This window comes from Molothrus ater, chromosome 12, assembly GCF_012460135.2.
Source record: "Molothrus ater isolate BHLD 08-10-18 breed brown headed cowbird chromosome 12, BPBGC_Mater_1.1, whole genome shotgun sequence".
Taxonomy (NCBI): Eukaryota; Metazoa; Chordata; class Aves; order Passeriformes; family Icteridae; genus Molothrus; species Molothrus ater.
This window is the reverse complement of record NC_050489.2, coordinates 3338437-3407592: the sequence shown is the minus strand read 5'-3', so window position 1 is coordinate 3407592 and position 69156 is coordinate 3338437. Positions and strand designations below refer to the sequence as shown.

Below are 69156 nucleotides of genomic sequence, written 5' to 3'. Positions count from 1 at the left end.
AGAAATGAGCCAAAGTACAAATTCCCATAGCCTGGGCATAAGAATATTATGAAAAATAACACCTCACAGAAAGACTGAGCAGAGGAAGGCAAATATTCTGGAGAGATTACCTCATGTCTTCCCATGGGTTTGATCATCTGGAGGTAAATGCTTTTCTTGTACACAATAGGGTTTTGTCAAAAATACTTGTTGAGAGACAGTGGAGCAGCAAGAGTTCTATAAAACAGCTACTAAGAATGCTCTGCATTCCTGGGAAGCAAAGAAAATGGAGAGCATAGCTGATAGGACTATCAGGGTAGTAGAAATGGGATTAGGCACTCTAAATCCCAACTAGGTGAATCATAAGAAATTCCTGAAGCAGACTTTATTCCAGGTCTGCTGTACATTAAACTGTTGTAATTGTGCTGGTCTTGTGCTTTGTAGAATGACAAGAATTAAAATACTTGGAGGGGAGGGGAGAGGGGAAAGGAGTTTGGGTTGGAAGGGCCCTTAAAACCCATCCAGTGCCACCCCAGCCATGGCAGGGACACCTCCCACTGTCCCAGGCTGCTCCCAGCCCCAGTGTCCAACCTGGCCTTGGGCACTGCCAGGGATGCAGGGGCAGCCCCAGCTGCTCTGGGCACCCTGTGCCAGGGCCTGCCCACCCTGCCAGGGAACAATTCCTTCCCAATATCTGATCTGAACCTGCCTTCTGTCCATTTGAAGGCATTCCCCCTTGTCCTGGCACTCCAGGCCCTTTAAAATAGATTTGCCAAATTTCTGTTCTTTGCATTGTAGCTAAAACCAGCAGAGTCCAAAAAAAGAGTTATCAAGATGCTCTTGATAATATTAAAGTGAAGAGTACCAATCAGATAGTTTTCTTATAAAAATTCTTAGATGTAGCCATTTACATAGCTCAGTGTTCCTCCATGCTGTGCACGTAAAAATTTCAGCACCAGTTGTATTAATTTTTAAATTATTTTGATTTGGTACAAACTCTCTATTGTACTGATATTTCTAGGAAGATGATGATTATTATTCTGATAATAGTATTTTCATTCTGGGAATATCACTTAGTGATGAATCCTATACTTTTTAAATAATCATGAGTCTTTTGAGAAAATAATTACAATATAATGATTTCTACAGAGAACCATTTAAATTTTGATCAGAGGTTATCAGGGTCAAACATGATGTATTGTCTATCAGCATTTTCTTAATACAACCAATCCATAAGGATTTATTGCTCCATTTTCTAATTTTCTTTCTTTTTTTTGAAACATTTTCATTTCAGATTGGGAAAATTTCTGAAGAACTGCTTTTTCTTGTCAAACTGTGAGTGAGGTACAAGGGAGTTTTTATGCTTTTTAGGCAAGTACTCTTATTTTCACCTGAATATTGATGAGGCTTTTACCAATGGCTTTACAAGTATCCGATTTTTATTGCCCATGGTTTTTTTCTTGCTTAAATATTTACCTTTCAGAAATTCAGGCACCAGTGAAATTTCTACAAGTGAAACAATTAATCTCTTCTTTGGTCAACAAATGCATAAGAGACACTCCAGGAAGTGTGACTTCATTGCTAACATTGATCTTGTATTCATTTCTATACTCAGATACTTCCATCCATGTGAATCTGATTTAAGGCTTTCATTCCCACAAAGTCAGGAGAACTCAAGGCCATATGTTTAAAGCTAAGCAGTCTGTTAGTTGCTCCTCAATGAAGGACAAATATGTATATTTAACTATTTTCAGATGTTAATTTTTTCCTACCCTGTTTTTAGGGAAAGCAGTTCTGTAATAAGCTTTCTTCTGTTTGCTAAAGGCAGAGCAAAATTTTAGCACAAGGATCATTTTTCATGACTATGAAGGTCAAGGTACTCTGAAAAATTTCCTTTCTCATTATGAAACCCGTCAGAGGTGGGAAACCTTTTTGTCCAAGTTGTATAGCACAGAATCCCAGGATCACTGAGGTTGGAAAATCCCTCCCAGCCCACGGAGTCCCAGCTGTGCCCGATGCCCACCTTGTCCCCAGCCCAGAGCCCTGAGTGCCACCTCCAGCCCTTCCTGGGACACCTGCAGGGATGGGCACTGCAAAGCTCCCTGGGCAGCCCCTGCCAAGGCCTGAGCAGCCTTTCCGTGGGGAAATTCCTGCTGGTGCCCACCCTGAGCCCAGCCTGAGGCCGTTCCCTCTGCTCCTGTCCCTGTCCCTGGGAGCACAGCCCGACCCCCCGGCTGTCCCCTCCTGGCAGGGAGTTGTGCAGAGCCACAAGGGCCCCCCTGAGCCTCCTTTGCTCCAGGCTCAGCCCCTGCCCAGCTCCCTCAGCCCCTGCTGGGGCTCCAGCCAGGATAGCATCCTAGTGCTATACAAAGAGCAGTGTATAGGCCTGCCATAGGTGCCTTTATCACCACATTTTAAACTTTCATAAATACAGAAAGACCCTTCAGAAAGCACTAAAGTCAAGTCAGCAGCAAAAGTGCCAATGTCCTCTGCAAAGCAGCGCGGCCCGGCCCGGCCCGGCCCCAGGCTCGGTGCCGCGGTTGCCCGGTAACCGCGCCCGGGCCCTCAGCGTCTGTGACGGCGCCGTGGCCTCAGCGCCTGCGGCCGGCGCTGCTGCTCATTCGCACTCGGCATTAGCCAAGGGAATGGTTCGCAGAGATCGGTCTCTACGAGTCTTGTGATTTCGTGGAGAATTGGTCTCTGTGAGCAACTCGGAAAGTTGGTTTTTGCTAGGGACTCCTAAATTCACAGAACTTTGGTTTCTGTGAGGGAGTCCTGAACTGGCAAAGCATTGGCCTTTGTGAGGGAGTCCTGAATTTCGTTTGAAGGTAAAGACTGACTCAAGTTGTACTTTCTGGTTTTGTCACATCTCTGCTCTGAAAGAGAATGCCAGAGGGAAATACAGGGTGGGATAATGCCAGTCTTCAGTTTGGTGGCATGTACAGCTGAGGGGATGAACAATATATGGTCTGCTGATGGTGCTTTTTATCTCACTGAAGAAATGCAACATTTCCTAAATATACTTGTCTATGCTTTTTTTCCTATAGTATTTTTTTAAACTACTTATAGGTGAATGAGTTCTGTTCAAGTTTCAGGGGCTTGTTATGATCTGGTTATTAAAATTATTAAGGAGATGCCCCTCAATTAAGGTGCAAAATGAGACCATGTGCCAAAGTCAATAGTTTGGATTTTATGGAACAGTAAATGTGAGGAAGAGAAAGGGAGAAAGAAATAGCAAAAGGAGGGGGGGAGGGAGGGAGCTGGGAAGGGGGGAAGAAAGAGAGCGACAGAGACAGATTTAGTAGAAAATATCACCATTCCATGGATCCCATCCCATTCAATCCTCTTCTGGTCTTCTCTGTGGTGAGGCCTCACAAAATGTAAGACTCCAAAGGATTAATGCAGATTTGGGCAAGGTGGGACTGCCCAGGTACCTCCCTGGGGTGGGGCAAGTTTGGCTCTGTCTCTTGCTACTCTCAAATAATATAAAATCTTTAGCACTAGGATATCCTTTGAGTCTGCCCTGAATTGGGTTGTGGCTTTTCAGATCTGTTGTGTTACTTTGCACGCCCTGCAGTCGTCTGGTGCAAGGCCTCAGGAAGGGCTGTGGGGGCACTTTGGAGGTCTTTGATGGGTTATGACACCCCCTCAGCTGCCCCTCATGGGAATGTCCCCTGGATGTGGCCTTCTGGGGCTGGCTGGGGGCTTTTAGAGCTGAGCCAGTTTGTCTCAGGGAGGATGGGCGTCCACTGCCCCTTAGCAGAGGTTGTGCCACACGCCCAGAATTTCCTCCTCCCCCCTCTGTTGATGGGAGGTTTGTGTGCAAACCTGGCCTCAGCAGACGAGTCTGTGGCTATGACTTCCCCAGCATGAAGGCAGACAGAGCTGATTTTCAGCACAGCTGCTGGGTCTGGCTTTAGTGGGGATGTATTTTTCTCCCTCAGCCTTGTTCACTTCTCCCCAGACCTGAGCTAATGGGATGCTAGTGTCAGCTTTATCTTGTCTCAAGTTCCCTTAGGCAGCTTAACTCACAGTGCCAAATTCCAGTCAGGAGGCATTTTCAGGGAAGGGTGGGCTTGGGGGTCTCAGCTTCTCTATACAGTTTTGTCACAATGGGCAAAAAGTCCTTTATAGCAATATTTAAGTCATTAACCATAACACTCCAGTCTCTCACAAGTCCTGTGAGGAGCAGCTGAGAGAGCGGGGGTCATTGAGCCTAAAGAAGAGGAGGTCCACTCAAGCTGTTTTTAAATAATATTTAAGCTACAGCTTTGATTGTTCTAAGTATTTTTAATGTTGAGCATTTTAGCTCCAGGTTTCAATATGATCCATCTTTGACTTGCACAAGGTAACCATGTAGTTCAAATAAAGTCCAACTAGAGGCCTAACAATACTAGCTGCTTATGCCAAACAAGCACATAGCTACTTTCAAATCATAGAAAATCTTTAGCACCAGTATATCCCTTGAGTCTGCCATGAACTGGGTTCTGAATTTTCAGAGTTCCATTGTTGGTCCTTCCAGTTCTGTTGAGGCACTGTCACTCATCTGTGACATCATCTCTTCACAATGGCATCTGGATTCCCAGGAAGGACACCAACACCTCGACTTTCGCTTAGGGAAGGACTTAAGCCTAATAATGTGAGTAGCCCCTGGGGCTGTGTTAAGGCTGGAAACTGCCCTGGTGTCCCTGCTCTCCCTGCCCCTGTTGTCCAGCAGTGCTCTGAAGCTGCAGATCCCCTCCCCAGCCCTCTGTGCCATGCTCCTGTTGCTGGGGCTGTCCTGGTGCAGTAGGGAACACTGTGGGATGTGTCAGGGACAGCCCAGCGCCTTGCCTGGCTGTGCCAGCAGAGCCAAGTGAAACCAATGTACAGCTGAAGCCCTCAGCATGGGCTTCTTTCCTTCCCCTTTGCCACAGCAATTCCTTCTGTCAGGCTGGGCACTCACCTGTGCTGCTCTGACCAAGCTGCCCTTGGGCACCTGGGCATGTGAGGGGGAGGCTCAAACTCTGCCCCAAGCCTTGAGAGCCACGGCTGGTCCCAGCTGGAAGAGCTTCCAAAGCAGCTGTTCTCTCCCAGCTGCTGGGTGGGCACAGATGCAGCCCTGTATTATTAATTTATTGGTGCTAAGTATTTCAGCAGGAAACTTCCAGGGTTTCCAGAACTGTCCTAGTGGTTGTGATCACAAATTATTCATCAGTGCCACTTGTTCAAGGAAAGCCTTTCTGAGCAAGCACATCTCTGACATTCTTGCTGGTTTTTGTTTGTTTGTTTGTTTTTTTGTTGTTTTTTTTTTTTTTTTTTTGCCTTTCAGCTGCTTCCCTCTAAGTTCCAGAGGGAGAATTTTGTCAACTCAAAGCAGGAGGCCAGCACTGGGGGGAGTTTTCTGCCCAGAATTGGCCCGTGTGTAGACATGAGTGAGACTCGTCAAAAGGTAGCCTTTTCCTGCTCTTTTCCTTTCTGTTTAACATGAAGTTTGAAGAGGGTCAGTGCTTGTGACAGGCTCGCCTCCAGCAAAAGACCTCAGTGTCCAGGTCCTGCTGTCATTGCAAACTGCTGGGAGTGGTGGACTGGGAGTCCTGATCTGCACTAAGCAGCACAAATAACCTCAGCTGAAGTTGCTGGGGTGTGCTGGAGCGTAGCTGCCATTGCTAACAGGGGAAAGGCTGGGGACACAAAGGCACAACATTGCCATGTGCCATTCTCCTGCTGAAGGAGCCACCTCTTGCTTTGGTGTGGTCACCATCAAATGCTTGGGGTCACAGCATTCCCTCCAGAGTGGCAGCGTTGGCCTTTGAGGCCGAGGACCTGCAGGAATTACTTCAGATTTAGCAAAACAAATTGCATTACTGCTTTGGGCGGGAACAATGTGTTGGGACCCTGATGGGGTGTTAGATTTTGCAGGCCGCCAGATGTACAGGGGACTGGCCCTGGGCAGAAGGGAATGGATGTGCTTTATCTGGATCAGTGCCTACTTAGAGTTGTGTTTAAAGCTGCTTTTCTGGCAGGACTGGCTCAGTAGAAAGCACAGTCCAAAGGGGTAGGTGACCGAGGTGGGCTGTTGAGCAGGAAATTGGCAGCAAGCGACAAGGAACACAATCCAGGTTAAGGATTGCCCTGGAGAGGGGCCTTGGGAACACCTCAGGGAAAGGCACAGCTAAGGCACAGTGTGCTGCAGCCACTCCCTTCAGCAGACTGTGTCTCCTCATGGAGTCACACAGAAGACCTGCTTGTGTCTCTGGTGTAACAACAGTGTGACTGGAGAAGGCAGACAAAGCAGGGGAGAGCCTTCTTAAAGCAATGTCTCTGGTCCAGAAGCATTTGCTGTTGTTGTGTCTTTCCAGACGTGCCTCTACAATGGTATTAAATAAGATGGCAATAATTACAAGAAAGCACCCATTTAAAGCTAATGGAAAAAGGAGATACCAACTCTACTCTTACCCAAGTCGCTGAGAAAATAATTGAACCTTATCCTCATTCAGCATTGTCATTCACTTGTCTTATATCCTCATTCACTTGTCTTTTTCCTGACTTCATTTTTGCCTTTACCTGACTTCCTGACTTTATTTTTGCCTTTACCTCTGTTAGAAAGGCAGTAACTTTTAAATGCAATGAAAGGGGACAAAATCATCAAAGCAAAAGAAAACTGTTTATTAGCAACCACACACAGAGGCGTGTGTCTCCCTGCCCCCGAAAAGGAGCAAACACACCCTCCAACAAAAAAGCAATCTTTGTATCCCCTTTGTACCCAGCTGGGACAGTCCCTGGCCCCTTTCCCCCGGAGGGGTACTCAAGAACTTCCATTCTCTCTGACCACCAACTTTTCTGTCCCCTCTCCTCTCATCCTCCTTCCTTTTGGTCAGGTCTTCAGCCAGTTGGTGCTGCCAACTCACAGCAACACCCAACACACCAACCTGAACAAATCCAAACTACAAACAACACATAGTACCAACAAATTCCATTCTTTCACTTAAAAACCTTTTGGCTTCAGCCAAATATCACCTCATCTCTCACACCTCCTCTAGTACTGTTCTCTTCTTACTGATGCTTAAGTTCTAGTTCAAAACAGGTATTTGCAGTTGTGTGGGCCTCAGTTTCCCTGTCTCAGAGTAAAGGACATCCCAAAATTGAATCTGATGTAAATTTGTGGGTCTTACTTACTCCATGAGTGCTCAGTCAGTACTCCAGTGGGCACAGGGCTGTGCTTAAGGAAAGTGCTGCCTGGCATTCTGGAGAAGGAAAGCTGGAGAAATAAAAAGAGCAACTTGGCTTGAGCCTGCTCTAAGCTGATCAAGCAGTTCTTGATCAGCTCAGAGCAGAGGTGGGTGAGCCAGAGTTTGCCCAGTGTGTCCTGGGCAGACATGCTCACCCAGAGTCTGTGCTTCACTGGGGATCAGTGTAAGGGATCCTTCATGAACTTTCCTCCCAGCAGCTGAACCTCTCCCTGCTCTCTCGCCTCTCCAGCCACCTCCGAAACGGAGCGTGTTGGCAGTTTCCCCACAAGAGCTGGTATTTCAGAACGTCGTTGCTCATGAGGTCTCTGAAATGGTGCTGTCTATCATGAATAAGGACAAGGTAAGTGCTGGCACCTGGAGCTTTAACACTGTGCTGGAAGAGGAGAGTGCTGTCATTCCCCCAGTGTACAGCAAAGCAAGTTATCTGCTGCAGCACATCCAGAAGAAAATGTCTCAGCACCTTTGTTCTGCAAGTTGTGGAAATCTTCCTGTGCTGGGAACTGTCTCCTGATTTTGGCCATGCATTGATGGTATCTATGCCAAAGGAGTTTCCTGCTCTTGAAAGCTCTGGATTGGTAGGAATGTTGAGCCTGTACAGTTCTTAGCTGCTCTCATGCTTTGCCTTGAGCTATACCACATCCTGGGTTTCCTCGGTTAATCTTGGCTTCTGGTAGGAATCTCTGCCTCTCTCAGACTGTTTGGCTCCCTTTGTGCAGCTCACAGTCAGCTCAGGGGCTGAGCCTTCTGCACTTTATGCTGGAATCACTTCTCATTAATGGCATTGGCACTGCAGGAAATGTGTTCTGAAAGAGCCCTGCAATCAGAGTGATGGAGCAGAAGCAGTGGGAGGCCTTTAGGTGCCACTTCAGGCTCCTGCTAAGTTTCATTCAGCTCAGCTTTTCCAAAAGCAACACGGTGCTCTGCTTTCCCTTTGGAGAACCACAGCACATCCAACGCTCCTGGAGGTTTTCACCTTCACTTGTGATTGTTTTGCAGTTTCCCAAGAGAGTTGAGAGGGAAAAAGTTGAAAAATGTCACCAGTTGTGTTCCAGTGTAAAGAGGAAAACAGAGACCATTGGAATTTCAGTCAGGGAAACATTTCTCAAATGAGCCTTGTGCCAAGAGTGGGCTGGTGGGAAGAGACAGGAGGGAGTCCAAATCATCTGGTTTAGACTTTCTGAGAGCATTTTGGTGCTCAGGGGTTGATGATATCTGTGTGCTAGAAAATGCATGTGTGCTGTGTCTGTGAATCCCAGAGGGCAGAACCTGGCCTGCTGGCTGCAGGCAGGAATGCCCAGCAGCCCAGCTTGCCTGCACAGGCAGCAAGAAGCCCTGCAGAGCCAAGATTGGCTTTGCATACTGGAACCACACTGTCACTCAGTGCTGGTCATGTTTCTCCAGGCAGAAAATGCCTTTGAAGCCCAGAGTCAATAGGCACAGCCTGTCTGTGTTTCCATCACTTTTGGCAAGCTGAATGCTCTCATGGTTTTATGATTCCTCCTTGCTGCTTTACTGCCCGTTTAAATTCTCTTTGCCATCTCCTTGTTTTAGGGATTGTCTTGCTGTGTTCCTTCTTTTGCTTTTCAGGTTTACTTTTATTCCCAGGAAGGCCACAGTGGTTTGGTCTCCTCTCTTGCTGCTCTGCCTGCATGACTCTATCTCCACAACGTCCCTACCCAAACCTCATCTGCTAGAAGGGAATATTTTCCTTCCCCCCAGGACAATTTGATGCTTTGCTTTCAGGAAGCACATTCGCCCCTGGAACATGACAACTTCATGGCTGTGTGCAGGCAGAAGCCAGCAGGTTTTTTGGCCTTGTTGAATATGCAGATGACTTGGTTCAGGTGCTCTGTCTCCATCCTGCTGGTGCTGACCTGCTTGGCCCTTTCTTCCCACCAGGCACTGCCCTACTGGCCCTGGCCACAATGCTGGAGCCAGACAGGAGGGATTCAAGCTCAGCCTTGTGAATGATGTGCCTGTGCCTGCACAGCTGAAAGTGCTTTGGCAAAGGGGCCAGGGAGGGATGTCAGCAGGGCACGGACAGGTCTCCTCTCGTTTCCACAAGTGGCAAAATCATCATTTGATGTCTTTGCTGCAGATTGCTCGGATGGTGAAGGTCTCCATGGAGAGCTCACCTTACTTCCAGCTGGCCTGCCCCAGTGATGTGTACCACATCGTGCCACCAGGCGCCTCTGCCCCTGTGCGCATCCGCTTCACTCCCGACGAGAACAAGGTGAGGCTGGAGGAGCCAAAGCACACAATGATCTCCACAGCCATTGTTTTCCCTGCACTCTGCTCCAGCCCATTGCATGCTGTGAGCTGGGCTCCAGGCCCTGGGCAGGCAGCCTGCAGCCAGTCACACCTTGGCACTGCTGGCAGGCACTGCAGCCAGGCCTGACAGGCTCTGCTTCCCCTCCCTGCACATCCCTGAGCATTCCCAAGGGAAGATGCACAGGGAACAGGATGAAAATGACAAAGAGATGTTGACAGTTGTTCAGCCATCTCTAGGTCCAGTGGAAGGGGTTTCATTATTATGGAAAACACTCGAGGGACAAAGAGGTCAGAGAGCTTTCCTCCTTCCTGACTGCCAACAGCTTCCCTGCCTGCCCCTGGGCTGGAGCAAAGACGGTGCTTTTTCACCCCCTCTGTTCTGCAGCCTTGCAGCTGTGCTGTCCCAGAGCACAGGTGACCATGGCACAGCTGCAGGGGCAGGGCAGAGGATGTGCTGTGCCCGTGAGCCCAGCCTGGCACAGGCACACTGGGCTCTGGGTGCCCTTGGTCAGCAGGCGGTTGCTGAGCTACAGGGGACTTGGACACCTGCCTGAAGGAGCTCGTGTAGGGCAGGTACAACCTGCAGGCAGAGCTGTGGGCCCAGAGCCTGTGGCAGTGACACTGCTGGGGCTCTGTCTTCATGCCTGTCACTGTGCTTGCTCTGTCAGCTGGCACCCATTCCGTGCCAAAGGTGCTTCTGCATGGAGGTTTGAACAGCAGTGCTGAGGCCCTGGCAAGTCTGATCTCACTGCTGGCATCTGGAGACTTGTTCATACGGAAGGGTTTAGGACATGGCATGGAAGGGAGGAAGCCTTGCAGGCAAACAAAGAGAGGCCCTTTCCAACAGCATCCTGCAACCTCTTAGCACTGTTCTTCTCCTGACTTGGTTGGAGAGACAAAGTTAGAGGGGAGTTGTGAGCCAACTGATGTTTCTGCACCAGGCCAGAGGTGCAGGATCTCTTTGGGTGCAGCTGTTTTCTCATCTTCCTCTTGCTGCTTAGAGTCAGTTTAACACTTTATCGTATTCTCAGACAGTGGGAATATAGAAACCTAAAGAGGAATGTGCTGTGTTCCCTAGCTCCATGTTCCTTAGAAGGAGCTTAGGAATTCTTTAATATCATTAAAATTTGTGAGTGAAAATTATGGTGGCCTAGGGCAGTTCTCCGTATGACCCAAGTGACACAAGAGCTTAATGCCACTGGGATAGCTTTTGCAAAGTGCACTGGTGCCTTTAAAATGTGACATATTAGAAAAACTCAGTGTTCATTTTAGGGTGGAATAGATAAATTGATGCCCGGTAAATTGATGCCATGGATGAGTTACAGGAAATGGTTTTTCTTCTGCCATGGGGATGGCACTAAATGCCCTGTGCTGAGCCAGTTTCTTTTCCTGCAGGATTATTCCCATGAGCTCACCTGTATCACGGCAAAGGAGAAGATCGTTGTGCCAATTCGGGCCATTTTTGCCCGAGCCATCCTGGACTTTCCTGACCAGCTGGACTTCTCCGAGTGTCCGGTCAAGCACAGCACCCAGAAGACTCTGCTGGTTCGCAATGTCAGTAACCGGACAGCTCATTACCAGCTGAGCACCCAGAGGTGAGGCAGCTCATCTGTCCCTGTGCAAAGGATATCACCTTTGGGTGAGAGCAGAGTTGGGAAAGAGCAGCAAAAGGAACCAGAGCATCAGAGCTGCTGCCCTGCAGCCCTGGCTGGAAGTGAGCAGGATGGATGGCATCTGCTCTTGCTTTCAGTGTTCTTAGCAGGATGCAGCCTTTGAGCTTTCTCTGTCCCAGATTTCCTGGAGGGTGCTGGAACACGTTGGTAGCTGGCTTGCTGAGCACAAGCAGTTTCTGAAATGCTTACTCACCACTGCCAGCCAAACAGACACATTCTCTGGGAGGCCCCAGGCACGTGGCTCTCCAGTGGTCCCTGCATCAGATGCCCAACATGAGCTGTGCCGTGGGCAGCTGGTGCAGTTCCTGTTACTAAAGCTGCTCTGATTTCCCTTGTCGCCTCAGAGCATCAGCTGCCTTTTCTGTTCCATGATGAACCTTTGAAAGCCAGTTTAAGATTTCAAACAGATGATTTAAATCTCTGAATAAGGCCGTGCCCCCTTTCATTGAGATTTCTTTTTGAATACTCTGAAGTTCCTGTGTTTCTGCTGTTTTTTCTTTTTGGTTTGTGTTAAATGTTTTCCAAAAGATCATGAACTCTTCACTGGGAGCTTTCATGAAGGTCGAGCTCCTCTAATGCCTCTCAATGTACCACATGCCCATAGGTACATGCACAGGTGTATAGGAAATAGGAGATATTGAGGGAATATGTGAAAAGCAGTTGGGCTGATTTAGAAGATAAAAGTACAGAATAATTTCTGCTGGAAATCATCTGAGCAGACACACTGCTCAAAGCAAGACCAGTGTCTGGGGATTGCAAGGTGCCATTGGGAGATCTGGACCTGTCTTTAGATGCCATACAAGAAAACAAACAAACAAATGGACCTAGTTAAAAAGCAGAAGAAAACAACCTATTAAAACCCCCTCCATAGCTTCTCTTTTCTGCCTGTTGGGTGCAATGGTGATTCATTGAAAGGGCAGCTCTAACAGGATGAGAACTGTCTTAAGGAACAGCTCACAATTAACAGATAAAAGGCCAAAATTTAGCCTGCCAGCCCCATCTCCTGGCAGTGGTTTTCATTTGGTTATTACAGTGTCAGGGATGTCTCCTTCACAGCTCTTCTATCTGTGGGCTCAGGGAACAGCTTAGTGATGTTGGCTGAAATGCAGAGGAGTAGAGAGATGACTGCTACAGCAGGAACAGAGGAGTCTAGTGGGTACAGCCCAGGGATGTAGGAGATGCAGGGGCTGATTTGCACTGAGTTTTTCAGTCCTGAAACTGAGTCCTGGACTTGGCTGGATCCTCTTCTGATAATTTGAAAAGAGGAAGATACCTTCTTTCTCAGGCAAGAGAGAAAGAAGTCACCCCTGAAGTCACCCCGAGGAGTGTTATTCCCATCCTGCCATCTGAGGGCAGGAACATGTAACATGGGGCAGCAGTGGGAAGGGAATGGAATGGAATGGAATGGAATGGAATGGAATGGAATGGAATGGAATGGAATGGAATGGAATGGAAGGTAGTGCTGAAGCTGGCCAGGGATTCCCTTAAATGGCAGCTTCTCTGTTCTGGTGGAATTTCTGGCAAAAGAATAAGAAGAAAATCCCGTGCCTTGCCCCCAGCAGGCACTGATCCCCCCGAGCCCCAGCAGGGACCTGCAGCAGTGCTGGCATCAGCCCTGGGGCAGATGCAGGAGCCCGTGCACTGATCTGGCTCTGGGGCTGCTGGGGCCTTGTCTTTCCTCCCCTCCCTCCAAAGTCTCACGTCCAGCACATAAACATTGCTGGCCCAAGGCTTCTCCATCAGCCAGTGATGGTCTCACCAGTGGGAATGGGAACAGCTCAGCCCATCATTGCAGCAAGAGGTCCTGAATGAGCTGAACCTGAAGCAAGTGACATGAATCAAGCTCAGCTTGCCAGATGTTCTCTTTATTTCTGTGTGTGATGTAATCATCACCAAACTCCCCAGAACACACTTTAAAATGACAGATTGACCAGCAGCAAAGCACCCAGGCCAGGAACTTTTGTTTCCTCAGTGGGGCTGGAGAAGAGCACAAAGCACATTTCCCCTGAGCTGTCCCTGAGCATCAAAGCACAGAGTCTTGTGCTTGTCAGGCAAGAGCTCTTTACCTGGTGACCAATCCTGATGGCTCCTGTTAAATCCAAAGTGCACCAACACATTTGCATTAACATTTCCAACACCTCGCCCAGAGTTTCTCTGCTGGGCCAAGCAACAGTTACCAGCCTGGATGACAAGCCACAGTCCCAGACTGCATTGCTGGTAAACACACAGAAACCTCCTGTTCTGCTTCCTTGATGTGCTCCTGCTCATGGTGCTTCATTTAGCTGGCATGGGCTCCTTCAGACTGTAAATAGCATCCTCCTTTTGGGTTTCCATGTCACTCTATTGCTCTAATCTGCATTTGCACTCTTTCAGAGTTTTGACTGCTCCTTTTCTTAGAGCAGCTTTCATTGAAATGTTGATAAAATGTGCCCTTTTTAGGCTAAATCAGGATATTTTCAAGGCAGAAGAAACCAAAGAATCACACTGCAAATTCAACTGTAACTATTCCTCGGTCTTCAAGGAAAAGTTCCTTCTCCCTGTCTGATTCCTAGGCTGTAATATCCCAGGACAGGTAGTGCCCTAACATTTGCATCTCCTGAGATGAGGTTTATAGGAAGCAGGAAAAGAGAAATTCCTGAGGCAGTCAGTGTCAAGTTCTGCATGCAGATAGCTCTGAACCCTCTCTGTGCTCTTCACAAACCATTCTCTGATGGGATTGCTGGCAGTGGGACCCTTGAGCCTCATTGCAGAGAGCTGGATGCAGAGTATGGGGGAGATGAGGTCATTTTACCCCCAGGATCTTGTGAGGGCTGGATCTCCCCAGCAGTGGCTCAGTGGCTGTTTCTGAGCCTGTCTGTTCTGTCCTCTGCTGCCTGTGCTTGGTTTGCTCCCTGCTTGCCCAAGGGAGCTGCAGTGCAGCAGGAATCTCCTGGCCAGGTGTCCTCCCAGCCCTGATCCCTCTCTTTGTGTTGCAGTCCTTTCTCCGTGGTGCCGACCGCAGGAACTCTGGGTGCTGGTGACACCATGCGGGTGACAGTGACATTTCATGCGCTGACCAACGGGGAACATTTTGGGTCCCTGAGCTGCAACACAGGTGAGTGCTGGGCCCTGCAGGGCACAGGACAGTTCTCCACATGGCTCCCTGTTGTCCCTCCCCCTGCATTCCCTCTAGAGGTACCTCCCTGTTCAGCTTTACCCCAAAGAAAACTGAAAACTCCTTGGTGTTCAAGGGCTTGAGAAAGTGGATCCCATCTAAAGGGTGAAGATTTTTGACTCCTGTTTTGCTGGGAGTTGCTGAGTGGAGGAAGGAGGATCCCTGATTCTCCACTACCATGTGGCTATGCCTGGGTGAAGTTTTATTTGATTCCTGGGCCGTGCTGGATGTGAGGTCTCCATCAGACTCTCTCCAATGCAATGGATTTCTTGCACACCTCTGTCCCATATGCTGCTTCTCCACTGGCTTCTCACACATCCTTTTTCTATGTGGCCCTTACACATATATGTAGTTTCTGTCTAATAACATTTTCAGGCCCTCAAGTTCCTGTTTGGTGACAAATCAAGACAAATTTTTCCCTGTGCCCATTTCCCAGGCTGTTCATGTTGTTACAAACCTCTCACATCTATCTCCCATTTGATTTCTAGACTGAGGAATCCCATTCAGTCTTAATGTAGAAGCTGCTCTGTACTTATTAATCTTTCTATTGTCCCTTTCTTATTTAATGTGCAATGCTCCAGCTTGGTTTTTGAGATCAGAACAATATAAAATATTTCAAGACTGATGTGGCTGTGGGCTTGGACAGGGAGATGATGATGATGATGATTTTCATGGTGTTCATTTTAGAGTGGTTTGTCACATTGCAGAGCCAGGCTGGTTGTGTTTCCTCACCTGTGTCCCCTCCTGCTGTGCGCTGTCACTTCACTTGTTCCTCTGGGCCTCCTTTTGCTGCCCACCTGCCCCCAGGCATATTTGCTGGTCAGCAACAAGGGATCCAAGGGATCAGGAGAGATGGGAGCCTCGTGGGATGCCCAGGGAGACCCTGGGCAAGGCAGGGCTGAACAGGGCTCCTCACCCTGTCACCTGAAGGACTTGGATGCAGAAATCCCAGTGATCTGAGTGGGTCACCAGAGCACACTGACCAATCCCACTGTCCATCCTGTCACCTTGGGGCCAAATCTCTACAAACACACTCAGAAACAAGGGGTTTAAGGAGCTGCCCAGGACATCCTCACCACTCTACACACAGAACTGTCAGGATGTGACAAATGGACTGATCCACAGAACTGCTCATTCAGATAAAAACTGTGACACCTTCTTTTGTGCCCTGGGATTTGTTCTGTTCCTTGTGCTTCCATCAGCCAGTGAGCTGAGCAAAGACTCCCCTTTGCTTTGTTCCAGGTGAAGAGAGTATCCACACAAAGCTCCATGGAGAAGCTGTAGATGTTGATGTTGTGTTGAGCACAAATTCTGTGGAGGCTGGCAAGACCTTCATCACCATGGCATACCAGACAACTGTGTTCCTGGAAAACAGGAGTAACATCACAGCCCACTTCCAGTGGAAGGCTTTGCCTTCTGAGGGAGAAGAGAATAAAGAGAAGAGGAGGTTGGTTTGGAAGATGCATTTCAGTGAGATATATGGCCCAAGACTGAAACTAACGTATGGCCTCAGGGGGGTGTTGGTGCTTTTGAATGGTTTAGGCCAAGTAAACCATGCCTGGCACTGGGGCGTGTGTCCCTGGGCTTCAGGAGCTCAGCACTCAGCATTCCAGTTCCATTTATACTCCAACCAGGAATGGCATTTTGGGAAGGAAAGGTTGGTTGCAATGACTGATTTCCTCAGGTTCTAATTGGGCTCTTGTCTCTCTAATCTTATTCCTACATGACCTGGCAACATCTCCCCTTCCCAGGGAAGTGCTGCAGTGGGTGCTCTGTGACCTTTATCTGCATCCCCCAAGCAGCTCAGTGGGAGGAAAAGCCAGCTGAGGTGGTCGGTGGATTCTCCCTCAGTTTTGGCAGAGGCTTTGAGCCAGGAGGTTTCTCTGGAGGGATGTTGGCTTTGGAAACCTCTCCTGAGCTTGCAAGTGTGGGGTGAAACTCCCTGCTGTGCCAGTGAACAACAAGTTATCCTCTGATCCTTGTGGGACCCTCGTGGCTTGGCTCAGCCTTTGCTGGGGAGCTGCTGCTGCTCCTCCCCAAGTGCTTTGCTCTCCTGCACTCCCACTTCTCTCTGCAAATCTGTGGCTTATTAAATGATCAGCTGGCCTTGTCTCTCCCTGGGGCTGCAGGCAGTGTCGTTTGCTGCACCCATCGGGTGAGGAGTGGCTGGAAAACTTCATGGAGGAGAAAGAAGTAGAGAAGGTGCAGGGCTTTTCTGAAGATCACACTGCCCTCCTGAGAAGCAGGGTCCAGGAGAAGAAGGCAAAGGTGCAAGATGACCCCCTGCTCTTCTCCAGTGACATTTTTTTCATTGAGCCATTGGTAAGTGACACCCGAGAACCTCATTTTCTTCCCCCTCCTCTTCCTCCTCCCAAGCACCCTTCCCCCGGCTGCAGTCACTGGGCAGATCCTCAGCTGGCCCCATGTGCTGGCAGGGAGGACGTGGAGTTTCTGGAGCGGCTGCAGAGCTCCCTGCTCAAAGCATTTGTGCCCTGCAGGCTCAAGGCAGGGCTGGGAGCCTGACACAGCCCAGCTCTGCTGCCAGGCTGGAGCTCAAGGCCCTGCGTGCGTGTCCTTGCAGTGTCACAGGGAGCAGTTCCTGTAGGCAGGGGCTCCCCCCACACGTGGGGCTCAGCAGAGGCTGTTGGAGCACTGCCAGCTCACACACTGACCTGAAGCTTGCAATGGCTCCCTGGCAAAAGGAGGCCAAATTCAGCCCAAGGTTAATGACAGAAATGCCAATCCCCTCCTGTAACCATGCCTTGCACTATTGCTGAGTGTCCCTTCCAGTGTCATCCTTGTGTGAGCCTGGACACAAGGGTGCAAGGTTGAAATGGGCCTTTGGAGCTCTCCTGCACACAGGGACAGAAAACCTTTTCCTTTTCTGGTGATGCAAGCAAACTGCCACGTGCTCCCATCAGCCAGAGCCCTGATTCTGAGTACTGGCATTGGGAGAGATGATGAATGCCTGGTGTCTGCACGGAGAAAAATCCCTTCTCATCTTGCAGTAAAGCCCAGAATAATCCCAACCTCTGCTTTCTTTCAAAACAGCTTAACTAATATCTGTAGTTGTCTCTTCTTGGTTACTCCTATGGCCCATCTAAGGCCAAGAGCCACCAGTGCACAGTGGCACTTACATCCCATGAGCTGACAGCAGCATGATGGGACCAAGAGCTTGTGTCAGAGCAGCAGGAATATTGTGGAGAGTGGCAGCTGATCAGCTGAGCATTGAGAGCTTCCAGCGCTGTGTTGAGCTGGGTTTGGAGGCTTTCCTTGGCTCCTTGTGTTGTTCACTCATCATTGATGCTCAATCAAGGCTTACAGGCCTGTGGTTGGAAACAATAAACGTGAGTTTGAAGAGCAATGCTTTACTGTCTCTTTCTGTTGTAGGAGGGAGAAATTGGGCCCAATAGTACGGCTGAAATCACGGTGACCTTCGAACCCCTGGAAGCACTGGAGTATCAAAGTGTGGCTTACTGCCATGTCTCAGGTGCAGCTCCTTTGCCCTGCTCCTGTCCCCCTCAGTGAAGCCATGGTGCAAGCCTGAGCCCACTGGGCTCCCATGGAAGTGCTGGGAAGAGTCCCTGGTCAGCAGGGCAGTGCTGGCACATCCCCCCTGGCCCTGCAGCCTCCAGGGAGTCTCCTGTGCAAGGCCAGGGCTCAGAATGCTGGGTCTGCCTTACTGATCCCAGAACAGCCCAGGCAGTGCAGGGAGAGGTTTTCATGCCATGGCTTTGCCAGCATTTCCTCAAAGGCCAGAGAGCTCCAGAGCAGAACAGCTTTAGTGAACAAGCACTAAGCCCCTGCAGGCCCCTGGCCTCCAGGATGGGTCCACTTGCCATGGATCCATCATCAGGTGGAAGGAGCTGAGTTAGAAATGTGCTCCCTGGCCCTGGATCACCTCCCAGTGCCCAGACACCAGCAGAGCAGAGGTGGCTGAGCCCCACTGAGCACAGGGTGTTTGTAGAGGGAGCACCCTTGGCCAGCAGCTGCTTCTCTGCCTGTGTGGGAGTTGTCCCCTTGCAGCTCTCACTCTGTGGAAACAGAACACAGTGCTGAGTGTCAGAAGGGGAGCACTTGGGCAACAAAGGCCTGTGCTCCTGGCCCAGGTAGTTTGGTAATTGCCAAACTCCTCATGAGCTTTGTGCCTGCACTGAATGGATTTCAAAGCTCCTCTAGGTGCACGGGAAGGAAACCACAGAATCACAGTATGATGAGGTGGGGTGGACCTTAAAGATCATCTAGTGCCAAGGCCCCTGCCATGGGCAGGGACACCTCCCCCTAGACCAGGTAGCTCCAAGCATGACTGCATCCAGCTCAGAGTCAGGGACTAGCACTGAGGCAGCCTGGAAAATCCAGTGTGACAGAGGGAATGATTGTACTGCAATGGACATCTCTCCCCAGGCTGTGAGATCAGGCTGCCCCTGTGCCTCAGAGGGGAAGGCCAAGGACCCCTGGTTGAACTCAGCTCTCCTACGCTGAACCTTGGGAATGTTTTTGTCTACACCCCCTATGTCTATAAGGTGAGCAGCAGGGCTTGGGATGGATCCTGATGGCTCCTGAGGCGGCAGCAAGCCTGGTGGAGCTGTGGAATTGCTGCCAACCTGGGCAGCTGTGAGCAGGGAATATTTGATGTACTGCTCAAACCTGGGGGGGGTCAGAAACGTGTGTCTGTTCCTGAAGCCCCAGTGCCTGCTTTTGGGCAGCCTTCCTTAGGGATCAGCTGGGAGGCTTCCTGCAAAACAACCCCTTGCCACATGAAACCAACACTGGGTCAAAAAGCTGCATGTTCAGAGGCTTTTGTGGCAGTGCCAGACACAAGGCACCTTTGGACTGGGCTCTGCAGAAGCAGCTGCAACAAACTGGCTGCCTTTGAGCTTCAGCCCACTGCAAACAGCTTCCAGTCAAGTATCCCTGCTTATTGCTGAAGTCACAGGAAATCCATCCAGCCTCCTGGCTCAGTGCTGGCCATTGCAAAGGGCTTGGGAGTTCTCTCCCTTGCTGACCAGTCCCTCACCACACTTCAGCCTTGGTGCATCTCTGGCTCTGGAAGGAGAAAAGTGTTCCTGGGAATAAAGCAAAGGATTTTTCTACCTATTTGCCTCCCCCCCAATAGTGTCAAGTTTGCAAAAAATTCATGAGGGAGCAACTCAAAGAGGTAGAAAATGAGGCACTACATCATGCCAGACACTTTCAAAAGCGCGGCTGGGGAAGGGAAAGACACGCTGAGTTTTCTTACCAAAAGATGGTGCTGTCTGTACATTTTGATGCTGATGCCTCATTCTCAATGAATTGTTTCCATGGTATGGGAAAAGGTGAATGAGTAGATGGTGCTGTTGGAGCTGTGCTCACTGGGGCAGCAGCAGCTCTCGGGTGATTCACTCCGCAGCTGCAATCACCCCACTCAGGACTCTCAGGGCCAGCTCCCAATGAGCTTGGTGATGCTGAGCAGAGGTGCACTGCTCTGTGTCCATGGGATAAGCCCAGGGTGACTGCAGGTCTGTGGAGTTGCCACTGCTCTGCATGAAAACCCAAAGGCAGAACTTGTCCTGTTGTATCTTTTGACTTCTGCCATTCAGCAGCACAAAGCATCTTCTGCCTTTGCTGGGTGTTCATTGCATCATTAGACAATAACTCACAAGAAGGGAAGGTTCCACCTGTATTTCTATTTTGCTTTCTTGCTTCTGCAGGTGGAACTGATTAACAAAGGAGCTCTTGATGCTCCCTTCACCTATATCCCTTCAACCACAAATGTGGACTTCTGCTTCATGGTTGAGCCTGAGCGGGGCATGATTGCACCAGGTGGGACCCAGACTGTTCAGATCTCCTTCCATACCACCGTGCTGGGGAGCTTTGAGGAAAAATTCCAGTTCAGTGTGGCTGAAACTCCTACACCTGTGATCCTGACCATTAGGTAAGGACTCTGGGAGCTTGGTGGGCACATCTGTAGCTGTCTCTGGGACATCCCCCACCTACCTCATTTTGGGGTGGAGCAGAGAAAAAAGGTGATGCCTGAGGTCTTAATCTCTGCTGTGATCCTGGCATTGCCTTAGTGTCAGGATGCCTCCTGCCCTGTGTGGTACCCAGGAGCTGCAATGACTCCTCCCTGCAGGGATCTCCCTGGGCCTTGGGCCATGGCAGGCAGTGGGATGGAGCAGCTCTGGGCAGCAGCTGCTCTGGGATGTCCCACCTGAACACCCAGCAAGGCCCCCAGGGCTTTGCAGATGGGCCAGCCTGGGGGATTCTGCAGCAGCAGCAGTGTTTTTAAAAACTTCCATTAATAATCCATGCCAGATGGGCAGCAGCAGCCTCAGCTCCCCTCTCATGGCCATGCTGTGGGGGACAAGCTGTGCTCCCAGCTCCTGTGCTCAGAGTGCTCTGGTGCCTCCTTTGCACAGCCAGCAAAGGGCTGATGTGGGAGTCAGGAACTGTGCAGCAGGAACTGTGCCAAGGACTGGGGCACCATCCCATGGGCTGGTGCCATGGCAGGAGACAATCCTGGCCCAGCCAAAGGGAGAAGGGCTGATCACAGGGGAGGCAGAGCTCAGTCCTCAGCACCACAGCAGTGTGAGGCCTTGTCCCTGCCAGCCCGAGCCACGTGCTGCTAGGATAATGGAGTGGAAGCAGGAGAGCTGATGCTGGCTGCTCTGCAGCTTTGGAGCTGGGCTCCTGCTGTTGGGGGGCACTGGCTCAAGGCAGTAAAGAAATGAAAGCAATCTGCACTTGATTGTACCAATAAGATAAGGGAGATGGATAAAAAGGAACAAGGAAGTTATTATTTGGCAAGACAAAAGTGGTGAGTAGGTCTGCCCATAGTGGAGAAACAATTATGCTGGCTTTGTTTTTGGAGGAAAAGTGCTGCTTTTTTAGTTTGGAAATCAAGAGGGAACCTTTCACCAGTCCTTTCCTCTAGGATTCACCTGTCCCCTGGGTAGAACTGTTGCTGCTCTTTTCAGAGGATGTTTGGGGCTCCCCTGGATTCATGTCTCAGAACTGTGTCTGTAATGATTGTGTGGGTCAAACTCTCCTGAGAAAGCTCCTCCACGGGAACAGCAGTTCCAGCTAAGAAGGAGCAAAGCAGGGAACCTGTGGCTGGAAAGGCTGGTTACAGAAGTTTGTGGGGACACCTTGATGTCCATCCCATTGCAGCTGGGGAAACTGAGGCACGGAGCCATGTCTGGGTGTGTGTTCAGGGTCCTTCATGGGACCCCCAGCATCCCAGGGGCTTCTCCTGCCTGCCCATCAGTGGCTGTTGGCTGCTGGCCACTTGGCTTGAGCTGCCCCCTGTGCACAGGGCCCTGTGCTGAGCACACGGTGCTGTGTTGGTTGGAAACCCAGGGTGCCCTGAGCCCAGGTTTTGTGCCCCGAGCCACGGCAGCCGGACCTTTGCAATCCCTTTAACCGAGCCCTTTCCTGCTCTGTCCTCGGCCTCCAGGGGCAGCGTCACTGGACCGAATTTACACTTCAACCTCCCTGAGCTCGACTTCGGGGACATCTCCTTTGGTGAGTGTTGCCTGGGCTGGGACACAGCGTCAGGGATCTGTGCCTTCCAACAGAAAAGCATCCCTCACTCCTGGTCTGCCCCAGCAGCCTCTTCAGGCTGTGAACTGCAGGGCTGCAGGGCTGCTGCCTCAGGGGGCATTTTGCCATTGTGAGATCAAATAGAACCAAGGAATAGAAAGGCAGTATTTTCTAGTGTCTCTGTCCTGCTTTAAAAGACAGATCCCCACCATGTGTGGCGGTATCTCTGGCTTTGCAGGATGGAAAGCAAATCTCAGAGCCAAAGTGGGGATCCCCTTGCAGGCACAATCACAGTGAGCAGCATGGCTGTGATGTCCCTGTTTGTTGGGTGAGGTGGGACCTGGTTCCTAAATGCTAATCTCAAACCAAGGCTGGGGTTTGCCCCCAGTTGAGTGGACTCTGAGCTGTCACGTGCTCAGTCTGTTTGGCCCAAACCAAGAGATGCTTTAAGGGTCCTGCAGAGAGAAACTGCATTAAGGTGCATCACATTCTAGTTCCTGATTCCATCCTCATTTTCTTTTGCTGTAGCTTCTTCTCAATGACAACTCACTGTTTATGTATCGTGAAAACAGTGGGAGTGTTGGCAGACTTACCAGGGAATTTTACAGCTTGAATTTTCAGAGTAAATGCTGGGTCTGGGTGCACACTCATCACTGAGAGATAACTGGTGATGGTTTGGGGCAGGGGAGGGAGCTCCTCCCCATCCCAAAGAGAGAAGCTTGCAGTGTTCAGCAGGGCTAGGAATGGGCATTTTCAAGGCTGCGGTCTGGAATCAGTGTCAAAGGGAACTCAGTGACGATTAATTCCTCATGCAGCTTCTCGGTGAGCTGTAGTTCAGAAAATAAAGAGCTAAACTCCAATCTCACTTTTATCCTGGCAGGATATTCCCACCAGGATCATGCCATAATGGGTGCCTGAATGGATATTTGTGTCCTTTCTTAGGCTTTCCCTGCACCAAGAGCATTCGCCTCACCAACTGCTCCATGGTGCCCATGACGTTCAAGCTCCGCATGTCGGACGATGGCACGCAGCCGGCTGTGAGCAGCTTTGATCAAATACGCAAAGAAGGTGACCCATCCTGGAAGAAGGGAATTCATTTCTATGTGGAGCCAAGGGAGTTCACAATGAATCCCAGCCAAGGAACCATCCTCCCCCAGGGACACCAGGACATTGAGGTATGGGAAGAATCCAGCCGTAGATGCTTCAGCACCAGGGCTGAAGCTTCACTGGAGTGTGGGAGGGCTTTAGCTCTGGTGCCAGCTTTGAGAATCCTGGGAGTGAGAGATCTGCACTGCTGGGAGGCCTCTGCTAGCTGGCTTACCCGGGATGTTCCTCAAGGAGCACTGGTTTGTTTCCAAAATCCTACACTGAGATCAATACCATATGGTCAAGTCCTGAAGCCATTCTTGTGGTTTTGAGAGCGATTTCTTTGATTGCAAGTGGGCAGAGCAAGGTTGAAGGCAGAAGGTGGCTGTCAGAGAGATGTCATTGTATAAAGCAGTTAGCTTTTCTTCTTGGTCTCATTTTCCCTCTCCTGAGGAGCAGAAAAATTTGTGTTCACTGCAGGGATCTCCAGTGGAGACAAAAACCTCTGCAGCCATGTGTTGCGGTTCAAATTTATTTTATCGATTCCTTGTTCTGTTGTACACCCATGTTCTCTCTGAGGTGGCTCACCCCTGTGTTTTACCCTCCCTCAATGCTGTCCCTCATGCCATTCCCTGCCCCTTGTTCCAGCTCTTTTCCCTGCCTGTCTAGGCAACCCAGCCCCTTTTGTTCCCAAACCTTCTTTGCCACTTTAACCTCGGGCCAATCCCTGATTGCAATACCCCTTTGGAATTCCCCTATTCTTGGAGACCCCATTGGCCATGTGACCCATCCTCTTTACCCTCCTACCCCCAGTGGTCCCAGACACTTGATGTAATCCCCTCACTCCTCCCCTGAGGATTCCCTATTGATTTGCTGTTTGTATCCACCCCCTGATTTGTATTTTTACAAAAGCCCTTGCACAGGAGTGTCCAGGGCTCTTGTGCCTCTGATTCCTTTATCTGGAATAAACCCTTCCTTGTGGAACTTCAAGACAGAGAGCCTCCTCCTTTCTCCTCTGCCTGGTCCCTGTGGTGGCTTGTCTCTTGCGCTGTACAGCAAGTGGCTCTGAGGGTTCTGCCTCTGGTAAATGCCCACCCTGGGGCAGTTCCCCACTCCTGGCGTGGTGCCGGAGTTCTAAGAGCCAGCCCGGGCTCTGGGTACCATGGCAGCCATGAACTGCCCAGCACCTGCTGGGCCACACTTTGCCCTCAGCCTTCTGCTGTAAAGCTGAACTCATTGTGTTCAAGTCAGATTTCCTCTGCATTTATGTCATTGTAGTCAGATGAGAAATTGGCCCCTTAATTTGAATACAGTGGTGTGTAGAGCTTTAGTCTAATGTTTTAATGAAGCTGACCTATGCTGTGATAGCAAAGTGTGTTTAACAAATCTGGTATTGCCAGAAGGCTTTTGTTACTCTGAGTCTGTGCTCTACACATGGACCAGCAGAAGAATTAAAGCCAAATCCTTCCTCAAGAACTGGAGGATATCACACATGGGTAATGAGCTTTTGTAAGGAAGAATTTACTGCTCTTTTTTCTACCAGGTGACCCTGTGTTCCAACACCGTGATGAGATACAAACAGAGATTGCTGGTGGACCTGGAGGGTTTTGGTGAGGGAGTGGCATCAGTGGTCATCAAGGCCAGGTACCAGCCCTTCCTGGCCTCCCCCAGGCACTGTCTTGCACAGGCTTTGCTGGCTGCAGCTGCCAAGGAGAAGAGCTGCTTAATGGCCTCATGTTGTGCCAGCTGGACATGAGAACAGCAGTGCTTGGGCAGCAGCCTGTGGTGAAAAGCCCCTGCTCACAGCCCAGCACGGTCCTGGGCCCTTTTCTAAAGGGACCAGGAATGATATCATTGATTGGCCTGGGTTTTGGTGCTTGAGGTGGAACAAATTTCCCGAGGGCCTCCTCTCCTTCTCCCTGCAAGAGATGGAGTTGTGCTGGTTGTGACCACCCTGCATTGGTTTGGGACACACCAGGCAGCCTGCTGAGAGTCAGGGTCTGGCTCTGTCCATGAGGGCACATGACAGGGGAAAGTGGCTCCCAGCAAGAGTGGGGAGGGCAAGGTCTTATGAGGGGAAAGCAGCCTTGATGTGGCAGGTCAGCTCCAGTTTTTCTCCTTCCCTGTGCTTCCCATTTTGAGCTTTAATGTTCTCAGACTTAAACCAAAAGTCGTTCTTGCTGCAGCAGAATTCCACCCTGCTGTGCTGCTGTGGGTGTCAGTGTGATGCCAGAGGGATGCAGCTCCCTGGTGCTGTTCCCTCTCCCAGGCAGAGCCATCCAGGCAGTGCCTGGGCTGCCATTTTGTCAAGCAAATGGAGCTGGGGCCAGTCAGTGCCTGGAGCTGTGCAGTGAAGGAGCCAGGGAGCTGCAGGGCCTGGGAGGGGGTGGCTGATCAGCCACTCTGTGGGGCAGCTGCTGTCTCGTGCCCTCCAAGGCTGGGGCCAGCAGCTGAGTTCTCAGGCAGGGCCACAGCACCATGGCAGAGAAGGGAGTCATTTTTATGAGACACTAGGGTTGTGTGTTCCTTGAGCCTTAGGGAACCCTGATCCTTGTTGGGAAGGCTCCCCCAGAGCTCATGGGTCACTGGGACTGTTCCAGGAGTCCTGTCAAGCCTTCTTGGGTAAAGGAGGGGCTGAGGCAGCTGTGGCACAAAGTGCTCTGCCTGGGGCACTTGGCAGCCTCTGGGTGCTGCCTCTCAGGGTTTGCCCCTCCTTGACAAGACATGTTGGAGTGGGAAGAGGTAGAAGGCAATTTATCCCTGTAGGGCTGTTCAATGTGCATTTGACAGTGACCAACGTGTTCTGCTCCATTTCACAGTCTTTGGGGGTAAATGTTCTCCATTCTCTCAGTATCTCTGACTCCCTTGGGGTCATCTCTTTGCCCAGATGTCTTGTTCCAGAGCTGAATGTGTACCCCCAAATCCTTCTGTACCACGAGTGCCACCTGAAAGTGCCGTACGAGAGGAAGCTCTTCATCAGGAACCTCAGCAACCTTCCTGGCTGCTATGGGCTTATTCCCCAGGTTTGGCATCACGTCCACCTCCTCCTGTCAAATATTATTGGGGAGACTATTAGTGGAAAAAAGGGTTTGGATAAGACCTTGCTGGTTTCTATTCAGTCTTAAAGATCTGCTGAGAAAAGGATCCTACCTGAATGTAAACCTTAGGATGCAGTTTAACCTCCTGAGGAAACAGTTTATGTTCTAGTCTAGTCTTCAGGGTGTTTTCTTGTGGGAGGTCTTAGAGGGTTGTGAAAAGCTGCTGCATTCACAGACTCCAGTGCCTGTGCTGGCAGGCTCCTTGCAGGATCCCCTGGGAGTGCTAAGCCTACAATTCTTGCAGCTTGTTTGTGCCTTTACCTTTGTCCTGGGGAGTTTTAAACGTGTGTGTAAGTTGCTGTTGCGGTGGATGTTAAGGAGTCTAAAGTTTCTTCAGAGGTCCCTCTGAAGTTGCATTTCATTCTGTCCCTTCCAGAAACGCAAGGACGACTCTCCCGTGCTCTACTCCAGCCCCAAGCCCTGTGGGATTGTGCAGCCTTACGGCACTGCAGAGATCCCAGTTATCATCGAAGTGCAGACGCTGGGCGAGCATCGCACCAAGGCTCTCGTCGGCGTGTTCGGGGATGAGAGAAACCCACGGGTGAGTGCAAGGGGAGATGTGAGCCTGTGTGCAACTGCTCCTGGCAGGGTGCACAGGGACAGGGATTCTTCCAGGGAAAACAGGCACAGGCTGCTGGGGAGAAGGACAGCAGGGATGGGTGGCACAAACAGCCCATGCCTCATAGGTGGTGATCTCAGTGTCTGACGCAGAAGGTAGTTCATCTAAGCTGGAATTTAGGGTAGTTTTAGTTAATTAAGCTTTAAAATGCTGTTAACTTTGGAAACACCTGTTTTCAAATGTCTTGTCATCTCTCTGAGCACAAAAGATGTCAGAAGACTTCTGGGAACCTTGAGCTTTGTGTAAAAGAAAGGAAAGCTGGCATTTGAAGAGTGGTTGTAAGGATTTAAACTTAGATTAAAACATAATGAAATGATGATGCCAAATTCCCTGGACAGCACCAAACATCTGAACCTGGGCCATTGTGGCACTGCATGTAAATCAGTGAACAGGAAGGACAGGCAATGCAGGCTGTGCCAGGGAGCTTGAAGTTTGACAAAACAGTTGCTTTCAACTATCAGGCTGCTTACCTTAAAAAGGAGGGTTTCTCCCTGCCAGAATAACCAGTTGTTTAACTGTCAGCCTGGTCTTAACTAGAGATTTCTTGCAAAGCTTTTACCTTTGGGCCAATAATTTGTAGTTTGAAAGGTTCTCTTACCTTAATCCTTTTAAATTATGAGGTGAACATGTAATTTTCTTTTTCTTTTTTCCCAAAAGCCCAGCATTTCAGCTGGAGTGTGGTAGCTGTCCCTAAAGCAATAATTGAGCAGGGTTGAGCTGTTTAAGCTTTTTTAGGTTTCCCTGTTGTGGTTTGTTTTGAGTGGTTTTTAATCTTTCTTGCCTGCTTCCTGGAACAGGGAGTAGAATTACGGAGCTCTGGACGGCTGGCAGAAATCTACCCAAGTCCAACTGTGTTAGAGTTTGGCAGGATCCCAGTTCTACAGCCTGCTTCACAAAGCTTTACCCTCTTCAGTGAATGTCTTGTCCCTGTAGACTTCAGCATAGAAATGGTAAGTATCTGTGGGGCTGTTTTCCAGGGAAATGGACTGGTCAGTAGCAGCCATGACTTGGCTTTTAAAAGCAAGATTTCCATACTGTCCTGTGTGAGAGGAGGCAAGATACTCCAATATTCCCTCTGAGCGAGGCAAGAGGAACCTGGCTCTGGAGTGGTTTTAGCTGGGGCACCCCTCAGTGAGGTCAGGTGCAGAGATGTTGGAGCAGCAATTAATCTGGGTTGTGTTGACAAGTTCTCCCTTAATTTTATCTTTTGTCTTTAGCTGTGTGTGTCACATTTTGGAGCTCCGAGATCAAGAGAAACCTGTGGTCCTTTGCTCCCCAGAGCATGGATTTCACTGTGGTTTCCCTGTCCCATCTACATTTGCTTTGTGCCAAACTGCTGTTAATAGTAGAGAGCAGGGTGTGAGGTGTGTCCTCAGACTGCTGGTGGGGAGGCAATTTTCACACCTCCTGGGGGTCAAGCCAGCTGGGCTGTCCACACAAGGACAAGGGTGGAGGTTGTGCACCCCCCAGCCTGTGATCTCTGTGCTATTGAAGAGCATCTTTGGGGAGCAGCTGCAGAGAAAGGCTGTTTAATATGTGGGGGCTGCATAGGGCAGAAGGAGCTGGGGCTGCTCCCCTGGCAGGGGGAGCAGGGCTGGTGCAGCCAGGAAGGGCTTGTAGGCTGGGCCTGGGGCTGGGTGGGATGTCTGCTGGAGGGGGAGATCTGTGAGGGGCTTGAGGTTTGTTCTTCTTCATGCTGGGTGTGTTGAACGTGTGGAGCTGGTTAAAACCTGATACCATGGACTTGTCTGTGTCTGTGGATAAAGCATCAGGCCATGTGGGAGAGTCCAGCCACAGCCTCCTGGGCCAAGGAGGAGGGGTGTGACTTTTCCTCTTGCTGCTTTTCCAGCTGTTTGGGAGATAAATGTTATTCTAAAGCGAGGGGTTTTTCCAGGGCAGCTTTCCCTGACTCCACAATGGAGTTCTGCTTTCAGCCTCTGCAGGGAGCAATGCCCCTTGGCTGGGTGCTCATGGTGTGTAAAGGTTGGGTTTCATGTGCTCCTGCCAGGGCCAGACCTGCAGAGCTGTGGTGTCTGCACAGCTGTGCTGGTGCAAGGCCTTTCCTCCCTCCTTTGGGCAGCCTCCAGCTCTCTTGGCCAATCTGTGAAGTCCATGAGAAAGCAGATGACAAGAGTTCTTGGGAAGAGTGGGCCATGCCCACAGAGCACATGTTGTCCAGTTTTCTTTCTGCTTCCTGCTTTCCTGCTCTGCTATAAGCATTTGGAGGTGACTTTTCTTTAGGCAGAGGGCACTGGGGCACCTCTCTACAGCTGATGATTGGTGGGGAGTGAGGGCTTCAGTCCTTTAGGGGGTGTTGAGAAGCACTGGTGGCCCCTTGGGAAAGATTAGTTTGGTGTTGGGGTTTTGCTTCCCTGGTTTTGCAGAGACATTCTTCAGGCTCTCAGCAGTGTCCTCCAGCCATGTGGTTTCTGCAGTGGGATTTGAGCAGTCCTGCCTTCCTCTGGCCTTGAGCCTTTGTGAGAGGCCAGGAGAGAGAAAGCAGCTTTCCTTGGCCCACAGTGCAGAGAAAGACTGGGGAAGGAACACTCTCCTGAGGATAAGCATCCCTTGGGTTGGGCAAAACGGGGTTAATTGGGTGAGTCCCTTAAAGGAGGGGAAAATACAGGTTGTATGAGCTCTGCTGTTGCCCAGTACTGTAGCTTAACTTTAGGGAGATTAAGCCTTCAGGATTTTTATCCTCCCCTCTTTAGTCTTTCCTTTTCTTATATCCCACAAGACACCAGGGTGTGTGGTTTCCATCCTAAATGCATATTATGCTTGTCTTACAGGCTTCCAAATCCAACTGCTTTGTTATTGAACCCAGTGAAGGAGCGATCCCTGCTAGGGGTGAGGTTCCTGTGACTGTCACAGCAACCCTGGATGACACTGTGGGTTTTGATGACGCTGTCCAGCTGTTCCTTGGGAACAGCCTTTGGAGCAGTGTCTTTCTCCAGGCTTTCGGCATTGGCACCACAATTGTCACAGACAAACCATTTGCCCCAGAGCTCAACTTGGGATACCAATTCAGGTAGGAGATCTCTCCACTCCCACCTCTCCTCCTGTCTCAACAAGGAGCAGTTTTTCTGTAGTCCTTCAGGCAAGATCTTCTTCAGTGTTCAAAGCCCTGACTCCTTCCCTAAAGGCAGAGATTCCTTTACAAACATGTGATGGGCACTTGAGAGTTGTTAGACACCCTCAAAAGCCACTGAAAGGGAAACCAGTTGCTAAATTGCCACAAACTGTCTCTAGTTCTAATACATTGATGTCCTCACTTGATCGAGTAATGATCTCACAGGCTGCCCCAGAACTAAAGGTTCCTGAAATGGTGCCCAGATGAGGCAGTCCCTCCATGTGGCTGAGGCACCAAGGGAAGATCCTTTCTCTTGCCCTTGCCCTTGCCCTTTCCCAATGGCACCTCCCAGGCAAGCAGGGGCCCTGGGAACAAAGAGACAGGAGGGTGACAACCCCCACCAGGAAGGCAGGAGCCCACAGAGCAGTTCCAGAGGCAGAGTTGCCAGCAGAGTTTGCAAAGTTCACTTCCAAACAGTTTCTAATTGCAAAATGAAATTTCTACAAATGGCTACCAGTGCAGAGCCAAGGCTGATACGAACGAGAGAGGCTCTGCTCCCCTGGTTTCCTCTCCTGGAGCAGGCAGATGATTTTTACCAGCTTGCTGGGATCATCCAGAAACTGCCTCTGAGCCGCTTTTAGGAATGCCTGCAATCCTACCCCCACACACAAGGTCCCCAAGGGCAGCATCTCAAAGATTCAGTTTCAGCTTTGGGCACAGATTAATACAAAATGCAGCAACAGTATGAATCACCCCAGAACAAACATTTTGGGGGAAAACACCACGTCCTGTTAGCCTCACCTGGAAAATGTTACATTACCATTATAAACATATTTCTCTTTGCAATAATGACATCAAAAGGGCACCTTATCAGACACCACTTCTGGTCCACATTAAGAGCTGCAAATGAAGAGAGTCTCTAAGCAATTAACACCTCAGGTTGCTCACTGGGAGCAATCTGATGACCAGGGAAATAGCTACTCTCATACTCTTTTCCATCCTGCCTTCTATTCCAGCCTCGTGCCCTGTATTCATCAGTTCAAAGTAACAAACAAGGGCCGCCGTTACCATCAGCTCTTCTGGAGTGTGGAATGCTACAGCCCACCTGAGGAGGGGGGCCAGAGTGTCTCAACCCTCAGCAGCCCCAGGGCCAAGGATGATTCCCAGTGCCCCAAACGTGCCAGCCCCGTGTTTGGGCTGGAGCCACTGTCAATGGACCTGCAGCCAGGCCAGTCTGAGGACATGGTGCTGCGAGGCTTCTCCCGCATCCCACAGGTGAGATCCCCTCCTCTGGGCTTGTTCCACAGGCCCTTGACATTTGCCTGGGGAAATGAGCAGGGGCCTTCACAAAACTGATTTAAGGCTACTCGTTTCTGTGGCAGCACCAGTTGCTTTCCTTGCTGGCCACCATCAGACCAGCTGAGACTTTATTGTGATTCCACACCTAGCAAAACCCAGTGCTGATCCCAAAGCAGGGGTGGATGGAAATACTGCTCTTTTGGGGCAAGCAGTGTTGCATGCTGAGTCAGCAAAGAAGGGCAGAGAAATAAGTTACACGTAGACTAGGAGTCCAAAAAGAAAGTGAACTAAACAAGTGCCAAGTGGTTTATCTGGGGTGAGCACGGAGTAAAACAAAAGCCATGTCAAGGGAGGGGGTTTCTTACAAATGCCTTTTGTGGTTATTGGGGTGCAGTGTTACAGACAATTGAGCACAGGAAGAAAAGGGGGCAGGGACTGTAACTGTGGCAGGAATAGGGCCCGTGGTGGGTGCAGAGCCAATGCAGGGCATTTGCAGGGTGCCCTGCCACTACGCACTGGTGACAAGTGACTCTTGCTTGCAGGAGGTGCAGGATTATGTGTTCTGTGAAGCCATCATTGGGACATCCCCCAAGATGGAGAGGATAATAGAAACAATCATTACCTGTCAGTTCATTCACCCCTCTATAGAAGTATCAGCCAGACAATTCTCTTTCTATGTGGAGAAGGTAAGTCTGGATTGCATGCTGGCATTTTAACAGCATGGCTGAGGGGGGTGTGTGCTTGTGCTAAAGCCCCTCTTTACCCTTCCTGAGGCACTTTGTAAAGTGAGTGAAGATGCTTTTAGAGATGAGACTGGTATTTGACTTTCCCAAAGTAAAAGTGCAGTTCCAGCTGCAGTGCCAAGGAGATGGTGGCCACCCCAGAGAAATGCCAGTTTCTGTGCTCACTGTAAAGGGAGGCTTTTGAGGACCCTCCAAGGCACGGTGATGTCTGTACACTGATGCTGTAGGGAAGCTGGGAAAACTGGAGATTCCTGCGAATTCCTCAGGCTGACAAGGAAAAACCCAACATCTCCTGTGTCTCTTTGCCTTCTCTGCTGTTGGCATGGATGCTTGATGGTACAGCTATATGGATCAGCTCTGTGCATTTCCCTAAGCCTCCTCTGCTTCAAACGACCCCCAGGCATCCTGCAACTGCAGTGATGATAACACTGAGGCAGAGCAGGTGCCCTTTAGTCTCTGGATTCCAACTCCAGCATCATCTTTCTGCCTCCTGCAAGCTGTCTGAAAAAGAAAAGATGGTTAATGATTTGGTTTCTGTAGTTTCAGGCCTCTCCTCTGGTTCCCAGGCTTCCAGTGAAGTACAGAATCCCTGGAACAGGCAGTTCAGATGTAATTGAGAAGCTTTTCAGCTCTCCCTGATTCTGCCTGGGTTCTGCTCAATGCCACACACACAAACTGATTTATTGCATACTATGGCACAGCACCTGTTTGGTATCAGTACATGCAGAAGTCGTTTCCCAAAGTCTCTGGCTTCTCTAAACCATGCAGGAAGCCCAGCACAATGCTCAGACAGGAAGGAAGAGCCCAGGCTGATCAGAGCTTTGAGACCACAGACACCTTGTCCCTGTAGCAGGGGCTGCAGGACACGTGGTGCAGACAAAGTGCTTTTTGAGGCTGCTAGAGCCAGGAAGGTTGTGAGAAATGACTGTATGTGAGTGAAGATCCTCTAGTGCTGTTCTGCCCAATAGAGAGACAAAACTGGAGACAAATGGCCTGGATTCACTTTTTGCTTTAGATCTTGGTCAAGCAGCCACCTCCTCTCAGGGGCCTATTCCCTCATCTGTACTTGGGAGTTTTCCCTGTCCTCCAGAGGATGCTGTGGTTTCTAAACATGAAAAGCACCTGCTGTCAAGAGAAACCTCCTGGAAGGGTAGAAACAAATAGAAAGGGTAAACAGAAATGTATGCACTCGTGAGGCTGAAAAATGTGAGCTGCAGCAGAAGCAGAAGGAGGTCTGTTTCTAGTTGAGGCTGTTTTTCCTTGTCTCCTGTTTCCATAGAAACCCAGTGATGTCCTGACACTGCAGTACCAGCCTTTGTCTTTAAAAAACACCTGCCTGCTGCCACTGGACCTCATGCTGCACTTGGAGCAGCCGTTCCTGGTCTGTGATAAGGAGCAGCAGCCCCTCCCAGGTGGCCAGGTGAGCAGCCCTGGCCTCCTCCAGTGGGGTCTGAAGAGGAGGGATGTGGTGGTGCCTTTCTGTTGGGAGCTCCTTGAGTCAAGAAGTTTATTCTGTAGCATCAGCAGTGGGCTGGCCTGAGCTGAATCAGCAAAGCTGCTGAAGGAATCAAAATCTTATCTGAATTGAGTAGATCCATCCTGGCTTTAAGGCACAGGGAGAGGGGAGCAGGCAGCTGGGTCTGGGCAAGCCATGCAGGGAAGGTGTCTCCTGGAAAGCCATGCCAGCTCTCCAGCAGCCACCCCCTTGTACTGGGGCTGAGCACAGAAACGGGAGCCTGAGGGATCCTGGACTGGCCTGTGGTGCCTGCAGCCAGACCCCTGCTGTAGAGAGATGAACCATGAACTGAGAAGCCCGTGCTGGGGTCACTTGGAGCATTTACTGTTTCATGCTGTCAGACCTTGGGACATCATCCCACAGGTGATTAATTACTGCTCATCTCCTTGCAGCCTGTGAGAGTGGATGTAGGGGAGACCTGTCATCTCTATGTCACGTTTGACCCAGCTTATGAACTGGATTTTAAGAGCTGGAGAAAAGAGAAGGTTCTGAAGATAGACATGGTCAGGGGCCATCCTTTTGTGGAGCATATCAGCCTTGAGGGAGAAGTTCACTTCCCAAATCTCCAAATGGAGCCCAGCTCCGTGGAGTTTGGCTGTGTCATGGCTGGCACTAAAAAAGTGCGTTCCCTGGAGATGACCAACTGCAGCCCACTGCCCGTCCAGTACCGCTGGTCATTCCGTTCCGACAGCAAGGTGACCAGGTTTAGGTATGTGCACCTTTGCCCTCCCCTTGAAGCTCTTCTTGCTGTGTCCTGTTTGTACTTGGCCAAGAGCAAAGCTGTTTGCCTGGCATCTGACAAATGGCACTGAGCAGCTGTGCTCAGGCTGGATGCTCAGGGAATAGGTTTTCCACCACTTTGGTGCTGCACAGCCCCCACAGTGGTTTCCCCTGGGAAGGAAAGCTGGGGTGAAAGCTGCTTTCTCAGACCTCTGTGACCTGAGGCCATGTCCACCTTGATGAAGGGCTCCTAGTCCTTGTAGTCCTGTAATTAAAAGGTAACTTTTGTAGTTACAATAAGAACTATGTCAGTGGGGTTTTTTTTTAGAAAGGAATGAGGCACTCGAACCAGATAGCAGCCACAGGACAGCTAAATCTTTCAGAGAAAAGAATTTATTGCTCTCTTATCAGAAGAAATGAACTTCTTCCCGCCTCAAAGGCACTGTTAGGATTAGAAGGAAGAAGTTGATGAAGACCAGACAGAATCCTGTGTTTGAATGGAATTTATGCATCATGTATGAAGTGTATGAATATGCAACGGGCTATTGTTCTTAAGGGTTAATCCTTTGTTAGTGGGGGTCCTTTTTCGGGCTCGTGCTGCCCAGAAAAAGGTACCCAGACATCCATAACTCTTTGTATTTGTTGTCCCATTTGTTGTCCTAATTCAAATTGTCCAAATTATTTTTACTCTAATTGTATTACTATTTTTATAACCATTTTATTACTATTAAACTTTTAAAATTTTGAAAACAAGTGATTGGCATTTTTCACAATAGTTATCTTATTTTCCAGAGATGAGCTTTGCCCACCTAAATTCAAACCCCAACCACCAAAAGGGAAGAAGACCAGTTTGGAGTCCCCAGCATCTCGATGGAGACACTTCAAGATGAGACAGGAGCAGGCAGCCAGAATGCTGAAAGAAGTGGATGATTTTACCCAGTCTTTAAGAGACAAGGTAGATTTTCTTGTACATCTACTGCTTGTGTTGCCTCCCCAGCCTGCCACCACCAAGTCATGCTCATGCTGACCTCCCTTTTTGCTGCCCTGCTGTCCGGTGCCCTGACAGTGGGCTGGGCAGCAGGGCCAGTGGCTGGACGTGGGCTGTGTGGGAGGGAGAAATAGGAGAGTTTTCCTTGGAGAAGCTCACTCAGGTCCTACAGACCTGTGCTGAGTGTGGGATTTTTTGCCCTCACAATGAAAGATGAAGCTTTTATCTGCATCATCATGGTAAGGCCTCCAGCTTCCTTCCCAGAGCAAGCTGGGATGAGTCCTGATCTCCATGGAGCCTCTTCCCAAGGCAGCCAGACTCCCTGTTTGCAGGGCTCTGCTTTCACCCAGAGCTGCTATTGCACTGCTGGCCCTGGAGCTGTCTTACAAACGGAGACTTTGCAAAGTGGCTGTCTCTTCCTCCCAGCATAGAAAATGGCTTCTTTTTCAGGTGCAATCAGATCAACTTCCTGAATACCCTCGCCACCAAGTAGGGTTTGAGGGATTCAGCATCTCCGTGGACGAACCGCAGACTTCCCTCGAAGCGGAGGAGGTAAGAGGGAATCTGTCTCACTTGCACATTGTCAGTGTGGCAAGCAGGGCTGGAGCTCCCAGTGCCACTGGTGGCCCTCAGCATTGGCCACAGAGGGGCCTCCCATCCCTGCAGGCCCATCACAAAGTGCTGCTGAAGCAACTGGTAGTTGGAGAGGCCATGCAGGACATGTTGTAGGGCTGCCCAAGGACACTTTGCAGCACCTATGGAGGGCACTGCTCCCCCTGGAACTCCTCAGGTGGTCCATAGGAAATTTTTGCAGGAGCTTTTGCTGTAGCACTTTGAGAAAGCAGCATTTAAATCAGAGAGAGGGGAAGAGCCTCAGGAGTCAGATGAGCTGGGCTGGACTCCTTCGCTCAGCTCCAAGAGCTCTCACTCTGAGCCTCCTCCTTTTCTAAAAGCAGTAAGAAATGCTTTTTAAAGGCAAGTTGTGCATCAGAGAGAATTTCTACTGCCAGGAGACATCCCAGTTCACTTTCATGTAATGTACTAATTAATGCATTGATCTGTGAGTGTGGGAGAAGATTTTCCCCATGGTCCCTGCACTGGTCAGTGGCATGGATGCAGGATGAGGTGAGGGTGATTCTGGCAGTGTTTGGGGAATAGGCCCCTCCAGGTACAGCTGCACTTTGCTCCAAGATGCTCTTCTGCATCCATTGCCATGCTCAACAGCTCAATCTCTCCTGTCTTCCATCCAGGCTTTCAGTATCCTGCCAATGTCAGGTGTGCTGCAGCCAGGTGAGAGCCAGCAGGTCTCCTTCACCTTCTCTGGCCACCTCAACACCATCTCCGATGTCACGGCGCTGTGCCACGTGGAGGGAGGCCCCACCTACGAGGTGCTGGTGACCGGGGAGATCTCACATTTCAGCTACCTCGTGAGGCCCCAGGAGATCAACTGTGGCTTACAGGTACCACACACATCCCTGGCACAGCTCCTTGCCTTGGCACCACGGCCAGCAGGTTCCTGCCCACCTCGCTCCAGGGCTCCCTTCCCTTCCCAGCCCCTTTGTTGGCTCTGGGGCTTGGAAGTCCAACCTTTGAGGGACACATCTGGCATCCAAGCTGCTCTAAAATAGCCATCTCCAACCCTCTCCACAATGCTGGGAATGCCTCTTTTTCAGGGTACCTAACACTGCCTCCTGGGGCAGGCAGGGTCCCAGTGGGGGTGCTCTGAGGGGTGTGTCCCTGAGACATCTCTCTGCTGATCCACACCTAAAGCCTGACCTCCAAGGAGATGCTCTTGTCTAAAGCTCTTGCTTAATCCACACAATAATCAAGGGAAGAAGTTGGGCTTCCAGGCACTACAGTTGGAGAGACTGTCCCAGAATAATCCCCACTTCACTCTTTTCCAGTCAAAAGCCCACAGATATTTCCAGCTGCTGGCCCTGTCTGTGTTGCCCCGGGTGACTCCCTTGTTGCATCTATGTTGCTTGCCAATACTTGCATGCAGGTGCCTTTTCTCCTGGAACGCCTCAGTGCTGTCTCTGTTTCTCCTGGCTGTTGGTGACCCCTCAGAGGGCAGAGGGCCTGTGTGCCCTGGTTCATTTATTGCTGGCCCTCACATGGTTGTTACCACAGCTCTGTGTGCTGCCAGAGCTCCCTGGTGCTGTGCAGGTGCCCTGGGCCTGGGGGTTCCCCAGGTTTCCAAGTGCCCCTATCTCCTCCCTGGTCCCTGCTCCCATGATGTGTCTGCTTTCAAGCCCAGGAGGGAGGAAGGAGATTCCCAGCAGCAGGCCTGGGTCTGTAACTTCCCTCTCCTGTGCCTTCTCTCCAGATATTTAATGAAATTCATCACAGCGATGTCACCCTGGTGAACGGTGGCAAGATTGAATTCAACTGGGTGCTAAAGCCTAGCCCTGCAGACAAGTGTCTGCCTGGTGTGTTTCTGGTCAACCCCACCACTGTAAGCAGCACAAGTGACTGAGCCCAGCCCTGTGTCAGGTGGCCCAGGAGAGTGTTAAAGGGGAAAAAAGGGGGGGAGGTGGGGAAGGGGGAAAAAAGTCAGAGGGGAAAACCCCAAACCCAGCCATGAGAGAGACAGGGCTGTAAGCAATTTCTGCTGGGGCCAGAGAAGGTCAAACAAGTGCTCTCCTGACAGACTCCCCCACGGCCTTGGCTGGTGGGTGGCTCTGCTGTCAGAGGCAGACACCGGCGGGAGGCACAGGAGCGTGGGTCACTGTCCTGTCCTGCTGTAAGGGGAGCAGAGGAGAATTCTTTTTGATAGATTTCTCAGAGGAAAATAAGGCACAAACCCAGCAAGTAGTGTATCTGAAAACTGTTTGTTGATAAAGAAATGGCATGGTCCCGACCAGAGGGGGGACAGAAAAGAGAGAAAATGAGAAACAGAGAGAGTAACACAGGACAGGGACAGAGCGTCACCGCGAGAGCCCTGAGGCGCTGTGTCGGCTCCTGCTCGGCAGAGGGAGCAAGTGCTGCCAACCGCACCAGCGTGCGTGCCCGCCGCGGCGGGAGGGGCTCCATGGGCCGGCAGCGGGGCCGGGCTGGATCGGCCGGCAGCGGGGCCGGGCTCCATGGGCCGGCAGCGGGGCCGGGCTGGATCGGCCGGCAGCGGGGCCGGGCTCCATCGGCCGGCAGCGGGGCCGGGCTCCATCGGCCGGCAGCGGGGCCTGGCTGGATCGGCCGGCAGCGGGGCCGGGATCCATGGGCCGGCAGCGGGGCCGGGCTGGATCGGCCGGCAGCGGGGCCGGGCTCCATCGGCCGGCAGCGGGGTCCCGCGGGCTGCGGCCGGGCCGGGCTCAGCAGCCGCGGTTTGTCCCGGTCGGGGCACGGCGGCTGCTCCCTCGGCGGAACAGCGGAGCGCTGGGTTGCCGTGGCGAGCGGGGAAGCGGCGACAGCAGCGTAGACAGACAGGGAAGAAGTGGTTCTGTAGGGAGCCGGACCCTCCGGGTGCTCCCAGCCCAACAAAATAACAAAAGTGGCAGGGAAAAACTGTCTGTGTTAACTGCTATTATATGCTGAGATTTCTCCCATAACTCAGCCCGTTTAGGACTTTTTTGCTCAGACAGGCAAAATTTTCCTGGGCTTTGGGGTCTGTCCGCCTCCATTGGGGAAATCTCTTGCAGCCCCCTAGACACAGAGCCTGTCTGCATTTTCTCCTAACAGCTGCTTTGGGTGGGCACAGATGCAGCCCTGCAGGCAGCACTGGAGCCAGGGCCACAAAGGTCCCTTGCTGTCTGCAGCTCACTTGACTGAAGATGCCCCACTGCTGAGGCTCTGCCAAGGACATCCCTCTGTTTTCTTCTCTCGAGGGCTCTGTCAGCCCAGACAGAGAAAACCAATGCTAAGTAGCAGAGAGAGCTAAAACTTGGACACATTCCTGTGCACCTCACTCTTGCTACAGCTTTTCTTGCTTGCTTCCCTTGGACTCAGCCAGCAGTGCTATCTCCTGCCTGTGAGTTTTGAGTGTTGTGCAGGGGTGGAGTTCAGGCAGTTCTGAGAGCTCCTCCCCACTCTCTGGAAAGGTCACTGCCTCAATCCAGTGAAATGTAAGAGGAAACAAATGCCCAAAGAGCAGAAATCCCCAAACATGTCCCATCAAATCACAGAGAGACTCATGGGACAGAGCCATGTGGCTGGAGTATGTGTATTGCACTCTGTATTATTAATTTATTGGTGCTAAGTATTTCAGCAGGCAACTTCCAGTGTTTCCAGAACTGTCCTAGTGGCTGTGATCACAAATTATTCATCAGTAATAAGTGAAGAAGAAAAGCCTTCATGAGCAAGGGCATTTCTGAGACTCTTGCTGGATTTTTTGCCTTTCAGCTGACTCCCTCTGCGTTCCAGAAGGAGATGTCTCTGAGCACCAAGCAGAGGCTGGCCAGAGCTAAGAAGCTGAGGCTGCCTCAGGCTGTCCAGCCTCAAGACAAGCCCGGGACCTCCCATCACAAGGTAGCCTTTCCCTGCCCTTGCTGTTTGATGTGAGAATTGAGGAGGATGCCAAAAGAGCAGCTTGGCTTGAGCCTGCTCAGCCTGCTCCAGGAGCTTTTCATCAGCCCAGGGCAGAGGTGGAGGAGCCACTGTTTGCGCAGTGTGGGCTGGGCAGATGTGCTCACCCAGAGTCTGTACTTCACTGGGGATCGGAGCAGAATCTTCCTCCCAGCAGCTGAACCTGTCTCTGCTCTCTCTGGCCTCTCCTTGCAGTTCTCAGCAGCTGACCCAGAGCAGAGCTCAATTCAGCCTTGCCCACCAGAGGTGGTGTTTCAGAACTACAGCCCCAGAGAGGTCTGTGAAGTGCTGCTGGTTCTGAGGAACAGGGACAAGGTGAGTGCTGGGACGTGGAGGTTTAACGCTGTGCTGAAGAGGAGAGCACAGAAGAGTGGTTAAGGATGGCACCAGGGCATGTCCACTTGTCTCCACAAGTGGCAAAACCATCATTCCATGTCTCTCCTGCAGGTTCCTCACTTGGTGAAGGTCACCATGAAGAGCTCACCTTATTTCCAGCTGGTGGGCCCCAATGACGCGTGCCGCAAGGTGCCACCGGGCCTCTACATGACTGTCCGCATCCTCTTCACCCCTGGGCAGAAAAAGGTCAGTCTGGAGGGCCCAAGAGGTTGGTGTCTGCAGTGGAAAGTGGACCTGCAAGGCTGGATTCAGGGCATCTGGCCTGGGTTTTGAGGACCTGTTCTGGTATCAGAGGATCTAGAACTGGGAGATACTCTTTGCCTGTGCTTAAGATGGGGATAAAGGCTCTGTGCTGAGACAGTTTCTTTTCCCACAGGATTATTTCCACCAGCTCCTCTGCACCACTGAAAGGGAAGAGTTCATTGTGCCAATTCGGGCCATCGGTGCCCGAGCCATCCTGGACTTTCCTGACCAGCTGGACTTCTCCGAGTGTCCGGTCAAGCACAGCACCCAGAAGACTCTGCTGGTTCGCAATGTCGGTAACCGGACAGCTCGTTACCAGCTGAGCACCCAGAGGTGAGGCAGCTCATCTGTCCCTGTGCAAAGGATATCACCTTTGGGTGAGAGCAGAGTTGGGAAAGAGCAGCAAAAGGAACCAGAGCATCAGAGCTGCTGCCCTGCAGCCCTGGCTGGAAGTGAGCAGGATGGATGGCATCTGCTCTTGCTTTCAGTGTTCTTAGCAGGATGCAGCCTTTGAGCTTTCTCTGTCCCAGATTTCCTGGAGGGTGCTGGAACACGTTGGTAGCTGGCTTGCTGAGCACAAGCAGTTTCTGAAATGCTTACTCACCACTGCCAGCCAAACAGACCCATTCTCTGGGAGGCCCCAGGCACGTGGCTCTCCAGTGGTCCCTGCATCAGATGCCTCATGTGAGCTGTGCTGTGGACAGCCTGTGCTGTTCCTGTCAGTCTCAGAAGACAATCACTGTTTCTGCTGTTGGCTGGAGAGGGTAATGCATTTTTGACACCATATCTGCAAGGAAACCAGTTCACTTGGCTGGTGGTGTGTTGAAAGTTATGTGATTCCAGAGGTCTTGGTGTAGGAGCTGAGCTCAGGAATGCAGCACAGACCTGCTGTCTAACCTCAGGCAACTGAGTGGCTTTGATTTTTTTTTCCCTGGCAAAACAGAGGTCAAAAGGTAAATTGACTTTTCTGCTGTGAAACGTGAGGGTCCGAGAGGAGCTTCCACCAAAGCCTGCCAAAGCTATTGGCAGCTCCAGTCCAGGCTCCTCAGATGCTGCTCAAACAGGCTGCTGCTTTTGACAGTGCAAATATGTAGGCAGGAACTTGTAAATCCATGCACGGTTTTCCTCTGGGATTTCCAGATCTTGTTTTGTCACCACCAAAATAAATACCCAATAAAGTCTGGTATCCTTTTACAACGTGCTTGCCAGCAGTTCTATTAAGTGCTACAGAGCATGTTGGATCCTGCTTGATAGGGATTTAAAGAGTTTCTGAACTTCAGGAATTAAATATTGAAGCAGATGGAATAGAGCCGGGGTGCAGTGACAGAGGGAAAGATGGAGCTTGTGAGCTGCTGACTCTGGACAGAATTTTTCAGCACAGAGATGGAGCTGCTGTAACCTAACAGACTGAATTTATTAGAATAGTTAATGCTGTTTGATGCCAGGTGTTACACCATCACTTAAAAGTAATGTATGTTAAGATTAGATGATATTTCGGTTTCTTCCTGCAATAAGTGTTAGTGGACACATGAGGCAATTCAATTAGCCATAATTTTTCTGTCTTCCTTGGTGTGGGAGGCAATTTTTAATGAGATTGATTCTCCCAAAATAAAATCATTTAATAATGGCAGTTAAGGCACCAGTGGACAAAAGAACGTTTGGCTGTAGCAGATAATGGTACCATGGGACTTGAAACAGATTGCAGCCTCCTTGCACACAGCATTTACCAAAAGTGCAGGTGAATGGTGCCTTGAGAGACTTGGTCATAAAATTGCCAGCTTTGCTCACTGCCCAGCTCTGTCAGTAAGGGGAGCTGATGCCTGATGAAGGTAAGCAAGATGCAAAGGACCCTTGAGCCTCATTGCAGAGAGCTGGATACAGAGTATGGGGGAGATGAGGTCATTTCATCCCACAGGATCTTGTGAGGGCTGGATCTCCTCACACTAGAGTCAGCAGCTGTTTCTGACCCTGTCTCTTCTGTCTTCTGCTGACTGTGGTTGGTTTGCTCTTTGCTTGCACAAGTGAGCAGAACTGGACTGCAAAAGGGTTAACATCCCCAAATCTCCACCAAGAGTCCTACTATCTCTGTGTTGCAGCCCTTTCTCTGTCATTCCGACCATGGGAGCTCTGGATGTTGGTGACGCTGTGCAGGTGGCAGTGGAATTTCAGCCACTGAAGACTGGTGACCATTCTGGGTCCCTTGTTGTGCACTACGACACAGGTGAGTGCTGGGCACCGCGCAGGGCACTCTGTGCATCCCTCAGAGCAGAGCCTGTTCTAAGCAGAAAGGCTGCTGTGGCCGTGGCTTTCAAGAGGGAGATGATGATAGTTTTCAGGGGGTTCATTTTCTAGTCATCTGGTTTGTAGTCATGTAGTTTGTCATCTTGATCCTTGTAGAGCTCCATGTAAATGCCATTTCTAGAGAGCATGTCAGGTATTTGTTGTTTGCATCTCACCTGGGAAAAGCTCACCTGCAACAGGAACAGTGAGCTTGAAGTCTGAGCCCAGATGAATCCCAGGAGCTGGCTGGGAATAATGAAGCTTTGAAAGCTCTGGAAATGAGGGAGCCTTTGGTAGGGGTTTGGTCTAGAGGGTGAAATGCTGGCAGGTTATCAGGACATTGTCATGCTGTGCACATGCAGCTCTCAGCTTGTGATACATGGACTGAGCCATGGAACTGCTTGTTCAGCTAAAAGCTGTGACACTTTCTTCTGCTGCCTGTGGTTTGCTCTGTTCCTTGTGCTTCCATCAGCCAGTGAGGTGAGCAAAGACTGCCCTTTGCTTTGTTCCAGGTGAAGACACCCACACAAGCCTTCATGCAAGAGCTGTGGATGCCCACATCGGGCTGGACAGGAATACTGTGACCCTGGAGAAGACGTACATCAGCATGTCAAACAGCGCAACTGTGCTCATCCACAACCACAGTGATATCACAGCCCGCTTCCAGTGGAAGGCTGTTGCTACTGAGGAACAGGAGGATCAGCTGAGGCTGAGGTAGGTTTGAAAGATCCATTTCAGTGCCGTGCCTTGCCCAAGGGTAGAACTAACATATGGCTTCAGGAGGTACTGGTGCTTTTGAATGGCTTTGGGTAAGTAAACCAGCCCATCGCTACCTGCCTCCCCCAAGCACTTGTATGTCAGGAAAAGCTGCCTGAGGTGGCTGCTGGATTCTCCCTCAGCTGTGGCAGAGGCTTTGAGCCAGAAGGTTCTCTTGAGTGCTGCTGGCTTTGGAAACCTCTCCTGAGCTTGCAAGTGTGGAGTGAAGAAGTGATCCTCTGATCCATTTGGGACCCCGTGGCTCAGGGTCAGCCCTTTGCTGGGGAGCTGCTCCTGCACTTCCACTTCTCTCTGCAAAGACATGGCTCATTAAACAACCTGCTGGGTTTGTCTTTCCTATGCCTGCAGGCGGTATCACGGGATATATCAGCAGCAAAGGCAGAAGTTGTATGGTTTTCTGAAGGAGAGTGAAGTGGACATCACTTGCCAAGAACGCCTTGCTCTTCTCAACCACACCTTCCAGAGTGAGGTAGCAAAGATCAGAGGGGATCCCATGCTGTTAGACGACGACATTTTCTCCCTTCAGCCGAAGGTAAATGATGGCTGAGAGCCTCCCTTCCTGCTTCTCTTCTTCCTCTTCCTCCTCATCCCTGAGTAGGGTCACTTGACTGATCCCTGCCTCAGCTGGCTTTGTGTGCCAAGAGAGAAGTCATGGGGATTCTGGTGAGGTCAGAGAGCTGGTTGCAAAAAGCATTTCTGCCCTGTGGGCTCCTGGCAGGCAGCAGGAGCCTGACTAAAGCTTCCAAACTCTGTTGTCAGCGTTGTTACGAGTGTTACTCACTCCTTGCTTGTCACTGATGCTCTAAATAACAGCTTACAGGACTGTGGTTGAAAACAAGAAATGTGATGTCTGAAGATAAATGTTTTGGTGTCTCCTTCTGCTTTAGGAGGGTGAGATCAGGCCAAACTGCTCTGCTGAAATCAGCGTGTTCTTCACGCCCCAGGCAGCCCAGGTGTATGAGCGAACAGTTTACTGCGACATCTCGGGTACGGCTCCCTCCCCTGCCCCTCTCACTGCAATGAAGGCCAGCTGCAAACACTCCCCCAGATCACTGGGCCCCTGTGCCATTGCTGGGGAGGGTCTGTGCTCAGCAGGGCAGTGCTGGCACATGCCCACTGTCCCTGCAGCTTCCAGGGCATCTCCTCTATTTTGATTTTTTCCCCTCTCAGCTGTTCTGAATGCTGCCTGTATTTAGTCTGCTCCTCCTCCCTTGGGAAAAACACTCTGAGGTGCACCCAGAAGGAGGAAAAACAAAATTTCTGGCATTTCCTAAAGTTCCATGCTCAACATAGGGGTAGAAGAAAGGATGGTCTCTATGGATGTACTGCATCTCCTGAGGGAAGAGAAGGGTCCATATCTGCTCCTGGGACATCAGGAGCCGGTCCCATGCAGCATAGAGTCAGGGACTAGCACTAAGGCAGCCTGGCAAATGCAGGATAGCAGAAGGAATTACTGTACTGAAATAGAAATCTCTCCCCAGGCCGTGAGAACAGGCTGCCCCTGCTCCTCACAGGGGAAGGCCTCGGGCCCCGGGTCCATTTCCACTTTGAGGAACTGAACATCGGGGAGGTTTTTGTCAGAGTAACCCACAGATATGAGGTAAGCAGCAGGGTTGGGGTGGGTCCTGGTGGCTCCTAGGGTAGCAGTGAGCCTTGTGGACCTGTGGAATTCCTGGCAACTTGGGTAGTTGGGATACTAGTCAAATTTGGGGGATTTCTTGCAATCTGGATCTTTTGGATGGGGTCTGTTGTTCATGAGACCCCAGTCCCTGCTTTTGGGCAGTCTTCTTTGGAGATCAGCTGGGAGGCTTCCTGCAAAACCGCTTGACACATGAAACCAACACTGGGTCAAAAAGCTGCATGTTCAGAGGCTTTTGTTCCAGTCCCAGACACAAATCACCTTTGTGCTCAGGCTGTCCAAAAGCAGCTGGAACAAACTGGCTGCATTTGATTTCAAGTCCACTGCAAACAGTTTTCAGTCATGTCCCTCCTGCATATTCGTGGGAGTCAGAGGAAAACCATCCACCCTCCTGGCTCAGCGCTGCTCAAAGCCCTTGGCAGTGCTTTCCCTTGCTGACCAGTCCCTCACCACACTTCAGCCATGATGTACCTCTGGCTCTAGAAAGAGCCAAGTGTTTCTGGGAAAGAAGCAAAGGAACTTTCTACATCTTTGCTCCTGGTTTCTCCCACTCCTGCTGTAAACAGGATGGGCTGCAATGGAAGCTGAACATGCCCTGCCCATGGCAGGGTTGGGCACATTTGAAATCACTGTGGTGATGACACTGGTAATGCTGTGATGCCCAGTGCTGCTCTTAGGGCCAGCTGTGAATGAACTGGGTGATGCTGAGCAGCCCCTCTGGGCTGCAGGTCAAAGTGGACTGTCTCTGCCAGTGGGAAAACCCCAGAGTGACTCTGGTTATGTGAAGTTATCACTGCTTTGCATGAAAAACCCAAAGCTATACAAAGCTGTATTTCAAAGTTGTATTTTTTTGCTTCTGCCATGCAGCAGCACAGGGCATCCTCTGTCTTTTACAGCAGTTAATAGTTTAATTTGAAAGTGACTCAGACTTCTGTAAGAAAGGAACATTCCTCATGTAGTTCCACTTTGCTTTTCTGCTGCTGCAGGCATACCTGATCAACAATGGGCCTATTGAGGCTCCCTTCAAACTCATCCCTCCAACCACAGCCATGGGCTCCTGCTTCACCTTCCTGCCCCAGGAGGGCATCGTGGCACCAGAGAAGCTCCAGGTCATCCGGGTCTCCTTCTGTCCCACCATCCGGGGGGAGTTTGAGGAAGAATTCTGCTTCCATGTGACCGAATCCCCTAAGCCTCTGACCTTCACTGTCAGGTGAGGAGGGCTTTGGGAGCTTGCTGGGCACATCTGTAGCTGTCTCTGGGTAATCATCTTCCATCTGCCTCATTTTGTGGTGGAACAGAGAAAAAAGGTGTTGCCTGACGTCTTAATCTTGGCTCTGGCATCACTTTAGTCTGGGGGTGCCTGCTGCCCTGTGTGGGTACCCAGGAGCAGGAGTGGCTACTCCCTGCAGGGATGCCTCCTGCTTAGGCTGTTGCAGGCAGTGGGATGGAGCAGCTCTGGGCAGCAGCTGCTCTGGGATGTCCCACCTGAACACCCAGCAAGGCCCCCAGGGCTTTGCAGATGGGCCAGCCTGGGGGATTCTGTAGCAGCCGCAGTGTTTTTAAAAACTTCCATTAATAATCCATGCCAGATGGGCAGCAGCAGCCTCAGCTCCCCTCTCATGGCCATGCTGTGTGGGACAAGCTGTGCTCCCAGCTCCTGTGCACAGAGTGCTCTGGTGCCTCCTTTGCACAGCCAGCAAAGGGCTGATGTGGGAGTCAGGAACTGTGCAGCAGGAACTGTGCCAAGGACTGGGGCATCTGTCAGCTGCTGAGCACTTTGCTTTGGCTGCCTCCTGCCCACATGGGTGCTGTGCTGAGCACAGGGTGCTGGGGTGATTTGAAACCCAGGGTGGCTCTGACAGCAGCTTTTATCCACCCTCTCCCTACAGACACCCAAACCCTTTGTGATTCCCTTTAACAGAGGCACTGCCTCCCTGCCTTTGTCCCTGCAGGGGCTCTGTGATGGGACCCACTTTCCATTTTGATGTGCCTGCCCTGCACTTCGGTGACGTTGCCTTTGGTGAGTGTGCCCTGGGCTGGCACCACAGTGTCAGAGCTTGGTGTGGTGCTGAAATGGAGCACTTGAACATAAGAGCATTCATCACTCGTGTTCCTCCACCACAGCCTCTTCAGGGTGTTCATTCCAGGGCTGCTGGTGCCTCAGGTACCCTTTTGCCATCATGAGATCAAACAGGACCAAAGGAATAAAAAGTCAGCATCACTGTTTGGCCACTTCTTGTTTCCCTTTTAGTTAGTGGCACAATAAAGAAAGGCACCAGGCAGGAATATGGTTCTGTAATAGCAGATTCATCCTGCTTAATCTGATTTCATTCCTAAGGTTTCTTCAGCTGGGGGCAGCTGTTTTATCTTTGTTTCTTTTAACTGTGCTGCTGAATGTTGTCTACATGTGCTTACTACCTCAGTGGCATTTGAGATTGTGACATCTTTTTTGTGCCTCTCTTGCCTCCCTGCTGCAGTCACTGTTGACGGGCATGGAGAAGCCCTGGGCTGTGCCTGCAGTTGGTTTTTCCTCCCCATCTGGGTTTAAATGACTCTTGGTGAGCAGGCTGGGAGATGTCTGCTCCACACATAGCTGGCCAGCCAAGCCATAGATCCACTGCAATGAGCTGTAGTTCAGATAACAAAGAAGTAAAATCCAAGGCCAGTTTTATCCTACCAGCAGGATATTCACACCAGCAATCATGAGATATTGATGCCTAAATGGGTATTTGTGTCATTTTCTTAGGTTTTCCTCACACCTTGAAGTGTTGCCTGTTTAACACCTCCCTAACACCCATGGGCTTCTTCCTCCACGTTCCTGGGGATGGCTTGGGAGAGCCCAGTGTTGACAGCTCTACTCAGACAGGCAAACCCAGCAGCCAGTCTCAGAGGAGGGAAGTTCAAGTTCTGAGGAGGCCAAGGGAATTTACCATAAGTCCCTGCAGCGGGACCGTCCGTGCCCTGGGATCCCAGGATATCAAGGTATGGGAAGAGCCCAGCTGCTGGGGCTGAAGCTTCACTGGACTGTGGGAGGGCTTTAGCTCTGCTGCCAGCTTTGAGCATCCTGGGAGTGAGAGATCTGCACTGCTGGGAGGCCTCTGCTAGCTGGCTTACCCGGGATGTTCCTCAAGGAGCACTGGTTTGTTTCCAAAATCCTACACTGAGATCAATACCATATGATCAAGTCCTGAAGCCATTCTTGTGGTTTTGAGAGCGATTTCTTTGATTGCAAGTGGGCAGAGGAAGGATGAAAACAGAAAGTTGCTGTTAAAGAGATAGATATCATTGGAGGAAGCAGTTTTCTTTTCTTCCTGGTCTTTTTTCTCATCTCCTGGGCAGCAGATGAGTTGTAGTCACTGCAGGAATCTTGAGTGGGGACAGAAAATACTCTGCAGCCATGAACTGCCCAGCATGTGCTGGGCCACACTGCCCTCAGCTTCCTGCTGTAAGGCTGGACTCATTCCATTCAAGACAACAGACTTCTTCTGCATTTTTGTCATTGTAGTCAGGTGAAAAATTAGCCCCTTTAGCAAATCTGATATTGCCAGAGGGCTTTTTTTACTCTCAAAGACTGTTGCTCTACTTATGGACCAGCAGAAGAATTAAAGCAAAATCCTCCCTTTGTCTACCATGGAACAAGAGTTCCAGCACACATGGGTGATGAGATTTTGGGAGTTAGCAAATATTTGTTGCACTTCTTTTCTTTTCTGCCAGGTCACCCTGTGTCCCAACACTGCTGGGGAGTACAATCTGGAGCTGGTGCTGGACGCGGAAGATGTTGGCAGTAAGGCGTTTGCACTGCCCCTCACAGCCAGGTACCAACACCTTTCCTGCACTTGCTTGTCTTTGCTCGTGCATCCAGCACCAGCACGCTGCCTGGCTGCAGCTCCAAAGGAGAAGTGTTGCTTCATGAGCTGGATCTGCCCATCTAGACATGAGAACAGTGCCAGGAAAGCAGCCCATAGTGAGATACCCCCCTGCTCACAGCCAGCCATGGCCCTAGGCCTTTTTCTAAAGGGAGCAGGAATAACATTATTAACTGTTGGCCTAGGGTTTGGTGCTTGAGCTGGGACAAATTTCCAAAGGCTTGCCTGTCCTTCCTGCAAGTGGTGAACTTGTGCTGCTTGTGACCACCCTGCAGCAGTGGTTTGGAACACAGTGAGCAGCCTGCTGAGAGCTGGGGTCTGGTTCACTTCAGCACTGCATGTGCAGTGGGGAAGAGGCTCCAGGCAGGAGTGGAGAGAGCAAAAGATCTTACAAAGAGGACTGTAGTCCTTGATGTGGCAGGTCAGCTCAGCTTTCACTGCTTCCCTCTGGCTCTTTTGAGTCATGATCTCAGAGTTGAGACCCAAAGTTGTTCTTGCTGCAGCAGAATTCCATCCTGCTGTGCTGCTGTGGGTGTCAGTTTAATGCCAACAGGGATGCAGTTCCCTGGTGCTGTTCCCTCTCCCAGTCAGAGCCATGCAGGCAGTGCCTGGGCTGCTGTTTTGTAAAGCAAGCACAAATGGGGACACTCAGTGTAGAGACCCATGGGGGAAAGAATTGAGGGAGCTCTAAGAACTGGGAGAAGTTGATCACCTGCACTGTGGGCCTTGTGCCCTCCACTGCTGGAAGAGATGATTCAGTTTTTAGGCAGGACAACAGTGCTGGAGGAGAAAAGGGAGTCATTTTCACTGATACACTGGAGTCTTGTGTTCCTTGAGCCTTGGTGGGCTGTTGCAGTGTGTTTTGTTAAGTTATTAGGTTGGTTTGTTCCAATCCCCTTCTGTCTGAAAATGGTTCTGCCCCAGTTCTCCCTTCCCGCCTTTGGAGCTGTCTGTCTTCCTGGCTCCACCCCAGCCAACAATGTATCCCCTAAACTCCGCCCTGGTTTCCCTGGAAACCCCTGTATTTTTTCTTCTGATCCCTCCCCAGTGCCCCGCCAATCACTCTCACTCCCCACCCTTACTGCTAGAATGTTCCAGCAGGGGAGTTCGATGGTTGGCTGAGGAACCGGGGCCCCTCCCCAGAATGTTTCCTGTTGGTGTTGCCCACGTGTCAATCCCTTGGACCCCACTCCCCACTGCACCCCCATTGGCCCAAGGCCTGGCACCTCCCTTGTTCTCCCTTCCCCTTAGAACTTGCTGTCACCCCCCCCCCCCCCCCCCCCCCCCTTCCCCCCCATCTTCTCCTGTCGGTCCCTCCGGGTTTCATTAAAGCCCGGATTAAGCCACAGTTGGAGTCCGCCGTCTTCTTTCCGCTGGTTGCAGCCTTTACCAGACTCCGTCCTGCACAAGGTGTGCCTGCAGCCGCAAGCCGGGCACTGCCTTAGGCGCTATCCCGAAGGCAGCTCTCGGGAGAAGTGCCCCTCGTGCTGCTGGCAGTGCTGGAGCTAGCCGGACGCTGACAATTGAGTCGCACTGCTGCAGTGGGCACTGGTCCTCACTGGAAAGGCTCCCCCAGAGCTCATGGACCACTGGGACTGTTACAGGAGTCCTTGCAAGTGTCCTTGGGCAGAGAAGGGGAAAAACTGCTAAGACAGCTCTGGACTGCTGTAGGACTACTCTACTACTCTACCCTGTTAGATTTGCAAATATCTTCTGCTCCATTGCATGCTCCTGGAGGACAAAAGTTCTCCATGCTCCCAGTGTCTCTAATTGCCCTGGGGTCATCTCTTTGCCCAGGTGCATCGTTCCTCCCCTACGAGTGCTCAACCCTGTCCTGGAAGTGGGGCACTGCTGCTTGAAGGTCTTCTATGATGAGAAGGTGACCCTGGTGAATGACAGCGACTTTCCTGGCTCCTACTGTCTTCTCCCTCAGGTTTGGCCTTGCATCCATCTCCTCCCCTCAAATGTTACTGAGGGGCTTATTAGGGGAATAAATGGGTTTGGATAAGACTTTGCTGGTTTCTATTCAAAGCTCAAGGTTTTCTGAGAACAAGAACCTAAATACAAACTTTAGGAAGCAGTTTAACATCTTGAGGAAGATGTTTAGAGTCTAGTCCTTGACTTGTTTTCAAGTGGGAGAGCTTAGAGGGTAGTGAAAATCTGATGCAAGGAGGCTGTCAGCACCCAGGTGGGTGTTTCTGATGCAGCAACTTTTGGACCCCCTGGTGATGCTCAGCACCTACACCTTGCATCTTGTTTTTTGCCTTTTTGCTTTCTCCTGAGAATTTTTAAAAGCATGTGGGAGTTGCTCTTGTGGTAGAGGTTAAGGAGTTTAAAGTTTCCTCAGTTCTGAAGATGCCTTTGATTCTGTCCCTGCCAGGAACACAAGGAGGTGGCTGCTGTGTGGTACTCCAGCCCTGCACCCTCTGGCATTATCAAGGCTCACAGCTCGGTGGAGATCCCAATTGCACTCGAGGCCCAGTTGCTGGGACAGTGCAACATCACTGCTAAGCTGGCCGTGTTTGGGAGAGAATCCCCACTGGTGAGAGCAAGGGGACACGTGTGCCTTGAGCAGCTCATCCCAGTGGGGTGTAAACTGCACAGGGATTCTTCCAGGAACTTGTGATTTATGGCTGGTGGACAAGGACAGAAGGGACTGGGGGCACAAGCAGCAGCTCATGCCTAGGAAAGAGGAAGCGTGGAAGTCTCACAGGTGGCAATCTCAGTGCCTGACCCAGCATAGAGTTACAAATCTGGGAGATGGGATAACACCCCCAGGCTGAAACCCAGATCAGTCCCTGGGTCTCATACTCTGCCGTGTTATCAGATGAACACAAGTGGTGCTTCGTTACAACTGTTCAGCATCACACAGGGACATCCCTGAATCCTGCTACAGCACCATTTGCTAAGGCAAACCCTTAGGAATGTTTTGTGCAGAGCTGGACTGAGGCTTCTCTGAAAGCCAGGTCCCTCAGGTCTGAGAAATACTCAGTATATCTCCTCAACAAAAGCCCAGCCAAAACCATATGAATATCCACACAACTTGCATCTGCAGCACAGGCTTTGCTTGTTTTTTCCACCAAGTTTGGAAATGGATAAGGCAAGCAATTCCTGAACTAAAGCCTCCTAAAAGAGGACTCTGCAGATTCTGAAGAAGATTCCAAGGATTGTAAAGGAGATTCTAAAAGAGCTCCTAAAAGAGGCATATATCATAACAGCAAGAGTGGCTACAAAATACAGGCCCAGCCTGCCAGGCACGGATGCTCCTCATCCCTCCATAGTCTGGTTTGTGCCATGAGCACCCCACCAAAGGCAGCAGTGCTGCAGGATGTGGGGGGTGTGTGTAGCAGTAACACTGAGGACAAAGCTGCTGTCTGCTCTTATTCTCCATCCTGTGTGTCACACTGCCCGTGGCACTGCTGAGCAGGGCTGTTCTTGTCCCTTTTAAGAATCCTGTAGATGAAGGGTTTGTGTGTTTTTATAAGCCTTTTCCTCAGTGAGGATCTGTCCCATTGTCACACCCTAACTGAAGCCAGGTCAGGCATTCTCCAGGTGCTATTCTGCTCCTCTCCAAAGGGCTCTGCCCTGCCTCTGCTGCTTCTGTCCCACTGTCACCTAGAAGTGAAGCCAGCTGGTGAGGCACAGCTCCTCCCTCCAGCTTCCTCCAGGGAGCCTTGGGCAGCAGCATCAGCCATGCAGCCCTCTGGGCCTGCCTTCTCCCAGAGGAATAAAAGATCCCTCATCATGCAGGGCTTTATTCCTTATTCTTGAGGTACCAGCCCTGGTACATAGTTTCTGGCTCTTCTTTGCATAGTCATGTATGTCCCAAAGGGATTTGCATTTCTGGATGCTGCTCCTTCTGACTAAGGTAATTCTGGCAGTTGTCAATGCCATTCCCTCAAGTCAGACATTGCAAAAGGTTTTACATCCTGGAGGCTGGTTTCTTCTGTGGTTAAATCATACTCCAAGCCCTCCAGTGAATCTTATTGGTGTTGTGAGTTTTATGCATTCAAGTCCTGTGTAAGAGTTGGGGTATTTAGGACCAGTGAAATCCAACAAGATTGAATAAATTGTCCTGGTTTCCACTGGTGTGAGCAGGTAGTTTAGCAAAGGGATCCATGTTCCTTGTCCCACCGTCTGTGCCAGCTCTGCAAGAACAATCCTTTTGAGTTTCAGACTATTAAGTCAGTTCAGACTTTTTTACGGAAAAAATACTGCTTGAATGATGCAATTACTAATTAATGCCCCTTACTCCTATATATGAATATTACACATAAGCACAAATTGAAGGCAGCTAACTTGCCTCATCTTGACTCTGAAGAGCCTGCCCTGCTTCTGACTCATGCTGCTTTCACCAGTGTAGCTTTTTGAATTGTAAAGAACTTGGTGTTCAAGGATGGCTGTGCAGCAGTGAAAGTTGGGAGGGTGCTTTGGGCCAAGGTGGAGCAGTGAATGAAGCAGGCAGCAGGTAAAGGCAAGAGCCATGTGGAAGAGGTGTGAAGAAGCAAGCATGGCAAACAGCAGGGCTTTGTCCTCTGATAATGGGAGCTTGTGGCTTTCAGGTGGGATCACTGCAGACCCCACACTTGCTCCAGGCCTTCTGTTTCAGTCTGCACCACCGACAGCTTCAAAGGGCCATCATTATCCCCAGTCTAGGAATGCTCTTAGAGCTGGCTGTGCTTTTAAAACTGCCTTTGTTGTGTCTTTTTGTTGACCTTTCCTACCTTCTTCCTGGAACAGGAGATCCGTTTGGAGTGCGTTTGCCAGGGCCCCGTTGTCTCTTTCCATCCCAGGGAGATAAACTTCGGCTCTATCCCAGTCCTAGAAGATTGTTCCAAAACTCTCCACCTTGCCAATCAGTGTGAGATTCCTGCAACCTTCCAGGTGGAGATGGTAAGTGTCTGTGGGGCTGTTTTCCAGGGAAAAGTGCTGGTTACTAGCAGCCCTTGACTTGTTTTTTGGATGCAACATTTCTGTATTGTTCTGTGTGAGTGGAAGCAAGATATTCCCTCCAAGTGCAAGCAAGAGGAGCCAGGATCTCAGGCACGCCTCTGTGAAATAGTTTGCAGAGAGGCTGGAGCAGAAATGAGTCTGGATCATGTTTTCAAGTTCTCTCTTTATTTTGTGGAAGATACTTAACTGTGCAAGTCATGTTTTTGGAGCTCTCAGAACAAGAGAAACCTATGGCCCTTTGCTCCTAAGAGGGCATGGATTTCCCCATGGACTCCATTCCATCTGCATTTGCTTTGTGCCAAACTTGTGTTAATGGCAGAAACCAGGGTGTGAGATCTGCCCTCAAGCTGCTCATGGGGAGGCAAGTTTCACAACTCCTGTGGGTCAGACCAGTAGTGCTGTTGCAAACAAATGCACCTGTGAGGGCTGTGCAGCCCCAGAGCATGTGGTCTCTGTAGCATTGCAGAATGGCTCTGGAGATCACCTGCAGAGGAAGGTTGTTGCATTCCTGGAGGTTACAGAGGGGGACAAGCCACAGGGCTGGAGCTGCAGCTGCTCCTCTGGCAGGAGGAGCAGCCAGGAAGGGTACGTGGCTTGGGTCTGAGTGGGATGTGCTCCCTGCTGGAGGGGGCATCTGTGAAAGGCTTGAAAAAAGCTTTGAAAAGACATTTGATCTTCTGTATATTGGGTGGGTTCAACTTCTGGATCTGGTTAAAGCCAGCCCTGACACTGTGGACTTGTTTGTGTTTGTGGATAAATCATCAGGTGTTGTGTGAGAGTCCAGGCTCAGCCTCCTGGGCCAAGGAGGAGGGGTGTGAATTTTCCTCTTGCTGCTTTTCCAGCTGTTTGGGAGATAAACGTTATCCAAAAGTGGAGGATTGGCAGGGCAGCTTTCCCTGACTCCACAATGGAGTTCTGCTTTCAGCCTCTGCAGGGAGCAATGCACCTTGGCTGGGTGCTCATGGTGTGTAAAGGTTGGGTTTCATGTGCTCCTGCCAGGGCCAGACCTGCAGAGCTGTGGTGTCTGCACAGCTGTGCTGGTGCAAGGCCTTTCCTCCCTCCTTTGGGCAGCCTCCAGCTCTCTTGGCCAATCTGTGAAGTCCATGAGAAAGCAGATGACAAGAGTTCTTGGGAAGAGTGGGCCATGCCCACAGAGCACATGTTGTCCAGTTTTCTTTCTGCTTCCTGCTTTCCTGCTCTGCTATAAGCATTTGGAGGTGACTTTTCTTTAGGCAGAGGGCACTGGGGCACCTCTCTACAGCTGATGATTGGTGGGGAGTGAGGGCTTCAGTCCTTTAGGGGGTGTTGAGAAGCACTGGTGGCCCCTTGGGAAAGGAGATTTGGGATTTTGCTCAGCTGGCTTTGCAGAGTTATTCTGCAGGCTCTCAGCAGTGTCCTCCAGCTGTGCAGCTGCTGGGCTGGGATTTGAGCAGTCCTGCCTTCCTCTGGCTGTGAGCCTTTGTGCACACCCAGCTCTGCTGCCAGGAAGCCAGCAGGGAGTAAACAGCTTCCCTTGGCAAGCACTCCAAAGAGAGCCAGCAGGGGGAATTACCTTCTCCTGAGGAGGAGCATCCCTTGGGTTGAGCAAAACAGGGCTAATGACCTGAGTGTGTTAAAGGAAGGTAAAATACAGGTTGTATAAGCTCTTGGGGAGTTGCTGTGCTGGACACCATAGCTTACATTTAGGGAAATGAAACATTTATGGTTTTTATACTCATCTCTTTAGCCTTCCTGTTTCCTGCACCTCACAGCAGAGTGGGGTCCATGGCTTCCATCTAACTTTGTGTTTGTCTGGTCCTACAGGCTGGGAAACGCTCCTGCTGGAGGATTGAGCCCAGCAAAGGAGTGGTCCCCCCTAATTCTGAGGTGTCTGTGGCTGTCATAGCAAACCTGAATGACACAGCGAAATTCCAGGAGAAGGTGAAGGTGTTCATTGAGAACAACCCTGTGACCATCATCTCTCTCCAGGCTGTGGGCATTGGCACCACAGTTGTCACAGACAAAACTCTCGTTCCGAAGCTCGACTTGAAGTCCTGCTTCAGGTAGGAGACTCTAGAAACTTCCACATCTCCTGTGTGTTCAGCTAGGAACAATTTTTCCATAGCCCTTCAGGCTAGATCTTCAGTACTCAAGGTCCTGGCTCTGTTTCCATGAAGCCACAGGAATTCATTTAGAAATATGTCATCCGAGAGTTGCTAGATATCCTGAAAAGCCACAGAAATGGAAAAGCTGGAAGACCTGGCAGGGCTGAAGCTTTGAGCCTGGGCAGCCTTTTGGGTAGAGGTTTTATTGCAGTCAGGGAATGCCATCAGGGTGAAGCTGAAGCTGAGTGATGCCAGGGAGATAACAGCTCCCATGACATTTTCTATCTCTCTTCTCTTGTAGCTTCAGTCCCTGCTTTTACCACTTCCAGCTGACAAACAGAGGCCGCCGCACCCAGCGGCTGTACTGGAGCACAGAAGGGTTCCGCACCTTCCGCCGCGGCTCCCGGGCCCCTGCCCGCGCTGGCACCAAGGGCCGAGGTGCTCCCCCCATCCCCAGGCCTGGCAGCCCCGTGTTCAAGGTGTGGCCAGTGCAGGTGGACCTGAGGCCGGGCCAGACTGTGGACATGGTGCTGGAAGGCTGCTCCAGCACTGTCCAGGTGAGGCCCCTGCCCAGGGCTGAGCCTTCCCCATCAGATCCCCCCCCCCTGCAGCTTCTTCTGCAGCCCCTTGACATTGGCCTGGCAAAAGGAGCAAGTGACTTCAAGAAACTGTTTCAAGGCCAGCTGCTTTCCTTGCTGGCCACCATCAGTTGCTAAGGCTCTTTTGTGTTTCCCTAACTACCATAAACCCAACTTGCTGATCCCAAAATACAGGCTGAAGGAAGTACTGCTCCTTTGGGCAAACAGGGCTTACCTGTGTCATGTGCTGAGGCAGAAAGGAAGAGCAGAGAAAAGAAGTTGAACTTAGACTAGAAGCCCAGACAGGAAGCAAATTAAACTACTGTCAAGTGCTTTTCCTGAGGGAAAAACCCTTTACCCAGGGAGTAAAAGAAAAGCCCTGGGAATGGCAGGAGTGTCTGGGAGCAGCATTGCTTTTCCTCTGAAGACAAACTTGGGCACAGGGCTGCTCTGGCTATGAGTCCTGGAGGGGGAAAACAGTGTGCCAGCTCTAATGATCAGTGCAATGTCCGTCCAGGCAGGAAACTGTTCCCAGGGATCATCAGAATTGACAATTTGACTTTGGTCAACTTTTCTATCACTGCTTGCCCCAGTCTCTCAGCCAGCCCTGCTGTCCCAGGGGCAGCCAGGTTTTGCAGCACCCCTGGAGAGCAACTCAGAGGGGGAGATTTTAGCAGAGTCTGGGAGTGTTCTCCTACCTGGACCTTTCTTTCCAGGGGAAATAAAACTCTGCAGAGAAGCTGCCAGCTAAGTCTGGTATGCATTCCCTGGCTCCAGGACCCCTGGGCACAGATAGTTAGAATAAATAGGTGGCGGCACAGAGAGCTACTGAGGAGAGCAGAGACTAATTACAGTCCCTAATAACAAGTGACAGGAATGGGGCCCATGGGTGGGTGGCAAGGCAGTGTGGGGTGTTGGGCCTGCCAGCACACACTGGGAGACAAGGGAATCTTGTGTGCAGGAGGTGGAGGAGCGGCTGCTGTGTCACGCTGCGGTGGGGAAAGAGATAACAAAGAAACAGATCCTGCAAGTGGATGTCATCTGCAACTTCATTTGCCCTGGAGTGCAAATGTCCCCCAGAGCCATCGCTTTCCGTGTGGAAAAGGTAAAGTCACCAGATTGCATCCTGGCATTTAAAGGTGTAACTCTTAAACTGGCTGGAAGTAAATAGAAATATATGCACTTCTGGGGCTGAAAAATGTGAAATGCATTGGAAGGGGAAGGAGGTCTATGGCACTTGAGGTTGTTTGCCCTTGTCTCCTGTTTCTGTAGAAACCCAGTGATGCCCTGACACTGCAGTACCAGCTGTTGACATTAAAAAACACCAGCTCCCTGCCATTCAGCATTGTGCTGGACTTGGAGCAGCCCTTCCTGGTCTGTGATAAGGAGCAGCAGCCCCTCCCTGCAAATGCCAAGGTGAGCCTCTGTGGGCTTCTTCAGTGGGGTTTGAGGAGGAGGGATGTGGTGGTGCACTTCTGTTGGGAGGTCCTCAAGTTGAGAAGTTTATACTGTAGTGTCAGCAGTGGGCTGGCCTGAGCTGAATCAGCAGAGCTGCTGAAGGAATCAAAATCTTATCTGAATTGGTAACATCCATGCTGGCTCTAAAACATGAGGAGAGGGGAGCAGGAAAGCAGATGGAGGCAAGCCATGCAGGGAAGGTGTCTCCTGGAAAGCCATGCCAGCTCTCCAGCAGCCACCCCCCTGTACTGGGGCTGAGCACAGAAACGGGAGCCTGAGGGATCCTGGACTGGCCTGTGGTGCCTGCAGCCAGACCCCTGCTGTAGAGAGATGAACCATGAACTGAGAAGCCCGTGCTGGGGTCACTTGGAGCATTTACTGTTTCATGCTGTCAGACCTTGGGACATCATCCCACAGGTGATTAATTACTGCTCATCTCCTTGCAGCCTTTGAGAGTGGATGTGGGGAAGGAACTTCATCTCTACATCCGGTTTAACCCAGCTTATAAGAACAGTAAGATCAGCTGGGTGGTAAAGAAGGTTCTCAGGGTGAGCTTCATGGAGCATCCTCATGTGGAGAAGGTCCCTGTTCGGGGGGAAGTCTACTTCCCAAATCTCCACCTCCCGACCAAGGCCGTGGACTTTGGCTGCATCATAAATGACACTGAACAAGTGTTGCATATGAGGATGACCAACTGCAGCCCACTGCCTGTCAACTACCACTGGTCATTCCTGACAGACAGCCAGGTGAACACCATAAGGTATGAGCATCATCATCCCCGTGCTGCTCCCAGCATGGAGCTGCTCCAGCCTGGTTCTGGAGTGGCTGTTACTGAGCTCAGCACCCCAGCACCCAGCCAGGGGCTGCAGTGCAGTGAGGAGCTGCTCTTGCAGGCACCACTCTCTCCCACTGCAGGTCCACCATCACAGTTATGTTATTTTCCAGGTTCATCCCTTCACCACCTAAATTCAAGCCACAGTCACCAAAGAAGAAGGGAGTGTTTCCATGGAGATACTCCAGGACTGAAAGTGTGGAAGGGCTGACTGAAACCCCGAAAACAATGCAGGATTCTGCCCAGGAGAATTCTGTCCTGGAGGATTCTGTCCTGGAAGATTTTGATGAGGAGGATCCTGCCCAGGAGGATTCTGCTCAAGAGGATTCTGCTCAGGAGGATTCTGCTCAGGAGGACTCTGACCAGGAGCCAGCAGATGCAGAGCATTCCCTGGAAACAGAGGTGGATTTTCTTGTGCACCTACCACTTGCTTTGCCTCCCCAACTTGCCACCAAAAAGTCATACTCGTGCCAACCTCCCTTTTTGCTGCCCTTCTGTCCTGTGCCCTGAAAGTGGCAGCTGGACATGGGGTGTCTGGGAGGTAGAAATAGGAAAGTTTTGCTCAGAGAAGCTCGCTCAGATCCTACAGACCTGTGCTGAGTTTGGGATTTTTTGGCTTATTTTCTTTACAATGTAAAAATGAGGTCTTTATCTGCATCATGATGAGAAGGCTTCCAGCTTCCCATGTGTGTCAATCCATGAAGAGTCCTGATCTCCACCTAGCCCCTTCCAAACCCAGCTAGAGCACTCACATCTCTGCCTTCACCCAAAAGCTGGTATTGCAGTGACAGCTCCAGAAATGTCTTTTATAAAGCAAGACTTTGCAAAGTCACTTATTATTATGCAGTTTTAAAAAATATGTAAGGAAGCAGAAGAGTTTCTCAAAAGCCCAGTGTTGGCATTAAGTTTAAGGAGAAGGGTTGTATCTGCTCACACACAAATACCAGTTGTTTCTACATTGCACAGTTTTTCTGAATCAGGAGAAACAAAGCCCTATATGAACAGTGTGGCTGAATGGTTTCAAATAGAAGCACAAAATCATCTTTATTTCCTGGTTGTTGCCATGTATGCACAAGTAAACCAGGGAAATTCAAGTGGCCATCCTGGAATCCTGGAATGGTTTGGCTTGGAAGGGACTTTCAGAGATGATGTAGTTCCAACCCTCCCTGCCTGAGTGCTGGGGGCACCCAGTTCCCAGGCAAGTTTGATGTAGGAGGTGCAGATGGAGCCCAGGTCTCATCTGTGGGTGGGCTTGGACCCACACTCGACTGATGGCCTGGACATTTTCACCCTTGATTTGTGCCCAGGCCCCTTTTCAGCTGCTCCTGGTGGGTGAGGAGGTGCAGCCTGCAGCAGAGTGATCTTGCTCAGAGCAGCCAGCTCACTGCAGCCCGTGGTGCTTTTTAACAGGGGCTGTCATCCACTCCTGGGGCGTCTCAGAGGCCGGTGAGGATGAGGGGACTGAGTTGGTTCTCAGAGATGGAGCACCCCAAGTTGGGAATGCAGGAGGTAAGTGGGAATTTGTCTCACGTCCATGTTTCCAGTGTGGGAAGTGGTTCTGTGGCCCCAGTACCACTGGTGGCCCTCAGCACTGCTCACAGAGGGGCCTCACATCCCTCCCAGTCCATCTCAAAGCTCTGCTGAAGCGAGCGGTCACTGGAGAGGCCATGTGGGATGTTTTGTAGGGCTGCCCCAGGATGCTGCCTGTGCAGCACCTGTGGAGGGCATTGCTCCCATTTACCTCATCAGGTGGTTTTCAGGACATTTTTGTAGGAACTCTGGCTGTAGCAGCTTGAAGGAACAGCATGTAAGTGAGAGAGAGGGAAAAAGGCCTCAGAAGTCAGATGAGCCTTCCCCCAGCTCCAAGGGCTCCCACCTCCAAGTCTCCTGTTTTTCTGAAGACAGTGAGAAGTGTTTCCAAAGACAAGTTCTGCAGCAGAGAGAATTTCTTGCTGCCAGGAGACATTCCAGTTGACTTTAATGTAGTGTATACTCGTGGAAAAGTGATTATGGGAGAAGAGATTCCCCATGGTCCCTCCACTGGTCAGTGGCACAGACACAGGATGAGATTAGGATGATTCTGGCTGTGTTTGGGGAATAGGCCCCTCCAGCTGTGACTCTATTTCAGGACACAGCTGCTCTTCTGCATCCATCTCCACTCTCAGCATCTCGATCTCCCCTCCTCTCCCTCCAGGTTTTTGATGTCCGGCCACTGTGGGGTGAGCTGCAGCCAGGCGAGAGCAAGCAGGTCACCTTCACCTTCTTTGGGCACGCCAACATCGTGGCTCGTGTCAGGGCGCTGTGCCACGTGCAGGGAGGCCCCACCTACGAGGTGGTGCTGGCCGGGGAGGCCTCGTGCCCCAGCTACCAACTGGACGTGGAGGAGATTGACTGGGGGCTGCAGGTACCGCAGGCTGCTCCTGCCACAGCTCCTTGTCTGGCATCATGGCCACCTCCATCCCAGGCTCTCTGCCCCTCTCAGCTCCTCTGCTGGCTCTGGGGCTTGGGATACAACCTTTGAGAGACACGTCCAGCATCCCAGCTGGTTTGAAATGGCCATCCCCACCCTCCCCTCCCTTCCCCTGGCTGAGGGACAGGACACCCTCCTCTCCAAGGCACCTGCCACTGCCTCCTGGCAGCACAAGGCTCCCAGTGAAGATGTCCAGAGGGGCCTGTCCCTGAGATATCCCTCCACTGATCTGCTCCTAAAGCTTGAGCTCCAAGGAGATGCTCTTGTCAAATGCTCTTGCTTGATCCACAAAATCATCCAGGGAGGAAGTTGGGCTTTCAGTCACTTCAGTAGCTGAAAGCAATGTCCCAGAATAATCCCCACTTTACTTTTTTTCACTTTAAAGTCCACAGATACTTCCAGTTCCTGGCACTGCCTGTGTTGTCCTGTGTGCCTCTCTTGTCACCTGTCTGTTTCTTGCCAATATTTGCATGCAGGTGCCTTTTCTTCTGGAATGCCTCTCAGAAATGCACAGACTTTTAGATACAATTCAATGGGGACAAAGTTGTCAAAGCAAAACAAAACTGGTCATTAGTAACAATTCAGCTGAGCTGGACGTGTGTCTCCCTGCCCCAGAGAGGAGCAAACACACCCTCCAACAAAAAGGCAATCTTTGTATCCCCTTTGGGACAGTCCCTGGCCCCTTTCCCCTCGGAGGGGTACTCAGGAACTTCCATTCTCTCTGATGCCAACCCTTCTGTCCCCTCCCCTCTCATCCTCCTTCCTTTTGGTCAGGTCTTCAACCCCGTCCCTCTGCCAGCTCACAGCAACACCCAACAAACCAACCTGAACAAATCCAAACCACAAACAGCAACATGCAGAACCAACAACTTCCATTCTTTAACTTCATAAGCTTTTGGCTTCATCTCACACATCTCAGTGTGGCACATCCTCTGTTTCTCCTGGCTGTTGGTGACCCCTCAGAGTGCAGAGGACCTGGTCCCCTGGTTCATTTATTGCTGGCCTTTACATGGTTTTACCATCTCTCTGTAGTTGTGTGGTTGCATTGTGGCTGTGTGCCTGTCAATGCCATGAAAGAGGAAGGAGGTTGCCAGCATCAGGCCTGTGTCTGTAACTTCTCCTTCCTCTGTCCTCTCTCCAGGTGTTTAACAAAGTCCTCAAAGCACAGGTGACCCTGTGGAACACCGGGGTTATGGAATTGACCTACGTGGTGCCAAGCTCCAGCACTGGCACTGCAGCAAAACCTCTGCCTGGAGTGCCTGTGGTCGTGCCCAATGCAGTGAGTAGCACAAGACATTGGCTCTGGCCCTGTGCCAGGCAGCCCAGGAGAGAATTAAAGGAAAAAGGGGGAAAAGAGGGAAAAAAGTGGGGGGAAAACACCCCAGCCCTGCGAGAGCTCAGGAGCACACACTGCACCCCAGGGTTGGAGGTGTGAGCTTTTGGGCACAAGGAAGGTGGAAAGTGATGTGGTTTGATGGTTTCTTCTGGATGAGAACCTGTCTTCTCAGCCTGTCTGTCCCCTGAGCCATCCCCCATCAAAGGTTTGATGCAGTCCCTTCCTCCTCTCCTGTCCCTGCAGGGTTTCCTTGCACCTGGCCAGAAGCAAGTGTTCAAAGTCTATTATCTGCCAGGAAAGCTGGGAGTCTTCCACAAGACTTTCCAGGTCCATGTGGCTCACCTGGAACCAGCAGAAATCATCCTGAAGGGAAAGGGGACCTTCCCTGGGGTTAGCAAGTACCGACCCAGGATGCTGAAAGGTGAGCACTGTCTGTTGGCTCCCAGGAAGATCCCCTGGTTCTCCCCTGCCATCACACATCAGGCAGCTCACACCCATCTCCTCAAGCCTGGAAGCTGCAGGGCTGCCAGACCAACACTTTGGCCTCCGTGGTTGCTTCCTGAGTTTTGAGCAGTTGAGCCCATTTAGGCTTTTTCCCAGGATCCTTTTCCCAGGATCTTGCCAGCACATTGTTGTAGGCCTGGAAAGATGATGGCCAGGCAGAAAAGCTTGGGAAAGGTGTGAGAGAGGCTGGCAGGGCTTTTGGCAGGGTTGGATGTGTGTGGCATTGCAGGGGATGAGATGATCCCCTGTGAGAGAGAATGAACATGAGGATTCAGAGAGGAGCAGCAGCATCCATTGTTCTGGGACAGGCCAGTGTTGGGGAAGTGGGACCTCTCAGCTTCAATGGGATTGGCAATGTGCCTTGTCTTCTATTTATGGATAATTTTTTTTCCTTCAGAAGAGGAGGAAATACTGCAAGAAGAAGAAAAAAACCCAGAGGAAGAAGAAAAGGAAAAGGATGAATCAGCTGTCACCATCTGTGGTGATGGAGTCACTGATGCAGTCACTGGTCGTCAGAGCTGAACAACAGGCTAGTGTCCAACATCTCCCCAGGGCCCCTTCAGCTGAGGGCTCCCCCAGCAGCATTCTGGCTCTGGTGGAAGAGGTGGGAGGGTTATTCCCACTTGGGAAACTGGAGGAGTAGCAGCTGTGCTCTCTCCCAAAGCTGCCTTTGCTTGTGGCCAGCCCATCCTCCATACTTGGAGCTCTCAGATAGGTACTGCCATAATCAGATTACAAGATTTCTGGGCCACTTGCTGAATTTGGAGAGCTCGTGGTGTGTTCTCTTTTGTAACTGGGAGAAATATTTGTATTCAAGTGTTTATACCTAGAAAGTGAGCAGAATATCCAAAGTCAGTGAAGGACCAAGCACCAGCAAACTCTTCTTCATTTGCTGTGTAAATGGCAAGAAGGGCAACTGAACTGGTGAACTTTGTGATCTCCAAATGGCCTTATTCATGATAGCCCTCATTTTTTATTGGTGTATGATTCCACAAAGCATTTCTCTCCTCTTCTGGAATACAGAGGTTAAGAGGAAAAAAATACTATTTTAAAAAAAAGGCAATTTCTGTACCTGTATGATGGGAATGATGTGGTTTCTTCTCCAGTGCTACTGCCAACCTTGAGGTTTCAGCTGAGGATAAAGAAACTGAATCATCCAAATATTCTTCAGAAGACAAACCTTGAGAAGACCAAGGGAAACTGGGAGGCTCTTTGAAGAACCTACTGAGCCATAAGAACCTCGAGGATTGGCATTGGCACACCTTGTTTACCAATAAGGCAGGGAAAGGAATGACTTATGGGAAGAGATCTGTGAAGGATATCTCATTGCCCAGGCATGGTGCAAACTCCATGAGATATCCTGCACAGTCTTCCTCTTCTCCCAGATGAAGCTTTTCAGGACAAAGAACTGGATCCTTTTCACCTGTGGGAAGCACCTGGAGCTTTTATAGCCACCCTTAACCACTGCTTGAAGTCCCACTGTGTCCCTTGCCAGTGGAATTGGAGAGCTAATACTCTAAACCCCCATCATGAAGCCAGGGACACCCTTAGGATGGTCATGGACGACAGTCTGATAGCAACCACATCACCTTGGTGTACTTTGGCCCAGAAAACACTGGGGATTGTGGCAGGCTCAGAGAGAACACTCTTGGTCAGGTGTGAGATGTATGGCACTGATTATGTGGCTCATTATGACTAAACTGACTGCTAATATAGTATCTACATATTGTCAATGCAGTATAAAATAGAAGCAGGTCTAATATAATATGAGCAGCTTTGGCCAGAAACCTGCAGGTTTACAGACTTTGGCACTGCAGAACTCACAGGGACAAAGCAATAAAATCCTGAAGTAGCACCTGTGGAGCTACTTCAGGATTTTATCTCTGGACATGAGTGGATCTCAGCTGGATCTGCAGCCAGAGGCACCAGGAAGCTGCTGGGGCATGCAAGGAGCTCAAGTGACACAGGAGGAGGGGGGCAGGAGCCTTTCAGCACTTGCTCCTTGCCAGATGCAGGGGAGCCCTGCAGGGCTCGGCCTGATGCTCTTCCTCGACCTTCTGGATGCTTTCCCATCCATAATGGGATTTCAAACTCCAGAGGAGCAGCCTCTGTGAGGTGCACTCCCAAAGGCAAAGGTGTTCTAAAGTGAAAATCACTGCTCCAACTTGTGCCACTTTGCTGCTGAGGTTAACAAGAGGAGCATCCCCACCAGCACCCATTTTTGCAGCTCACTGGCTCCCAACTCACTGCACACATGCCAATTGTGCCAAGGAATGGGGATTTCTAGCTGTGATCACATACTTGCCAGATTGTGCTGTAATGGCAATTGATTTTGAGAGGAATAGTGGATTTGTCTTTACAAACAAGCTGTGGCTCTGCTGGGAGATAAAACCAGCACTGGGAGATAAAAGAAACAATGGGAAGGATTCCACTGATTGATGAATGAAAAAAGATATTTGCTTTTACAAATAAATATACAAATAAATGTATATATATAAATATAAATATACAAATAAACATATATATAAATAAATATAAATACAAATAAATCTTTAGGTTTGCTGATAAATGAAATTGGACATTGAAAGATGAAAGAAACAATGGGGAAGAAAAACCCCTAAATTCCATAAGAATTAAAAATTAAAAGGGAGGGTTATACCTTAGAGGGAAATCTTTGGTATCAGGTGTATCAGGAAGTCTGAACCTCTCACGTGCCTCAGCCAAGGGGGAAAGAGAGAAGGGAAATGTGGCTGGGAATTGGGATAAAAAGGGAGGCTGCATCCTCCAAAAATTGGAGAGACCCCAGGGCAATGCCCCATGGCCTCTCCCTCTATTCAAATAAAGAAAAAGGACTCCTCTGTCTCCTTTTTGAACATAAACCTCTGGTGTTTGTGGATTAATTTTCCTAACATTTTGATTCACTGTGTTGCAGTCAAGGAGAAAAATTATTAAAGAAAGGCCTCATAAAATCAGGCCTGCTCTGTTAGATCCATGGCTGGCCTGTCACTTCTTCCAAGTGCAGCTAGCACTTTGCAAGTTCCCATGTGAATATAATCCTGGTATGAATGGTTTGTTAACATAACAATCTATTCCTGGGTGAAAAACAACCACACCTGCATAAACATTAGATCTATCCCATGAGAATCAGTGAAGAAAATATGTAAACAATTTAAGAATAAAGAGATTTGATAGACAAGTAAAATACCTTTCTCTAGCCAACAGAGTAATTGGCAAAAAAGCTACTGGCCAATTGGAGGCACACACGAGGTCTGTAAAACTTCTAAATGAAGTCTTGGCTACACTGAGTTACAGGGAGTGGGAACAGAGCTCTCCAGAAACTTGAAGCTAGAAGGATTTAATGATATTCCTCACTTTGAGGCTCTTCTAGAGCTTAACTGCCAACACAAAAGCTTTGCCAAGATCCTTTTAAGCAAATAAATGAGATCCATGAGAACTGGGACAGACCACAAGGGTCTGGGACAGCCCCAGTGCAGGGGCCCACAGATTGGATGTGTTACAGAAACCCAAAACATGCACACCTAGAGAGCTCTTCCTACTCTATAGCAGCTGGGCATGGAACTCAGTCCATGGAACTCAGTCCATGGAATTCAGTCCATGGAATGCAGTCCATGGAATTCAGTCCATGGAATGCAGTCCATGGAACTCAGTCCATGGAATTCAGTCCATGGAATGCAGTCCATGGAACTCAGTCCACGGAACGCAGTCCATGGAACTCAGTCCATGGAACTCAGTCCATGGAACTCGGTCCATGGAATTCAGTCCATGGAACTCAGTCCATGGAACTCAGTCCATGGAATTCAGTCCATGGAATGCAGTCCATGGAACTCAGTCCACGGAACGCAGTCCATGGAACTCAGTCCATGGAACTCAGTCCATGGAATTCAGTCCATGGAACTCAGTCCATGGAATTCAGTCCATGGAATTCAGTCCATGGAATTCCCAAGGCCTTATCAGTTTCTCATGGTCACTGAAGTCTCTGCATTCACAGAATCCCAGGATCACTGAGGTTGGAAAATCCCTCCCAGCCCACGGAGTCCCAGCTGTGCCCGATGCCCACCTTGTCCCCAGCCCAGAGCCCTGAGTGCCACCTCCAGCCCTTCCTGGGACACCTGCAGGGATGGGCACTGCAAAGCTCCCTGGGCAGCCCCTGCCAAGGCCTGGGCACTCTTTTTGGTTTTTCTACAAAAAGGAAGAATTTGTATTAAAGACATTGTGTACTTCTGTTATCATTTATCCTATGGCTGTGCTTGGAAAATTTCCTCACCATGGTTTGATAGACCTGATGATCTTGAAGGTCTCTTCCAAACTAGTGATTCTGTGATTCAAATATCACCCATTAAAAGAAAAAGTCAAAGCTGCCGATTCTTTCTCTCTTCTTCCATCCCCTTGTTAATTTTCATCTTCAGAATTCTCCTCTTTCTTTTCCTCTCCATCACACACAATGTTTCTTAGTACTCCCATTCATTTCTATTCCCTATCTATTAATCAGCAAGAGGTAGAAAAGAACAAATGGAACAGTATCTGTTGGGAACAGTGTAGCTCCATGTTTTCACAGCATTCATGGTAGTTTATTTTCTGTGAGACCATTGCCCATTTGTCAAATTCAGCTGAACTGCTGGACAGACAAACAGATGCTGCAATTACACAGAAAACAGCATGTGGTCTCCTTTCCTGGTAACTGAGTAGAAAATTGTTTTGAATTTTTCCTCTCCTCCCCTTTTCACTATAAAATCATGAAAACAGAAAATTGTAGATGCTTTGACAGGCTTCAAGAGCACCACTTTACCCAAGTCTTTTCTGTTTTAATTATTTTTTATCTAATAATACAGAGATTAATGAGTAATATCAATGAATTAGTCTAACAACTTGCAGTTTTAATGCATTGTTGTACACACTTGCAATAGCACCACAATTCAGTCAGATCCTTAGATTGAAGCTAAACTCGAGCCCATGTTCAGTATGGGCCGAGGAAGAGTCATTCCCAAGAAGAAAGTTCTATTTCCAAACAAAAAAAATCAATATTTGATGAGCTTTATGACAAAGATTAAGTATATTTTTAATACAATGCTAATGATCATAGACAAGCAGTGCTATAATATATCAAAATGTAGCAGAATGGAAATCCTGCAGGTTGGTATAATGAGAACTATTATTGTCACTTAGAAGATGGAACTGTTTCATTTAAGGATTTCTGAATGCCAAAACGCTGAAAGTCAAATATCAGGAGTTGTTAACTGTAACGATGTTTAAATCAGGATCATTAAACAGAAGGATTACTGCAGGAGCTGGTGATGAAAGCTGTGGCAATAAAGCACCCATTTAGCAGGCATTCAACTTGTAGCAGAGAACATGAGTGTTAACAGTTCGTGATTTAGAAAATTTTACTTCAGTCTTGAGCATTTTCCAACGTTTTTGTGTACGATTCAAGCAGTCTTTATTGGCAATGTGTGCTTGAGATATCATGATGGGGTGGGAACTGCTGTGCAGAGGGCAGGAAATTATTTATTCTCACAGGTCCACCTTTCTTCTGCAGTGAACATTTAAAATTAAATTTAAAAAAATACAACCCACATCCCCAAAGCTTTCTAAGTCCATGGAGCTGTCAAACAAGACACTGTACAGAAAGTTTAGAGTTTTGTGGCCCTGTTCTGCTGAGTCTTTGCAAGACTTGATGTGTTAGACTAATGGCTACAGACTTGCTTTTCTAGTCAAAGGAAAGCTCAATTTCTTGATAAAGAACTTCTGCTTTGGGGTGTTTTGCTTGCTATAGAGCTCCATGGCACAGATGATGTAATTGCAAATCACCACATGGGAGGAATTATTAAAGAGAAGATGCACCCTGCATTATCAAGGACATAAAAGGCTGGGTTTGAAAGGATTCATTCTAGAAAGCTCTTGAGGTTTTGTTGAATTTCCTTAACAAAATAATTTCTCCATCCTTGCTCCTGTCCCTTCCCTCTACCTCTCTTTTTAATTTTTATATTTTTATTAAGAAAATACAGGAACTAGTCTAATGTACAATGGAAGCATTACACCGTGTTCAGGACATTACTGCCTCCTTTTGTAGAAGGGCTTGGGATATTTGAAATAGCCATGGAAGTGTAGCAGAAACATTCTGTATGTTGGAAGGTTCCATAGAGCAAGCAGGACATAATCTTACAAGTCAGAATGAAAAGAAAAAATAAAAAGAAAATAAAAAGAAAAAATAAAAAAGGAAAAAGAAAAGGGGAGG

At 50.1% G+C, this 69156-nt stretch overlaps 2 protein-coding genes across 5 annotated transcripts; both read left to right on the top strand.

Annotated features, from left to right (window-relative positions):
* Positions 1-30909: 30909 nt before the first annotated feature.
* On the top strand, positions 30910-33802 carry LOC118691402 (hydrocephalus-inducing protein homolog). The gene is made up of 4 exons (XM_036390568.1): positions 30910-30978; positions 31545-31688; positions 33025-33157; positions 33729-33802. Exons 1-4 carry the CDS (start codon positions 30916-30918, stop codon positions 33800-33802), a joined length of 414 nt encoding a protein of 137 aa, XP_036246461.1. The 5' UTR covers positions 30910-30915.
* Positions 33803-38268: 4466 nt separating this feature from the next.
* On the top strand, positions 38269-67283 carry HYDIN (HYDIN axonemal central pair apparatus protein). Of its 4 annotated transcripts, none has more exons than XM_054516155.1 (28): positions 38269-39430; positions 39683-39802; positions 39935-40069; positions 40260-40459; positions 42223-42347; positions 42919-43120; positions 43532-43715; positions 44071-44170; positions 44665-44783; positions 45809-46032; positions 46775-46842; positions 47569-47804; positions 48537-48637; positions 50486-50621; positions 51069-51230; positions 53429-53581; positions 55445-55683; positions 56027-56282; positions 57265-57408; positions 57576-57719; positions 58208-58521; positions 58707-58995; positions 60004-60102; positions 60788-60997; positions 62205-62342; positions 62643-62820; positions 63301-63432; positions 66913-67283. In XM_054516155.1, the coding sequence occupies exons 1-27, from the start codon at positions 39257-39259 to the stop codon at positions 63423-63425; spliced, it is 4575 nt and encodes a 1524-aa protein (XP_054372130.1). In that variant the 5' UTR covers positions 38269-39256; the 3' UTR covers positions 63426-63432; positions 66913-67283. The 4 variants fall into 4 exon arrangements, with proteins under 4 accessions (XP_054372130.1, XP_036246294.2, XP_054372131.1 ...); XM_036390401.2 differs by lacking the exon at positions 66913-67283 and adding an exon at positions 64010-65891; XM_054516156.1 differs by lacking the exon at positions 66913-67283 and having other exon boundaries at positions 63304-65891.
* The last annotated feature ends 1873 nt before the right edge of the window (positions 67284-69156 follow it).

Bases quoted from the DNA above. Each gene is read 5' to 3' on its own strand.
- LOC118691402 (XM_036390568.1), top strand. From the start codon at position 30,916: ATGGACCTGCAGCCAGGCCAGTCTGAGGACATGGTGCTGCGAGGCTTC. The intron at 30,979-31,544 runs GTGAGATCCCCT...TCTTGCTTGCAG, and splicing joins GCTTCTCCCGCATCCCACAG to GAGGTGCAGGATTATGTGTT. The intron at 33,158-33,728 runs GTGGCCAGGTGA...CTGGATTTTAAG, and splicing joins GGAGCAGCAGCCCCTCCCAG to AGCTGGAGAAAAGAGAAGGT.
- HYDIN (XM_054516155.1), top strand. From the start codon at position 39,257: ATGAGCAAGGGCATTTCTGAGACTCTTGCTGGATTTTTTGCCTTTCAG. The intron at 53,582-55,444 runs GTAAGTGTCTGT...CTGGTCCTACAG, and splicing joins CAACCTTCCAGGTGGAGATG to GCTGGGAAACGCTCCTGCTG. The intron at 60,103-60,787 runs GTAAGTGGGAAT...CTCTCCCTCCAG, and splicing joins CCAAGTTGGGAATGCAGGAG to GTTTTTGATGTCCGGCCACT.